Source organism: Salmo trutta, chromosome 12, assembly GCF_901001165.1.
Source record: "Salmo trutta chromosome 12, fSalTru1.1, whole genome shotgun sequence".
In the NCBI taxonomy this organism is placed as follows: domain Eukaryota; kingdom Metazoa; phylum Chordata; class Actinopteri; order Salmoniformes; family Salmonidae; genus Salmo; species Salmo trutta.
The window spans coordinates 67,600,183-67,662,139 of record NC_042968.1 but is presented as its reverse complement, the minus strand read 5'-3'; the positions used below and the strand labels follow the sequence as shown (position 1 = coordinate 67,662,139).

Below are 61,957 nucleotides of genomic sequence, written 5' to 3'. Positions count from 1 at the left end.
AGTGGAGAAGGTGTTTTAAGGTGAGTTGTGAGAAAAAGGCTGAGGAGTGGTGATTTGGGATTGACAACAGATGTGGGAAAAGGTGTAGAGAGAAGGGGTGTGGCCTGGACTAGAGGTCGACCGATTAATCGGAATGGTCGATTAATTAGGGCAGATTTCAAGTTTTCATAACAATCGGTAATCTGTATTTTTGGCCACCAATTTGCCGATTTAAATGTTAAAAAAATATATTTCTTTTACACCTTCATTTAACTAGGCAAGTCAGATTAAGAACACATTCTTATTTTCAATGACGGCCTAGGAATGGGGGTTAACTGCCTCGTTCAGGGGGGATTCGGGGATTCGTTTTTGCAACCTTCCGGTTACTAGTCCAACGCTCTAACCACCTGCCTTACATTGCACTCCACGAGGAGCCTGCATGGCAGGCTGACTACCTGTTACGCGAGGGCAGCAAGAAGCCAAGGTAAGTTGCTAGCTAGTATTAAACTTATCTTATAAAAAACGATCAATCTTAACATAATCACTAGTTAACTACACATGGTTGATGATATAACTATTTTATCTAACGTGTCCTGCGTTGCATATAATCGATGCGGTGCCTGTTAATTTCTCATCGAATCACAGCCTACTTCGACAAACGGGTGATGATTTAACAAGCGCATTTGCTAAAAAAAAGCACTGTCGTTGTACCAATGTACCTAACCATCAATGCCTTTCTTTAAAATCAATACACAAGTATTTTAAACCTAAATATTTAGTTAATATTGCCTGCTAACATGAATTTGTGTCACTTCTCTAGCGTTCCGTGCAAGCACTCAGGGTATATACAGCAGTTTGGGCCGCCTGGCTCATTGCGGACTGTGTGAAGTCCATTTATTCCTAACAAAGGCCGTAATTAATTTGCCATAATTGTACATAATTATGACATAACATTGAAGGATGTGCAATGTAACAGGAATATTTAGACTTAGGGATGCCACCCGTTAGATAAAATACGGAACGATTCCGTATTTCACTGAAATAATAAATGTTTCGTTTTCAAAATGATAGTTTCCGGATTCGACCATATTAATGACCAAAGGCTCGTATATCTGTGTGTTATTATGTTATAATTAAGTCTATGATTTGATATTTGATAGAGCAGTCTGACTGAGCGATGGTAGGCGGCAGCAGGCTCGTAAGCATTTATTCAAACAGCACCTTCGTGCGTTTTGCCAGCAGCTCTTCGCAATTCTTCAAGCATTGCGCTGTTTATGACTTCAAGCCTATCAACTCCTAAGATTAGGCTGGTGTAACCGATGTGAAATGGCTAGCTAGTTAGCGGGTGCGCGCTAATAGCGTTTCAAACGTCACTCGCTCTGAGACTTGGAGTAGTTGTTTCCCCTTGCTCTACATGGGTAACGCTGCTTCGAGGGTGGCTGTTGTCGATGTGTTCCTGGTTCGAGCCCAGGTAGGAGCGAGGAGAGGGACGGAAGCTATACTGTTACACTGGCAATACTAAAGTGCCTATAAGAACATCCAATAGTCAAAGGTATATGAAATACAAATCGTATAGAGAGAAATAGTCCTATAATAACTACAACCTAAAACATCTTACCTGAGAATATTGAAGACTCATGTTAAAAGGAACCACCAGCTTTCATATGTTCCCATGTTCTGAGCAAGGAACTTAAACGTTAGCTTTTTTACATGGCACATATTGCACTTTTACTTTCTTCTCCAACACTTTGTTTTTGCATTATTTAAACCAAATTGAACGTTTCATTATTTATTGGAGACTAAATTGATTTTATTGATGTATTATATTAAGTTAAAATAAGTGTTCATTCAGTATTGTTGTAATTGTCATTATTACAAATAAATGAAACATTTTAAAAACAAATCGGCCGATTAATCGGTATCGGGTTTTTTGGCCCTCCAATAATCGGTATTGGCGTTGAAAAATCATAATCGGTCGACCTCTAGTACCTTCAGAAAGTATTCACACCACTTGACTTTATCCACATTTTGTGTTACAGCCTGAAATTTAAAATGAGAGTTAGTGTCACTGATCTTCACACAATAACCCATAATGTCAAAGTGGAATATTGTTTTTAGATTTTTTTTCAAATATATATATTTTTTTTAAGCTGAAATGTCTTGAGTCAATAAGAGTTTAACCCCTTTGTTATATCTATCCTAAATAGGTTCAGGAGTAAATGTCCGCTTAACAAGTTACATTAGTTCAATAATAGTGGTTAACATGATTTTCAAATGACTACCTCATCTGTATCCCACACACACAATTATCTGTAAGGTCCCTCAAATGAGTATTGAATTTCAAGCACAGATTAAACCACAAAGACCAGGGAGGTTTTTTAATGCCTCACAAAGAAGGGCACCTATTGGTAGGAAAAAATAAAGGGAACACTTAAACAACACATCCTAGATCTGAATGAAAGAAATAATCTTATTAAATACTTTTTCTTTACATAGTTGAATGTGCTGCCAACAAAATCACACAAAAATAATCAATGGAAATCCAATTTATCAACCCATGGAGGTCTGGATTTGGAGTCACACTCAAAATTAAAGTGGAAAACCACACTACAGGCTGATCCAACTTTGATGTAATGTCCTTAAAACAAGTCAAAATGAGGCTCAGTAGTGTGTGTGGCCTCCACGTGCCTGTATGACCTCCCTACAATGCCTGGGCATGCTCCTGATGAGGTGGCGGATGGTCTCCTGAGGGATCTCCTCCCAGACCTGGACTAAAGCATCCGCCAACTCCTGGGCAGTCTGTGGTGCAACGTGGCGTTGGTGGATGGAGCGAGACATGATGTCCCAGATGTGCTCAATTGGATTCAGGTCTGGGGAACGCGCGGGCCAGTCCATAGCATCAATGCCTTCCTCTTGCAGGAACTGCTGACACACTCCAGCCACATGAGGTCTAGCATTGTCTTGCATTAGGAGGAACCCAGGGCCAACCGCACCAGCATATGGTCTCACAAGGGGTCTGAGGATCTCATCTCAGTACCTAATTGGCAGTCAGGCTACCTCTGGCGAGCACATGGAGGGCTGTGCGGCCCCCCAAAGAAATGCCACCCCACACCTTGACTGACCCACCACCCAACCGGCCATGCTGGAGGATGTTGTAGGCAGCAGAACGTTCTCCACGGCGTCTCCAGACTCTCTCACGTCTGTCACGTGCTCAGTGTGAACCTGCTTTCATCTGTGAAGAGCACAGGGCGCCAGTGGTGAATTTGCTAATCTTGGTGTTCTCTGGCAAATGCCAAACGTCCTGCACGGTGTTGGGCTGTAAGCACAACCCCCACCTGTGGACGTCAGGCCCTCATACCACCCTCATGGAGTCTTTTTCTGACCGTTTGAGCAGACACATGCACATTTGTGGCCTGCTGGAGGTCATTTTGCAGGGCTCTGGCAGTGCTTCTCCTGCTCCTCCTTGCACAAAGGCGGAGGTAGCGGTCCTGCTGCTGGGTTGTTGCCCTCCTACGGCCTCCTCCACGTCTCCTGATGTACTGGCCTGTCTCCTGGTAGCGCCTCCATGCTCTGGACACTACGCTGACAGACACAGCAAACCTTCTTGCCACAGCTCGCATTGATGTGCCATCCTGGATGAGCTGCACTACCTGAGCCACTTGTGTGGGTTGTAGACTCCGTCTCATGCTACCACTAGAGTGAAAGCACCGCCAGCATTCAAAAGTGACCAAAACATCAGCCAGGAAGCATAGGAACTGAGAAGTGGTCTGTGGTCTCCACCTGCAGAACCACTCCTTTATTGAGGGTGTCTTGCTTATTGCCTATAATTTCCACCTGTTGTCTATTCCATTTGCACAACAGCATGTGAAATTTATTGTCAATCAGTGTTGCTTCCTAAGTGGACAGTTTGATTTCACAGAAGTGTGATTGACTTGGAGTTACATTGTGTTGTTTAACTGTTCCCTTTCTTTTTTTGAGCAGTGTAGATAAAAAGCAGATGCTGAATATTCCTTTGAGCATGGTGGATTTATTATTTAGGCTTCAGATGGTGGATACACCGAGACAGATCCTCAGGTAGGCGGGGCCTCAGGTATCCTCAGGTACTTGACCTGTCACCACATACGCTGAGTCTAAGCACACCTTAGCTCCAGTTAAAATAAACTCAGACTTGAGACGCATATCAGAATATTGGGGCTGACAGTGTTTGTCTGCAGGATAACGGCGCCTCAGTGTTTTGGTGTTTCTATGTCCACACATGATGTGGAGCCCTGTCAGCCCTTAGGACTGGTTTTGTCCTGGTAATGTTTACTAAATGATCCATGAGTATCTAGAGACCCAGAGATGAATACCTTGTGGGCAGTAAGATTGAGTAATCCTGCATAGAGGACCACTGGTTGTCAGTGCACTCTGTTGCATAGTGCATTGATAACCAGAGCTGGACCAGAGTAACAATGTAATGCAGGAGTAGGTACTCAAAGGTTAACCTGTCTGGGCTAGGGGGCAGTATTTTCACGGCCGGATGAAAAACGTACCCAATTTAAACAGGTTACTACTCTGGCCCAGAAACTAGAATATGCATATTATTAGTAGATTTGGATAGAAAACACTCTGAAGTTTCTAAAACGGTTTGAATGGTGTCTGTGAGTAGACATTCATACCTTACCTCTTACATCTAGGCGTTCCGCTAGCGGAACACCGCTCCAATATCCAATGATAGGGCGTGGCGCGAAATACAAACTCCTCGAAAATCCGAAAACTTCAATTTTTCAAACATATGACTATTTCACACCATTTTAAAGACAAGACTCTCCTTTATCTAACCACACTGTCCGATTTCAAAAAGGCCTTACAACGAAAGCAAAACATTAGATTATGTCAGGAGAGTACCCAGCCAGAAATAATCAGACACCCATTTTTCAAGCTAGCATATAATGTCACAAAAAACAAAACCACAGCTAAATGCAGCACTAACCTTTGATGATCTTCATCAGATGACACTCCTAGGACATTATGTTATACAATACATGCATGTTTTGTTCAATCAAGTTCATATTTATATCAAAAAACAGCTTTTACATTAGCATGTGACGTTCAGAACTAGCATTCCCACCGAACACTTCCGGTGAATTTACTAAATTACTCACGATAAACGTTCACAAAAAACATAACAATTATTTTAAGAATTATAGATACAGAACTCCTTTATAAAATCGCGGTGTCCGATTTTAAAATAGCTTTTCGGTGAAAGCACATTTTGCAATATTCTGAGTAGATAGCCCGGCCATCACAGGCTAGCTATTTTGACACCCACCAAGTTTGGTACTCACCAAACTCAGATTTACTATAAGAAAAATTGGATTACCTTTCCTGTTCTTCGTCAGAATGCACTCCCAGGACTTCTACTTCAACAACAAATGTTGGTTTGGTTCCAAATAATAAATAGTTATATCCAAATAGCGGCGTTTTGTTCGTGCGTTGAAGACACTATCCGAAGGGTAACGAAGGGTGACGCGCGGACGCGTATCGTGACAAAACATTTCAAAATATTCCATTACCGTACTTCGAAGCATGTCAAACGCTGTTTAAAAAATCAATTTTTACGCGATTTTTCTCGTAAAATACTGATAATATTCCGACCGGGAGTGGTTGTTTTCGTTCAAAGACTGAAAATGCTAAATGGACTCTTCACGTGCACGCACGCGCCCGTCTTATTGTTCTCAGATCGACCACTATCCAAATGCGCTACTGTTTTTCAGGCAGGGGCTGTAAAGTCATCATTCAACGTTCTGGCGCCTTCTGAGAGCCTATGGGAGCCTTAGAAAGTGTCACATTACAGCAGAGATCCTCTGTTTTGGATAGAGATGACAAAGAAGGCCAAGAAATGGTCAGACAGGGTACTTCCTGTACAGAATCTTCTCAGGTTTTGGCCTGCCATTTGAGTTATGTTATACTCACAGACACCATTCAAACAGTTTTATAAACTTTGGAGTGTTTTCTATCCAAAGCTACTAATTATATGCATATTCTAGTATCTGGGCAGGAGTAATAACCAGATTAAATCGGGTACGTTTTTTATCCGGCCGTGAAAATACTGCCGCCTATCCATAACAAGTTAACTGCACCTTTATTTGCCAAGGTAGAGTACATGATCATTGAATATATTAAATGTACAGGCTACAATGTGCAGATCTCATGCATAGTAATAACTACATGTATATGTGACTTGCATCCTTGGCACAAAGTCATATTATATTCTACTCAATCCATAGGCTTCATTAATGTCATTCAGACTGTTTTGAAGTTGATACATCTGGCTATGAAAGCTGACGTTCATTGCTAGGTTCTGAACTAATACGTATACCAAACGTTTGGGTCCATACACAGATCGGCTAGATAGCTAGCTACACATCCATAGGCATACAGGCATTTTTATCCTCCACTGCACAATAAGCAAAAACATAGCAAGCTATGTTATTTAATCTATCTGCATTGCATGGCAAATATCTGCAAGGCAAGCTTACAAAATTGTACATTCAATTTGCAGTAAATGCTTTAGCTAGCTAGATTCTTTACATCCACTGTCACAAGACGAAAGCCTGGTTTGCTGGTTGTTTCAGGATTTCCTAAAACAATACCCATAAAGCTAGCCAGCTAGTTGGTTAATGTTAGCAAGTCAGCTAGCTTGCTAAATCGCGATTTTTGTAAATGTAACTTCATGAGAAAAAAATATGCATAATCGTTTGTCTCTACATTAACATATTCCTGTCAACTGTACATTTTTCGTATGATTCGTTATGACGTTATAATCACTTACATTTGATTCCATCCTAGTATTTTTGTCAGCCATCTTTGCTGAAGAAAGTCTCCAGCCTTGGGTCGCATAGGGTCAAATTCGTTATGGGAACCACTCGATATGATTGGTCATTGCCCAGCGGTCGCCGCTGGTGATTTGCATAAAGTTGAGAAAAATTTATATTTTTCACCGCACCGCCCACAGGTCCCTGCTTCTCATTGCTTTCCTTCCATTGAAATGAATGGGAAGCAGTGTTTCACCGCACGGCATCCTGTGCTAGTGTATCATGCCCATTTTACGGAGATTCTGGAGCGGTCCCTGAGACAGGGTTTTCCACCACCATCTACAAAACACCAAATAATTTGGAATTTCTCATTGAAGAATGGTGCCCCTCCAATAGAGTTCCAGAACCTATGTTAATGCGCATTGAAGCTGTTCTGGTGGCCCAACACCCTATTTGTAACGATGTATGCTGAGAGTCGGGAAGCAAGTTCAGGGAGTGAATACAGTTAATAAAATAAATGAAAACAAGAACCACAAAGAGCGCACCGACATGAAACAGCAACAATGACGACTGGGGGAAGAAACCAAAGGGAGTTCAGGGAGTGACATATAAAGGGCAGGTAATCAAGGAGGTGATGAGTCCAGGTGAGTGTCATTATGCACGTAACCCTGGTGCCCTAACGAGCAGCCTGGTGACCTAGAGGCCGGAGAGGGAACACACGTGACACTATTAAGACACTATGTTGGTGTATCCTTTATTTTGGCAGTTACATGTAGTTGCAAGTTGTTGTAAATAAAATATTGGATAAAAAATATTTGTTTTTGTTAATTTCATTTCAACACCACATTTTGCCAAAATATATTTTATTTCATAACAACACATAAGCAAATAGTCATAAAAGGACATAAAAAAAGACATACAGGTACAAAATAACCTGCAAAGAAGTTAACTTCAAGCTAGATTTTTAACAAATTAAGTTGAACAAAGCTGCAATTGAAACGGGACAAAAATCAGCTCCTTCAGAACGTCAGTCTTTACAGTTAAATTGTGCTGCATGATATAATGGAGAGGGTGATAGAATACAGGAAGAGGAAAGCTACACTATGACCTGGTTATGTGGACTCTTCACACAGGCCTTCGTTGAGAATCTCAAACTCCATTTTTCTACATTTGATGGCAGCCATGAAACACAGATTCACACTCCTCTTGCTCTGGGTCTTCAGCAGCTTCACACAGAACATGTGTTCTCCCTCCTTAGGACAGTCCCGGGGAACTTTACACAGACATTGTTTGGACTCTGATTGCACAAAGACAAAAGGGAAAGAGCACAGGTATATTCAATGATTTTGCTATGTTGAAACCCTATTGACACATTCATCCTTGAAACATAATTAATTGTATTGCATGTAAACTAGTTAACTTTTTGCAGATTAGGTTATTTCAGCTGAAGTGGTCAAGTGCTATCTAAATCTGAGGGGGAATCTGTGGTCAGTCAGTCATACCGGTGCAGCTCTCCCACTCGTAGCAGGTGTCAGAGTCGCAGGGCTCCTGGACTGAGCTCTTGGCAGCCATGCTGACCCTGAACTTGGCCCAGTCCAGGCTGACCACATCCTCGTCACACGGGCCCACATTCATGAAGAAGAGCTGGTCACCATGGCAACGGCCCGAGTGGAAACCACAGTAAGACATCATCACACCCCTGCCAACTTCAGCATTGAAGATGCAGAACTCAGTTTTGTATGGGCTGCAATACACACACACAGGTGGAGCACACACAGACATGGAAATCATTAGTCAATCCAAGAAGAGGACAAATCTAGATGAACAGACTGATTCGGGAACCAAATTATTATGGTGGCCTTCAGATGCATGTGATTAGCTATCGTTAAAAGGCAATTAAAAGTCCATTAATATTGAATTGTTCATGACTTAATTATGATTGATAGGTAAAAGTGCTCACAGGCATGTCTCACGTGCCACGCAGATACATTTGGATCCAACGTGCCACTCTCCTCTCCCACATTGATTGTCCGGAACAAATGGCTTATCTGGACAGACACATTGACAGGACAAACATCCAATTACGTAATTTAATTATATTGTCAATCATGTGATCTCCACTTGATTGCGAAAAACTCTATGAGGACTTTAAAAGGACGCCAACTTTCCACCAACATCCCCCTAATGTTTCTTCAAAGTCCCTTTGAGACAGACTACCTATTTTGCAGTGCAGGTCTTTAGGAAGTGGAGGCTCCCAGGTTAGACTCTTGGCACAGGTGTAGAAGCCCTGTTCGGACGGAACCATGCCTCTCTCCGTGCATTCAAGTCCCACGGAGTGGTCCACATTGTACTCCTTCTTGGAGGGGTACAGAGTCATACCCTCAGGCACGGCAGGCGGGGAGCACACCTTCCCTAAGATGGAGGACAATATACTCAACAAGACTGGTTTGACATGATTTTTAAATGTTTTAAATTATGCTATTGTATTGGCAAAACATGGATTCCAAAGTCTGTCCATACAAAAGAGGTTTGGTATGGACAGAGTGTTATGCATTCTGTCCGCATTCTATGCAGGGATTGTTCCTAAGAGGACAGACTTACTGATGCACATCCCTGTGGGCGGGGTCCAGGTACCGTCAGGGCGACAGTTGATGAACTGGTAACCTTCCATTTCAAACCCTGTGAAGCACAGGAACTCCTCCATGTCGCCAAACTCATAGTAACGCTTATCTTTCTGACATTGAGAAGATAGAGAGAGAGACCAAACCTTCCATCATAAAGCCCTAACCTGCAGAGAGATGAACCTAGAGAAGAGGCCCCTCAGCCAGCTGGTTCTGGGGCTCTGTTAAAAAATCCAAACAGATACCACAGAGCCCCAGGATAATTAGACCCAACCAAATCATGAGGGAAAGAATTCATTCCAAAAACTGAAAACATTGGAATGCCATCTCAAATCAAATCAAATCACATTTATTTATATAGCCCTTCTTACATCAGCTGATATCTCAAAGTGCTGTACAGAAAACCAGCCTAAAACCCCAAACAGCAAGCAATGCAGGTGTAGAAGCACGGTGGCTAGGAAAAACTCCCTAGAAAGGCCAAAACCTAGGAAGAAACCTAGAGAGGAACCAGGCTATGAGGGGTGGCCAGTCCTCTTCTGGCTGTGCCGGGTGGAGATTATAACAGCACATGGCCAAGATGTTCAAATGTTCATAAATTACCAGCATTGTCAAATAATAATAATCATAGTAGTTGTCGAGGGTGCAACAAGTTAGTAACACAAGAGTAAGTGTCAGTTGGCTTTTTCATAGCCGATCTTTGAGATTTATCTCTACCGCTCCTGCTGTCTCTAGAGAGTTGAAAACAGCAGGTCTGGGACAGGTAGCACGTCCGGTGAATAGGTCAGGGTTCCAGCAGGTCTGGGACAACAGGTCTGGGACAGGTTGTCCCTAAACAGAGAGTACACAGTGGCAGATATATCTGACCACTGTGACTGACCCAAAACTAAGAAAAGCTATTTGCACATTGTTACAACACTGTAGTTAACAATATAACATGTCAAACATTTCTTTGAAAATGTTTGTGTGTGTAATGTTTACTGTTAATTTATGATTGCCAAAGAAAGTGAAATAAACAATGTAATTGTTTACCATGCCAATAAAGCCCCTGAGAGAGAGAGACTAAATGAAGAAAAAGAAGAAGATGCTAATAAGGGTATAAACAGGTAAAGGTCACCAAGACTGTGACATCATTGAGAGCTGGCCCAGAGCCTTCGGAAATATCACTCTTTCAGAGATCTTAGTGAGCTCTGTCTCTGTTAGCTTTGTTAGCAGTTAGTGTTGTTAGCTTGTGTCTACCCTGAGGTGACTGTTGGCAGGACGCTTGGGTCTTGGACAGCCCTCCACGCCGGGAGGCAAGCCCTCCGCCCGCCCCTCTGTGGCAAAGTCCTCATCATTAACACATACATTTTGCCTGCGGAGAAAAGACACACCAACAGAAAATCAGAAACGCACTCAGGTATATAAATCAACAGTACGTTTTTAACTAGAAGACCAACACTCTTCCTGATTGATTCTATTTTACTGGTGTGGTATGTACAGGTAACTGCCAAAATAAAGGAAACACTAACATAAAGTGTATTAATGAACACTGGAACCACACCTGCTTTCAATATACACTGGGTATACCAAACATTAGGAACACCTTTCTAATATTGAGTTGCACCCTGCCTTTTTTCCCTCAGAACAGCCTCAATTCGTCGGGGCATGGATTCTACAAGTTGTCGAAAGCATTCCACGGGGATGCTGGTCCATGTTGACTCCAATGCTTCCCACAGGTGTCAAGTTGGCTGGATGTCCTTTGGGTGGTGGATAATTTTGATACACACGGGAAACTGTTGAGCGTGAAATACCCAGCAGCGTTGCAGTTCTACTACCAAATCAAACAACTGTAGACTTTACCGTGAAATGCTTACTTACAAGCCCTTAACTAACAGTGCAGTTCAAGAAGAAAATATTTACCAAGTAGACTAAAATAAAAAGTAATAATAAAAGTAACACAATAAGAATAACAATAATGAGGCTATATACAGGGGGCACTGGTACCGAGTCAGTGTGCAGGGGAACAGGCTAGTTGAGGTAATCTGTACATGTAGGTGGGGGCGAAGTGACTATGCATAGGTAACAAACAAACAGTGAGTGTACAAAAGGGAGGGGGGTGGGTCAATGTAAATTGTCCGGTGGTGGTTTTATGAATTGTTCAGCAGTCTTATGGCCTGGGGGTAAAAGCTGTTGAGGAGCCTTTTGGTCCTAAACTTGGCGTTCCGGTACCGCTTGCCGTGTGGTAGCAGAGAAAACAGTTTATAACTTGGGTGACTGGAGTCTCTGACAATTTTATGGGCTTTCCTCTGACACCGCCTATTATATAGGTCCTGGATGGCAGGAAGCTTGGCCCCAGTGATGTATTGGGCCGTTCGCACTACCCTCTGTAGCTCCTAATCGTCAGATGCCGAGCAGTTGCCATACCAGGCGGTGATGCAACCGGTCAGGATGCTCTCGATGGTGCAGCTGTAGAACGTTTTGAGGATCTGGGCACCCATGCCAAATCTTTTCAGTCTCCTGATGGGGAAAAGGTTTTGTTGTGCCTTCTTCACGACTGTCTTGGTATGTTTGGACCATGATAGTTCATTGGTGATGTGGACAGCAAGGAACTTGAAACTCTCGACCCGCTCCACTACAGCCCCGTCGATGTTAATGGGGGCCTGTTCGGCCCGCCTTTTCCTGTAGTCCACAATCAGCTTCTTTGTCTTGCTCACATTGAGGGAGAGGTTGTTGTCCTGGCACAACACCACCAGTTCTCTGACCTCCTCCCTATAGGCTGTCTCATCATTGTCGGTGATCAGGCCTATCACTGTTGTGTCGTCAGCAAACTTAATGATGGTGTTGGAGTCGTGTTTGGTCACGCAGTCGTGGGTGAACAGGGAATACAGGAGGGGACTAAGTACACACCCCTGAGGAGCCCCAGTGTTAAGGATCAGCGTGGCAGATGTGTTGTTGCATACTCTTACCGCCCGTCAGGAAGTACAGAATCCAGTTGCATCGGGAGGTGTTTAGTCCCAGAGTCCTTAGCTTAGTGATGAGCTTCGTGGGCACTATGGTGTTGAACGCTGAGCTGTAGTCAATGAACAGTATTCTCACATAGGTGTTCCTTTTGTCCCGGTGAGAAAGGGCAGTGTGGAGTACGATTGAGGCTGCATCATCTGTGGATCTGTTGGGGCGGTATGCGAATTGGAGTGGGTCTAGGGTGTCCGGGAGGATGCTGTTGATGTGCGCCATGACCAGCCTTTCGAAGACACTTCATGGCTACCGACGTGAGTGCCATTGGGCGATAATCATTTAGGCAGGTTACCTTCGCTTTCTCGGGCACAGGGACTTTGGTGGTCTGCTTGAAACATGTAGGTATTACAGACTCAGTCAGGGAGAAGTTGAAAATGTCAGTGAAGACACCTGACAGTTGGTCCGCGCATGATTTTAGTACATGGCCTGGTAATCCGTCTGGCCCAGCGCCTTTGTGAATGTTGACCTGTTTAAAGGTTTTGTTCACATCGGCTACCAAGAGCGTTCATATCGGCTACCAAGAGCGTTATCACACAGTCATCCAGCTCTCGTGCATGCTTCCGTGTTGCTTGCCTCTAAGCGAGCATAAAAGGCATTTAGCTCGTCTGGTAGGTTCGCGTCACTGGGCAGCTCACGTCTATACCCCGTTCAAAGGAACTTATTAAATCTTTTGTCTTGCCCATTCTCCCTATGAATGGCACAAATACACAATCCATGTCTCATTTGTCTCAAGGCTTAAACATGTCAGTCTCTCTTACTCTTGGAAGATGGAGATGAAGCATCCCTCCTCCTGTCTGGCCGGTCCCTGGCAGAGTTTGCCCCCCCTCAGGGGAGCGGGGTTGTTGCACTCTCTGGTACGATGTCTCTTCATGGATGCATCACAGGCACTCCATGTCCCCCAGCAGCTCCAGTAACCATCTACTGCCTCTGAGGAAACCACACAGCAAACCACACTCAGACCTGCCTGGTGTTTACAGACCAGAAGCCAAACCACATTCAGCACTGTTTGGTGTGTACTAATCACCAGGAGTCCAACCACATTCAGCAGTGTCTGGTGTCAGTCAAACATACTGAGCACTGTCAAATGACTGTGCAATACACAACAGGGACTATAAATAATCCTCATCCTGTATAAAAATGTGTATATCAGTGAGTGAGTGGGTGCTGCTGTGTACCTGAGGTGTAGTCTTTCGCCCGTTGCTCACAGTTGGGCCCGTAGGTGCCCGTCTGGCAGATGCACTGACAGTCTGTGCCAGAGAGGACAGCACGGGCATTGTTAGGGCAGGGGGCACACTTGCAGGAGTCAAAGTCCTCCAGGTACTCCACCAGAGCTCTGGTCAAGTGCCTTCTTTTAGTGGCAGCACATGGGATCCCCTTGACCAGGTTGATGATGGGCAACAGCTGGAGACAGATAGGAAGGAGACTAATTTCTCACAGGAAGTGACCTGTTTTATGTCTTAGGAAAGAGCTGTCATAAACAGAAAGTATCTCAAAAAGATGGTATGGATTCACTATATCACAACTAATCATAAACAATCAATGAATTAACTGGATTCATTGTTTCCATCCTATTTCATTATATTCCATGGAGGGAGTTCTGACCTCATATTCCACAACAGCAGGGTTGTCTATGAGTGATTTGGCCCAGTTCGTATAAGTGGTGCTGTCAGGGGCAGCCCCTTTCTTCTCCCAGGCCAGGGCTGCAGCCTCTCCGGTCCTGCCTCCACGCACCATGGAGAAAGACTTTTCTGACGACTGCACGAAAGAGCCTGACCAACACAGAAGTAACAGTAAATGGTGAAAAGCCAGTTCTCAACAAAACTATTGAGAGAGATACTTAATGAAACCGAACAAGTGAAAAGTCAAGACGACTAGAGCAAGGTGGTCTATCTTGAATGTTCAATTTGTATGTAACGGTAATTAGAAAAACCAACCTTCATGTTTTTCAGTCATTGTATTGTCGGAGCATCTTACAACATTTGATCTTCGCGAGTATATTATTATAACCATGCTCGACTCAGACTTTAGGCATCCTTTGGTATGCTCTTCTGTTAAACCTGTGACAATGAAACACAAAATAATTAACAATTTATGAAATCAGAGAGAACAATGCACTAGCAGTGGGTATTGTACCTCCTTTTGACTACAAGGTTGTGCTCTCGTACCACTGTTCTTAAGCTCCAGTCTGCTGTACTGGTAAAGCAGATCATAGTGTCCCCCTAAGGTCCCGGAGCCAAAGTAGTGGGTCCCAAAGTGCTTGAAGATCTCCCTGTAGAGGGCGTAGTTGTACTCCAGAGGCAGGCTGGTCAGAAACTGTAAGAAGGGCTCTGTCAGGTACAGGTCTGAATCCTTCATCCTGAATCTGGATACAGGTAACACCTGGTGCACTCGGAAGAACTGGGAGTCCTGCAGGATAGGGTGAGATTACATGATCATAACGTCAGTGTTACTTTCCCAGCTTTGACTCGCAGTGATTGTATGCCTGCCTCACAGTAAATGCCAGTCATACTGCTTGGATAGAGGGTATGGTAATGTGATCTTAGATCTGTGATTGAGGAAAACCTCTACTTCAAGGTCTGCCACTACATTGTAATACTGTGATCAGGGTGTTTATTTTTGTGTGTGTGATTGCATGCATGTAAGTGATTGTGAATATGTGAGAGTGCATATACTGTAGATGCAGCTTGCCGTCTTCTTTGAAGCTGAAATAGCCTGCTTGAAGTTGCGTGTGTTGGATTGGTGGTGGTTTCTGGAACCAAAGAAGAAGATCGGGAACCAGATTAAACTAGAGTCACCACTGGAGGTACTACTGCTGGCCGAGACTGGTGGGGAGGCCAGGTTGACGGTCTCACTGAAGACTGGCTGGGGTTCCTGTTTAAAGTCATCTGGGATCTCGACCTGTGGAAGCAGAACCACAACTAGAACTGATCCCAGACCAGTCAAACATGGGGAAATAGAATAAGATGAGATCTCTATGCAGTAGTACTGTACCTTGATCTCAAAGCTTTCTACATTGGCTGGGACGCGGTAGTACAGCCTGTAGTTGCCTCTGCTCTTGTTCAGGTTGCAGGTGTCCCCCATGAACATGTTATCCAGTACCGCCCCCCTCAATTCCTCTGCCATGGCATCAAACCTGAAACAGGAAAGTAACACAAGCCAGCAGCATTAACCCTGAAGTTACATTACTTTTCTTAAAATCACAGGATACGTATCAAGAAATTACATGAAGCAGTCCTGCTCTGTATTCACTGACTACTGCTAAACATCTACTATGAGATTGACCACTGCTCCAGGCAATGTCTTATGCTGGCCTTTGACCTTAACCTACCCGTTTCCTATGAGGTCAGCTCCAGGGACCACTCTCTTCTCAACAGGACACACTATTTTGAATTCATCACAGTCCTTCTCGTCTGAGTTGTCCCCACAGTCATTCTGTTTATTGCATGTTAGTTCGGAGCTGATACAGCGACCTGCGACAAGGGGAAATGTACATGAGCAGAGTTTTGTTTAAATGTGCACATGCAGTATTTTGTCTATACTGTATATGTAGTAGGTGAATATATGACTGTTTACCATTGCCACACTGAAACTCTTTGCAGTTGAGTGTTTCCATCTTGCACTCTGTTGATGGGTAACACGCTCTGTCTTCTGTCAGAACAGCATCGCACTCCACACCTCCAAACTGGGAAGGCCTTAGCAGTGACCGAGTCCTTAACTACAAAATCAGAAAACTAGTCAGAGACAGACGGTGGAAGTGTGTGCGTGTATTTCTGTATGTGTGTCTCTGTGTGTGTATATTCTTTCACTTGCCTGTTTTTTGGCACACGGGGAGCACCCGGACCAGTTGGCCCAATCAGTGAGTTGACAGTGGATGAAGCAGGCCTGGACATTACATGCCCGACTCTCATGCTTCTGACACAGCTGCTCACAACTATTCTTCCAGTAATAGTCATCATATTGGATACTCCTGCAGAGGAGGGAATTGTGAAATCACAGAAAGTCGTATTATATTATATTTCAAAAGAGTTTTGTTTGAAACTGAGATAGTCATAAAGACACTGAGTAAATGCAAAAGGAGCTTTTGGCCAACTGACCTCAAAATGATATGCATAAATCATAAATTACATACAGTAAAATATCCTTCCTTTACGGGGCTTGCGAAGCAAGAAACCCACTTTAAATCATTGACATACTTCTGACTTATTATAGTAAAAAAAGAACAATAGTCAATGTCTGCGGCCCGGCGGAAATCTAGTTAACATAATACCAAAATCCCCATTAAAAATGAATCACTTTAAGCTAGAGATATCTGGTTCTTTGCATGGGCTGCATCTCAATCCACTACATCCCCTGATGTCGCCATTCTGGATCTGCAGGACTTGTCTGAATCTACTGATCTACTGTACATCTGATCTACTGTAAGTCGCTCTGGGTAAGAGCGTCTGCTAAATGACTAAAATGTAAATGTAAATCTGCCAACTTCTGTCTGTAGTGTCTGAACCGTTTGGGCTACACACTAACTTAACAACTCGGTGGAAACTTGAGTCTCTCACGAACACGTACAGTTGAAGTCGGAAGTTTACATACACCTTAGCCAAATACATTTAAACTCACAATTCCTTCACAATTCCTGACACTTAATCCCAGTAAAAATTCCCTGTTTTAAGTCAGTTAGGATCACCAGTTTATTTGAAGAATGTGAAATGTCAGAATAATAGTAGAGAGAATGATTTATTTCAGCTTTTATTTCTTTCATCACATTCCCAGCAGGTCAGAAGTTTACATACACTCAATTAGTATTTTGTAGCATTGCCTTTAAATTGTTTAACTTGGGTCAAACGTTTCGGGTAGTCTTCCACAAGCTTCCCACAATAAGTTGGGTGAATTTTGGCCCATTCCTCCTGACAGAGCTGGTGTAACTGAGTCAGGTTTGTAGGTATCCTTGCTCGCACACGCTTTTTCAGTTCTGCCCACAAATGTTCTATGGGATTAAGGTCAAGGCTTTGTGATGGCCACTCCAATACCCTGACTTTGTTGTTCTTAAGCCATTTTGCCACAATGTTGGCCATTGTCCATTTGGAAGACCCATTTGCGACCAAGCTTTAACTTCCTGACTGATGTCTTGAGATGTTGCTTCAATATATCTACATAATTTTCTTTCCTCATGATGCCATCTATTTTGTGAAGTGCACCAGTCCCTCCAGCAGAAAAGAACCCCCACAACATGATGCTGCCACCCCCGTGCTTCATGGTTGGGATGGTGTTCTTCGGCTTGCAAGTGTCCCCCTTTTTCCTCCAAACATAACGATGGTCATTATGGCCAAACAGTTCTATTTTTGTTTCATCAGACCAGAGGACATTTCCTCAGAAAGTACAATCTTGTCCCCATGTGCAGTTGCAAACTGTAGCCTGGCATTTCTATTGCAGTTTTGGAGCAGTGGCTTCTTCCTTGCTGAGCGGCCTTTCAGGTTATGTCGATATAGGACTCGTTTTACTGTGGATATAGATACTTTTGCACCTGTTTCCTCCAGAATCTTCACAAGGTCCTTTGCTGTTGTTCTGGGATTTATTTGCACTTTTCACACCAAAGTACGTTTATCTCTAGGAGACAGAACGAGTCTCCTTCCTGAGCGGTATGACGGCTGCGTGGTCCCATGGTGTTTATAATAGAGTACGATTGTTAGTATAGATGAACATGGTACATTCAGGCATTTGGAATTTGCTCCCAAGGATGAACCAGACTTGTGGAGGACTACAATTTTTTTTCAGAGATTTTGGCTGATTTCTTTTGATTTTCCCATGATGTCGAGCAAAGAGGCACTGAGTTTTAAGTTAAGGTAGGCCTTGAAATACATCCACAGGTACACCTCCAATTAACTCAAATTATGTCAATTAGCCTATCAGAAGCTTCTAAAGCCATGACATAATTTTCTGGAATTTTCCAAGGGGTTTAAAGGCACAGTCAACTTAGTGAATGTAAACTTCTGACCCACTGGAAATGTGATACAGTGAATTATAAGTGAAATAATCTGTCTGTAAACAATTGTTGGAAAAATGACTTGTGTCATGCACAAAGTAGATGTCCTAACCGACTTGCCAAAACTATAGCTTGTTAACAAAGAAATTTGTGGAGTGGTTGAAAAACGTTTTAATGACCCCAACCTAAGTGTATGTAAACTTCCGATTTCAACTGTATATATAGACAGGTGTGTGCCTTTCCAAATCATGTCAAAACAATTACATTTACCACAGGTAGATTCCAATCAAGTTGTAGAAACATCTCAAGGTTGATCGATGGAAACAGGATGCAGCTGAGCTCAATTTCGATTCTCATATCAAATGGTCTGAATTCTTCGGTATTCTTTGTTTTTTATTTTTAATACATCTGCAAAAATGTCTAAAAAACAGTTTTTGCTTTGTCACTATAGGGTATTGTGTGTAGCTTGATGAGCATTTTTTTATTTAATCAATTTTAGAATAGGGCTGTAATGTAACAAAATGTGGACAAAGTCAAGGGGTCTGAATACTTTCCAAATGCACTGTATGTTATCTGGCTATGCACCATGCTATAGGTTTGTTAATTTAGCAGACAAAAAATGCTTATAAGTGCCTTTGCCATTATCTTACATTATATGATTTTATAGTAGCAATAATTTTAATTAATTTATCTGAATAAAATAGAAAGAATATTTTTTTCCATTCCCGGAACGAGAGTGCGCACATGAAGTGGCTATGATGAGCGTGAAAGTCATCATTTGAAACAGGTTCTATCAATATGCTAGATTTAGAGTTATTTGGCAACTTAAGTTGTGAATGTTGCAAACCATAGAATGCCTTATAAATTAAGATATATGGGCTGCATTATGACTAGGCTATCGATGATTTGAGAAAGTCGAAAAAAACCCAGCTTGTGCTTTGTTCCTTGCTGCACACGTTGTTCTCTCCTCAAGTGATCATATTTTCACCCATCAGACTATTCTCAATTTAAATGTAATCTTGTCTTTACTCATATGTACAATTTGTTTAGATTTAGAATGGCCCATTAGCAAATGTACTGGAAAAGGGGCAAGAGAAAAAAGACATGTCATCCTTTTGCAACGGAGGCCACTTTCCCGCAGGGTTCGTTTCACTCATGTCCGGTAGGCTACTCCGGTTATTTTGCAGATGTGAGGTGATATTCCACCCAAACTCTGTATGCCATGGTCTCTCCAACCCTGTTCCTGCAGCTACCCACTGCTTAATTTGGGAAACCAAATGAAATCTGTTCGTGAACATCGATAGTAACATGTTTTCACAGCAAAACATATTTAATTAAAACGGTTGACAGCCCCTCTCTCTGCTTTCTGGAGAAAGGAATGAAGGAGAGAGGGGAGGATCTGGAAATACATGATGGTGAGCTATTTTGTAGCTAAAGGCAATGTGTCAGCCTATTAATCATTAAAATATTTTTTAAAAGCCCAAGTACTAGGCTATTTAAAATCCAATACAAAAGTCTTATAATTGTAGGCTAACTCTGAATTTGTTATTATTAGATGGGACTTGCTAAACTGTAAATCTTCATCATACTCTGATTTTTTATAAATATTATTATTGTTGTTATTTAACACGCTATTCCTCTTAAACCGTTTAACCCTTGTGTTGTCTTAAGGGTCAAAAATGACCTGCCACTGTGTTTAACAGCAGAGAAAACCCCCTAAATTATCTTTCTTCAACTTGAAATTTGATTACTTTTCCTAGAATGACCCCAACATTAGAAAAAGTGAAACATCGCCTTTGTTCATATATCCATGAAAGCTGTACACCACCAGGGCACAAAGATTGTCTTAGGGTCATTTTTGACCTGGCAGTTATAAAATAATTTACACACCACAACAACCACAAAGATACACACACACACACACACACACACACACACACACACACACACACACAATGAGAAATTTAGATTATGTGTGCTACTGATTGAACTCAGCCAGCAGCTCTTGAAGAGGAAGACCACCATGGTTGGCACAGATAGAAAGAACAAGCCTAAGCTCCCCCCTGCACTCCTCGGAACAAGGGAGAGAGAGGCCTTCTCATCAAAGTTTGCCTTCACCCCACCACCACTCTAGTGTCTTACCTCCCAAAGAGGAACAAGAATGTGGTCCTCCTGAGCACACTGCACAAAATGGCTGAGATCAGTGATCGTGAGGACAGGAAGCCAGCCATCATGCTGGACTATAACCATAACAAAAGAGGCGTGGACAACCTGGACAAGGTGATTGGAACTTACAGCTGCAGGAGGATGACTGCCAGCTGGCCCATGGTCATCTTCCATAACATCATTGATGTGTCCTCATACAATTCCTTCGTGATATGGAACAAAATCAACCCTACCTGGTTGCCTGATAAGCGGAACAAGAGGAGGGTGTTCCTGGAGCAGCTGGGAAAGGCACTTGTAACACCATACATTCAAAGAAGGGAGCGCCTCCCCCACACAGCAGCCTCTGCAGCGCTTGTGAAAGCTGTTCAGGGGGCTGAATCTTGTCCTGATCCACCTGAGGTTGCAGATGGGGCAAGCAAGAGGAGGAGATGCCAATTCTTCCCGCCAAAGAAGGACTGTATAACAAATACTATGTGCTGAACATGTGAGAAATACATCTGCAAAGTCCATGCACACACACATGCACACTGTCCTACATGTGCTACAAATCAGCTACTTTGACCACTTTGCCAAAACCTTAGACAAAAAGTTTGAGGATATGACATCTTGGTCTCCTTCCGTGCTATTCAAATCTGAAATCAGAACAGAATTATCTGGAATGGATCAAATGTTACAGCAGTTTTAATAACTGCATCAGCAACATTTTCTGTAACTTTTTATAGACAATTGAAATGTTGACCAATTTCACAACAAGTTAGACAAAAAGTTAGAGGGTATGTCTCCTTCTCTGCTATTAAAATCTGTCGTCAGAACAAAAATATCTGTTACCAATCTAACCATACATCTGTATTAGTAGCTGCATTAAAAAAATTGTTTCCTAACTTTTTCCAAGCAACTGCCGTTTTGACCACTCCCCCAACAAGACAGACAAAAATGTATAGTGTATGAATTCTCTGCATTTCACATCTGAAAAAATAACAGGAATCGCTTCTACTAATCAAGAGGTAAAGCTGTTTTAGTAACCCATCGACTGCTTTCATTACAGATGCAGTAAGTCATGTCACAAGCTAGCAGATTCAGCTCTGGTCCTGGGCATAGCTTGCTAGCGCTGGTCTAGCTCTTGTCTGCACTATAATTTATAACTTCTTAAGTGTTGTTGTGTCTTTGGCTATGCCGGGTTAAGTGATATGACATGCTATTCTATAAAATAATTTCTCTGTAATTAATATTACCTGATTAAGCTAATCATGTAAATGTAATTAACTAGAAAGTCGGGGCACAACGAAATAATGTTTATAGAGCTGTTATCTTCCGAATAAACTCTTAAAGACCTGGTAGTCTTTTACATCAGTAGCAGTCAATTATTAATCGTCACTTTATTCAGTCTCATCTGAAAGTTGTAAATTCTTGGTTATCTTCACGAACCCTGGCTAACAAGTTGAAACAGCAATACAAAATTTGGTTTAATTATTTATTTACTAAATACCAAAATAATCACACAGAATTACATATACACAGAATGTATGATACATTGATTACAAATTATGTCATAAAGGAAAACGTCCCTAGCGGACGGAACAGATATGACGGCTGGTTACACATAGAGAGGGGGTTGGGTTTGAGTGAAAGAGGGGGAAGACTGAAGAGCAAAAAGGTTTTGTGTCTCTATCGGGCCGTAGGCAGCTATGCTATCGTAAATACAGTATTTTATGCATTCTAAATAACCGGCCATTTGAAAAAGGAAAATGCAATAAATATTTACTCTGAGCTGCGCTTCGATCGGTTGTTCGTAGATGGAAGGCCGGGTGGTCCAGCATGGATCTCTTGTCCTCTGAAGAATGTCTAGTGGTGAACTGGAGCATGGTAGAATGGATACTCTGTCCGTCCTCTCCTAGCCCACGTTTAGCGGGCGGAGAGGGTATCACTTCTTTAGTGAATAAGAGTTCAAAGTTCATATCAAGTTGCCATACTTTTAAGCTCATGCTATGTTCTGGCTGGTATAGTTGAAATTCATCCTTTCGGCGTGTGGATCGTCATCTTCACATTGACATTTTATGCTAATTTTGTTAGGTTCTTGTCATTCAACCAGAGCTCACGCTGAGGTTGGCTTAGTTCTGTAGGTGATCTTTGTCCTTTCAACGTGGGGACCGCAAGTCCGCACGTCCTTGGAACAGGAAGTTGAATTTTTGTCAACGGGTTTATATTGTGGTGAAAGAAGGGCGTGTTTCATAGTTTACAACCAATGTCTGTTCACTTGGGCGGGGCCTCTGAGTGAGCAGAGTTTCTCTATGACAAACTGTTCTCTCATTTAAGAAGCTAAAATTACATTTCTTCTTTTCACAAATAGTTTCATATTTAAACATTTAAATTGCACAATAATTCCATGTGAATCTGATAACTAGAATGTGTAGATTTTCCAAGATACAGTTTATGTCGTCCTATCATCAGTAATCATGTCTCAGACGCCAACTGATCTGACATCATATTCATTAAGTACCAACGCATATTTTCAACTGGTTGGATTACCGAAATATGGTTCCGTTTCCCACCTTTTGATGTCACCAGATTCTCTATGTTAACAAAGGCTTTACAAGAGTCAACTCTATAAAGTAGAGAGAGAGAAAAGGGGAAAGGTATTTATGGGGGTCATAAACCTCCCCCATCAAGCCAACGTCATGACAGTGTGCATACATATGCATATACTGTAATACCCACCAACAATAATTGTAACTCTTGAACCGTTCAAGCAAGAGACACCAAACTAACTTTCACATGTTCAGGCTGCCCATTCATCTCAACCAACCAATCAATCAATCAATATCCGAGTGACGCAGTGGTCTAAGGCACTGCATCTCAGCGCTAGAGGCGTCACTACAGACCCTGGTTTGATCCTGGGCTATAACACAACCGGCCGTGACCGGGAGTCCCACACAATTGGCCCAGCATCGTCCAGATTAGGGGAGGGGTTGGTCGCGGTAGGCGTCATTGTAAAATAATAATTTGTTCTTAACTGGTTTGCCTAGTTAAATAAAGGTTAAATAAAAAATAAAAACAGTCACCACCATTACTCTTGCAGACACTATCACTACTATACCATTTAAAAACCATACATACTTTAAAATATGATAGCAAGCACACCACATTTTCTTCAGGAAATATACTTTTCACTGTTAGTCTAAAGAGTTTATTTATTAGATAGAACTACAACTAGCTATCAGTAGGTCTACATACGAACCTATTGTACATAGTTCTTCAACTACAACAAAAATACTCTTAAAAAGATGTAATCACTAGATGCACCATCATATTTCTCTCCCCAAATAGCCTAAAACTTTCTAATCATTACATCGTCGTTCAACTGTTGTTAGGTTAGATTACTCGTTGTGAGGTTAGATTCCTCGTTGGATATTACTGCATTGTCAGAACTAGAAGCACAAGCATTTCGCTACACTTGCATTAACATCTGCTAACCATGTGTATGTGACAAATAAAATTTGATTTGAACTAAAACTAAACTTCATTTACACTGAATGTTTTACAAAAGCAAATCTATCTATTTATCTGAAACCCACAGCATTAATGATTCAGAGTTGCTTTGCTAAGAGTGTTGTGCACATAATCCTGCCTATTATTCCCATCTTCTGACAGAAGATCACATTGTCATACAGATGTAGGATCTTAATTTGATTATTCTTTTGTTGCAGAGAATTTTCCTGCACAGCAGAAAAAGCAAACTTGTATTGTATTCAAGGTTCAAAAAGGATTCTAAAGTTTGTAATTTCCACTTAAAATGTAATTATTTGCCTCCATGAAAAATGTATCAACCCCTACAGAAAATGTCCATTAATTACAAACCACATAATAATTCCCATTTCCTGTTGCTGCACAATTATTTTCCTGCTGTAGAAAACTGGCTCAAATTAAGATCCTACATCTGTATGTCTTCTTTCAGTGTTCAAACGCATCAACTGTAGTTTATACATTTTTGTGATCTAAGTTCCCAACAATCCAAAGTAATCAGGTTTATATAGTAGTATATCAAAGTAATCAGACCAATTATTTTACAAAATGTTACTTTGACTAAACATAACTACTTTACTTTAAATAGTACAGTAAAACATTTCAGCTTCTTCCACTACCATAACAATACTTGGACAGAGATAAAGCAAGCCCCTCAACTTTACTTCATGTAAAGTTACCATTTAGTTCTGTGCTATCTCTCTGCTCATACTAAGTTGTGTATTTTACCTGCGGCGCTCCTGGGTCCCGTAGTTGCAGGTTCTGGTGCAGGTGGACCATGAGCTCCAGGCGTAGTGGTCACAGAAGCAGCCCAGGCTGACCGTAACTGAACCCAGGACATGCAGCAGTACCAGGAGACTGTTGGTACGGTCCATGGAGAAGGATGGTCCAGGAACAGCTCACACTGTGGTCAGGACACTTCTGAAAGAACTGGATGGAGAAAGATAAGGAAGTGGAGGAGGAAATAGATAGTTGAGCAGGATTTACATCCAGGCACACTCAATGAAATCCATGCACTTCATCCCACATGATACCAGAGGTAGGACCAAGTCACTATTATTCGAGTTACAAGCAAGTCTCAAGATCAGAGTCTCAAGTCGAGTCCCAAGTAGAACGGGTCGAGTCTCGAGTCAAGTGCAAGTCGTGCATTCTAACAGCAAGTCGAGTCGAGTCACAAGTTTTTTCAAGTCAAGTAAAAATGATCTATACATGCAATTATTTGTTCAACTACAAATCGTTGTCTATTTATTGAGGCTACCAGACAACCATTTTCATTATTTTGTCTACAAAATGTAATTGATGATGTAATTGTAAAATAGGGTCCTTATAGCAGTCGTAAGGGAGTGACATTAGCAGAATGCAAAGCAGGTTGACGTGCTCAGAGTGTCGATTTATTTACTTCATATCATACAAAATATACAAGTAGATTTACCAAATATACATGGGTCCAAAAGAAATAGCCTCTGTATCATGCTTAACCTGTCCTATCTGAACGGACACAGGTAGAGGGCAAGACTGCACAGTCTCCCCTTGAGAAACCAAATCGACCGTGTCTAACAGGAGCTCAAACAGGTACATATAAGCACTTAGCCCCTCCCAGGACCATACAATTACCCAATTGGCAATTACAACTAATAAACTGGTTCTACAATGTAAAAGGCAATTTCCACATCCATTGTTACATTGGTACATTAGACTTCATTATTATTAATGACATTTCATCACAATTCATACTTGGAACAACAATTTTCTGTTATTCAACATACTAGCTTATTTCTATATGGACTGAGGCACACTCGCTCCTATTAGCATAGCCACAATGACAGAGACATAGGACACAGACACACGGAATTCCGACATAACCTGGGAAATATGAACAAAGAAAACCCATAGAGAATGATAGAGGCCACTAGTGGCCAAAAGGCTGCTTTAGCGTGGGCGGTGCCATTGAGGGCTTCCACCCTGCTTCCGCCATTTTAAAGTAGTTTAAGTAGTCAACTTGGTAGGGATTCCTGTTGGTTTGAGCCTCAATGGTGCTGTCACAGACGCTATAGTGGCACAGATATAAAGATGAGTGTTCTATGAGGAAACCATACAATTAATTAAATAAACAGAACTTCTAGCTCATGAGTCTTGCAAACCTTCATGTGCACAATAAACATCAAGCCCAGTCAGAGAACATTTTTAAATAAAAATGTATAGTATCAAACATGAAACAGAAATGTGTAAGTGTTACAATAAACAGTACAAGGCATAGCTGTGGGAAGTAGGGCTGCTGAGAGCACCCCTTGAACCCCCCCACAAAAAGTAATTTTATGTTTTACAAAAGTAGTGCACTGTGCCTTTAATATTCATGTATGTAGCCTGGACATTTTTTTTATCTGCACCCCCAGCCCCCTCCCCCACCCCTGGGGGGTCATATAAGAGGGCTGTGTACATTTCACTAGCCAGTCTGTTGCAGTTTTTTTTTGCAAGGGCGATGCTGCGGCTACTGTCTCTGGCTGAGTGTAGAGTAATCCACAGAAACGCTGTGCCACAAAATGAGTGACAAAACGTTACAATACCAGGCCAGATCATTTCAAGTCATTTGAGTCTTGAGGCTCCAAGTCCAAGTCAAGTCTCAAGTTATTTTATGTTCTATCAAGTCGAGTCCCAAGTCGACAAATTTGTGAGTGCAAGTTAGTGCTGAGCAATTAGTGCGATTCGGTTTCGTTTAGATTATTAAAAAATAATCCGTTTTCGTTTTCTATACTTTTTTTTTTACATTAAATGCACTTTGAATTATGTGGGTTGAATGCTGTAAGAACAGAATAAACAATGAATAAAAGTCCCATGATGGTAGTGACTACCCATTACTGCTTATCACATGTTAATCATCATTTATTCACATTCTTTTATTTGAATAAAATATTTGTTTAGTTTGATGACTTCATTATTTCTTTCCAAGTCATCATCTCATAGAGCTGCTGCCTATGCTGTCTGACAAAATCACTATTTTACTAGTTCTTCAAAGTAAATAAGGCATACTTTTATGACTGATTAATACCAACTATCAATCGCTTATATAATGTATTTTCAGGTAGTGATAACTAGCGAAACAATTGCTTTCTATCCCTCTCGATTGCAAGTTCTCTCTTCTATCCGTCTCCATGTCTGCTCCACACAGACCGGACAAGTAAACTGGCACGCAGTGGATTATGCTCATTATTGTTAATTGCCACGTTTTCTGAGCTAAACTATGTACAATATTGGCCTTTTGTAAAATAAAACTCCCTATTGCATCGCACAGTTCGGGGCTTGATCTGATTTATCTCTACAAAAACTGTGCATCCAGCTCACAGAAGAAAAAAAACAATATGGAATTCAAATAATTTTGTCAATTCGTTCTTTAAAAAATGAAAATAACAGAAATGTTGGTTAATTGCTCAGCACTAGTCCAAGTCATGTGACTCGAGTCTGCATCTTCATGATACTATATTAGAATTTAGGCATCAAGGGTTAAATTCCTCCTCATATATAATCCATAGTTTTGCAAAACTACGCGTTCTAGATACTGTCCCCTTCCAGATAACAAACAGATTGTCAATACAATTCAAACAAATTCTGACTCACCACGGTGTTGACTCCTCGGCCACTAGATCCTGAGCTCTACAAGAGTGTGTGTGCATGTGAGTATGTTTATGTTCAATAGCTTGATGGGAACTACTTCATATACCTCCCTAAATGATCTCCCAAGGGAATCGGACTGTGAAAACGATTGGTTATTTGACTTGCCTACCTCTTAAACAGGAAACCCCCTCCCTGTAACAGCCATGAACCCAGCCGAGAATATACACCAAGAAGACTGAAGGCTAAGCAATGACAACACAAAGTTCAAAGTTCTGAATCTCAAGTCTTCCAAACCCTCCTTTCGCAACCCTCCATCCTGTCCTGTTACTGGAAAAAGTGTCTGGAAATGTCAGATTCCGGTAATATTCACCAGCTGTAAGTCCTCTCTACAACTCCTTGTAACCCTTTCCTGCAGTCAATGACTTCAAGCGTCCTTTTTGGCCTCATGGGTGGAATGTTATTAAAACCTCTTAAGGATCACATTTTTTGTTGACAAAAATCGGGTGTTTCTATGTCAAACAGTTTTGATATATTTCAGTGTTCTGTGATGTATATAAATCGTAATATTGGAATGCAACCTCAAAATTGAATACATTTTAACTCTGTATATATTTTTAAGCCCATAACCATGTGTGTACTTTTGTTTCAATGTAGATTTGTTTAAGACTACCAACAATCACTTTGTGTGAGACTGATTTAGTCCACTGCAGCAAAAGGTTAACTCTCCCCCTTATTGACACCCCACCCTTTAACATAGTCCTAGAAAGAGTGTCGAAAGTGAGAGGTCATGAATCAGACACTGCATTCCTGTAACCCTGATAAAAATGAAAAGGGTTTCATGCTGTGATGAAGTTTATAGCTCTGTAAGTATCCACAATTTCTCTCCATCATTGCCCACATTAAAAAATATGACACTTTACTATAGAATACTACAGTACTGTAGAATATACTGTAGAATACTAAAATACACACTGTAATATCCCTTGATAATGTGTAGTACTTACTATAGCATTTTGTAGTATACTGTAGAATACTATAGTAAATACTACAGTATTATCCACACAAAAAACACTGAAGTAAATACTACAGTAATGTCAGCAAAAACACTACAGTCTGCAAATACACAACTGTTTTTTTAACTATAGTAAATAATACAGTATTTAATTTGCATATACCTGCCCATTTCCGTCCCCCATATCCTAATTTGTGCCACCCATAAGTGAGAAATCTACGTGCCAAGTATAGACCATACTGTATACTGTGTTCCCTACAGGTTATAGAAAGAGCAGAAGCTCTGGACTATCCATTTAGACCCCAGTCCTACCTACCTACAGGCTATCGAAAATGAGCTCTTTTAGTATTTCTCCAGTAGGTTTAATCAAGGAGAAAGCCTCCACTTCTATGCCAAATATATTAAAACAAAATTACTATAGTAAATACTATAGAAATGTCTACAAAAACACTACAGTAAACACTAAAGTATGCTACAGTACAGTCCGCAAAAACACTACAGTAAATACTGCAGTATACTACTGTCTGCAAAACCAATACAGTAAATACTACAGTATACTACAGTCTGCAAAAACACCTCAGTAAATACTACAGTATACTAAAGTATGCAAAAACACTACAGTAAATGGATCTTTCTATAAACTAGGGTAAGGGTGAGCATTTATTGTAGTGGACAACTGTTTGGAACTGTTACAAAGTCATTAATTAATCATTTGCAATTTTTGTCATGTGAATATATTGACATACAAAAGGGGAACATAGATACAGTTGAAGTCGGCGTTTTAGACCTCCACAAGTCTGGTTCATCCTTTGGAGCAATTTCCAAACGCCTGAAGGTACCACGTTCATCTGTACAAACAATAGTACGCAAGTATAAACACCATGGGACCACGCAGCTGTCATACCGCTCAGGAAGGAGATGTGTTCTGTCTCCTAGAGATTAACGTACCTTGGTGCAAAAAGTGCAAATCAATCCCAGAACAACAGCAAAGGACCCTGTGAAGATGCTGGAGGGAACAGGTAGAAAAGTATCTATATCCACAGTAAAACGAGTCCTATATCGACATAACCTGAAAGGCCGCTCAGCAAGGAAGAAGCCACTGCTCCAAAACCGCCATAAAAAAGTCAGACTACGGTTTGCAACTGCACATGTGGACAAAGATAGTACTTTTTGGGGAAATGTCCTCTGGTCTGATGAAACAAAAATAGAACTGTTTGGCCACAATGACCATCATTATGTTTGGAGAAAAAAGGGGGATGCTTGCAAGCCGAAGAACACCATCCCAACCGTGAAGGACAGGGGTGGCAGCATCATGTTGTGGGGGTGCTTTGCTGCAGGAGGGACTGGTGCACTCACAAAAGAGATGGCATCATGAGGAAAGAAAATTACGTGGATATATTGAAGCAACATCTCAAGACATCAGTCAGGAAGTTAAAGCTTGGTTGCAAATGGTTCTTCCAAATGGACAATGACCCCAAGCATACTTCCAAAGTTGTAGCAAAATGGCAAAAAAAAATAAAAAAAATAAAAATATGGACAACAAAGTCAAGGTATTGGAATGGCCATCACAAAGCCCTGACCTCAATCCCATAGAAAAATTGTGGGCAGAACTGAAAAGGCGTGTGACAGCAAGGAGGCCTACAAACCTGATTCAGTTACACCAGCTCTGTCAGGATTAATGGGTCAAAATTCACCCAACTTATTGAGGGAAGCTTGTGGAAGGCTACTTGAAACGTTTGACCCAAGTTAAACAATTTAAAGGCAATGCTAGCAAATACTAATTGAGTGTATGTAAACTTCTGACCCACTGGGAATGTGATGAAAGAAATAAAAGCTGAAATAAATCATTCTCTCTACTATTATTCTGACATTTCACATTCTTAAAATAAACTGGTGATCCTAACTGACCTAAAACAGGGAATTTTTACTAGGATTAAATGTCAGGAATTGTGTAAAACTGAGTTTTAATGTATTTGGCTAAGGTGTATGTAAACTTCCGACTTCAACAGTACATTCAATATAATTCATGCTTTGAATGCAAACCTATATTTAAATCCTTTCTCATGCTTGGAGTCTTCACAGATTTGGCAAAAATCATGTGACATAAAACACTACCTTCCTTCCTTACATTTATGATACTGTTGTTTGTTGTTATATCATATACTAAGCATGTAACAAATGAATTACACATTGAACTTGATCCTATGAAATTTCTGGATATTGCTGTCAGATTCTTTTTTTGTCCGGAGATCTCGGAAGTGTACTGTAACCTCGTAACATTTTGTATTTCACTATGTTACGGTGTGAAAACAGTTTTTTATGGGCACACATATCCAAAATAATGTACTGTATGTGATTGCAAAATCCAATGCTTCTAATATAAAGAGGAGCTTTAACATGATTAATAAAACAAAAATCAATACTGTCTTTAATTAAAGGGGTTCTTCAATAATTACTGCATAATAGTTGTTTGATGCGCGTTTGATGTCTAGCTGTTCAGCTACATGGGGACATTTTCTCGCAACATCAGCTGATTCACTAAAGGATAAAGATCTTGTGTGATACCGCACACAATTTAACAACAGCCAAAGTGTGGGAATGAATGTTGATCTCGAAGATTGACAGAACATTTTGGTGTCCATGTTGTTACGGTGGTCAAGATAATTAGGTGATCAAGATAATTAGCCTACATCACGTTAACGTTAACTCAAGAATCCTGACGTAAGATTACGGTTTGTGTACATTTTGATCTAATGTTTTCTGAGTTAAAACGGAGCAATCGGGAACGTGAAAACGACTTGTTTATTCCTTGTTGAACAGACCTGGCTACTAGCCATGACAAAGAAACAAGCAGTATACATGTTTCGTGTGACATTTTGAGTGACACTGATGTTTTGCTGTTGCTAGGAGTTATGGTCTCATTGTGCCTACCTAGACTCTTTTTCCTGTAACTTCACATGTGAAGCTGCAAGAAAATCATATTTAAATATACGTATATCAAACCATTTTGAAATGTTTACCCTGATGTTACACATTGGCCACTTTATTTATAGAAAGACCCAAATACAACAGTAATCTGCAAAAATAGTACATGAATTATAGTATATACTACAGTTCTTTTACAACAGTATTTATAAATACTACAGTATACTTTATACTGTAGTATACTAGACTTTAGTCCACAAAAACACTACATTGAACACTACAGTAAAGTCCGCAAAAATGCTACAGTAAATAATATAATATTTACAGTACCTTCAGAAAGTATTCACACCCCTTGACTTTTTCCACATTTTGTTGTGTTATAAAGTGGGATAAAAATCGATTTGTCATTTCTTTTGTCAACAATGTTCACAAGATTACACTTTGACGTTATGGGGTATTGTGTCTAGGCCAGTGACATTAAATCTCAAATGAATCAATTTTAAATTCAGGCTGTCAAGGGGTGTGAATACTTTCTGAAGACCACTGTATACCATAGTATACTATAGTATTTTTTTTAGATGGGTGTATCCTCTCAGTGGACATCACGTATTGGCTCTGAATCCAAACATCAAGATACTACAGATCAGAGCCACTGTATAAACCAGACAAAAACTATTATTTCTATACAAAAAGTTTATTCACATTATAAAATGGCCTATACTATCATTCATAGAATAATCTATAGCGCAACATCTATACACTACAAATCTACAACAGTACTTTGAGCAATATTCATGCTGTACTCTTTCTGCCAAGACATACCAAATAAATAGATGCAAACACTTTACAGTAGACATCAAATCTTCAGATCATCTAAATAAAAATGATTCAAAGAAAGTTTCATACAAAACAGAATTTTGACCATTGTTTATATATTTTATTTACATTCAATGACAAATGGCTTTCATAAGTAACATTGCAAAGCCCTTCTGATGGAAAATGTACGTTGGAGACCGATTTCCTTTTCATGGAAGACTGCAAAAGAAGCATTGCACAGTGAAATAAATATAATGACATTCTGAGGAAGATGTCTGAAGGCAAAGTTTAGGCGAAGCCGTCTACCAACAAACTGAATCTCTTATGTCATCAGCTTGGCACATCTGTTTGGGCTCGCCTATAGACCTATAAAGGTTCTCCTTTTCTACAAAGGGAGATGGCTTGAATAACATAATAGCAAAATATGTATAACATCATTATCCTTTGAATAACTTTTTCTACACCGAATCATATACAAAAGTAAAGTGACTGATCAGCTTAAGATAAAACAAAGTTCCTTTCCTAAATGGCAGTAACATGTTGGAAACGTGTAAGGTGTTGGGTAGGGTTGGTGTGTTTCCCTTGCTGCTACCTGCAGGACCTATCAGGCACTCAGCTGGACACTAGGCAGCAGAACCCAGAGAACCGCCTCTTCCTCTGCCTGACCAGCGGGTATGGAGTGAGATTCAGCAGACTGCTGTCATCTAGACAGAACACAGACAGCAAAACCTGAATACAGTGCAGTGCCTTCAATGTTGTGTATTTTTTATGATTTAATCCACTCATTGTCACACCCTGATCTGTTTCACTGCCCTTGTGGTTGTCTCCACCCCTCACCAGGTGTCTCCCATTTCCCCCATTATCCGCTACGTATTTATACCTGCATTTTCTGTTTGTCTATTGCCAGTTCGTCTCGTCTTGTTAGGTCGTACCAGCATGTTTCCCGTTTTTCCTGTTCTCAAGTTTTTGCTTTCTAGTCTTCCCGGTTCTGACCTTTCTGTCTGTCCTGACCCTGAGCCTGCCTGCCATCCTGTACCTGCCTGACTCTGACCTGCTTTACGAACCACTGCCTGCCCTCAACCTGGCTTCTGCCTGTCCCTTTTGTTATAATAAATATTCGGAGAATCGTACTATCCGCCTCCTGTATCTGCATCTGGGTCTTATCCTGAGTCGTGATACTCACACCGTATAAATGCCACTTACCTTGGTTTTTCAGTGGCAAAGGCATGGTCTCCCTGAGTTTGCTTAGTAGGTTTCTCATCTCTCGCATGTCCCTAGGGAGACAGGGTGAATCATGGTTAAATCCATTTAGGGGAGTGTGGTATGTTGAGCTAATGGGGTAAGTTGGGCCACCCTTGTTTGTTGGAAACCATACACAAAATTAATTATTTGACCAAATATTTAGGAAGAGGTCATCATTTCATGGAGACTGAAGAAACCACATGGAAAAAGTGGTAAGCAGGCTAGGTTAAAACAAAAAAAGATTTTCACCAAGTCAAATGTATGCATTGTGTTACAGGTTTAGTGAATCTAAACCAAAGTTAATTATTTTAAGATTGTTCTATACATCAGTTGGGTTCTCCATAAGCTTCAATATGAGGTCCTACACTTTCATGGTAGGTTTATCATTGTATCTGTGTGGGCTAATATAGTCAAAATGTTTGCCTTGGAGTAAGTTGAGCCAATGGCCATGGGGTAAGGTGAGCTAATGGTTTAGCCAATGGCAAGTTGAGCAAATATCATTTTTTCATGCAAGGCATTATTGCTGGGATATCTGGTAACAACAGGTCCTGGCCTATGTTCAAAGTGTAAAAAATAAAGTGTTTGTTCGGTGTTAAGTCTGTGTTAAAACATGCTTAAAATGGTTAAAAGACAAAAAAGTGATTGTGATTGTGTTGAATTGTGTTTGGGAAATAAAGATAGACATGGTTTAAAAAGGTAGTGGTAATATTTAATTTAGTACAGAAATTTGTGGGCGGCTTAATTTACCCCATATCCGGGGTAAGTTGTGCCAACAGACCACTTTTTTTGGACAAGTTATGTTTTCAAAACTTTAATGTTTACATGAATTCTGATTGTTTCCAGGGATACAGAACCTCCTGAAATATACTGTATGTAGATATCTTTGATAGAAAGAACACTATATTTCTCTTTACGGTTTGATGCTTAATGTAAAAATGTCTCAACTTACCCCAGTCTCCCCTACCTCTAAAATGGTCACAGGGGAAGCACACACAAACAGAAACTACTATAACCAGCCTGGTATCAACTGACATACATCATTCTGTGATGCTTTTTTTTTTTAAAAAGGTATAAGTCAATACATTGCATTCAATGCAAATAGTTAGTGTTTTCAGAAAGTATTCCAACCCCTTTACTTTATCCACATTTGTTGTTACAGCCTGTATTTAAAATGGATTCAAATGAGATTTTTTTTGCCACTGATCTACACACAATACCCCATAATGTCAAAATGAAATGTAGTTTGTAGAACATTTTAGAACTATATAACAAATTAAACGCTGACATTTCTTGAGTCAATAAGTATTCAACTCCTTTGTTATGGCAAGCCTAAATACGTTAAGGAGTAAAAATGTGCTTAACAAATCGCATAATAAGTTACATGGACTCATTCCGTGTTCAATAATAGTAGTTAACATGATTTTTCAATGACTACCCCATACTGTACCCCACACATACAGATAATTGTAAGGTCCCGTAATCGAGTAGTGAATTTTAAGCACAGATTTAACCACAAAGACCAGGGAGGTTCTTCAACACCTCGAAAAGAAGGGCACCGATTGGTGAAAAGAAGAAAAAAAACCTTACAATGAATATCCCTTTGAGCATGGTGAAGTTATTAATCAGGCTTTGGATGGTGTATCAATACACCAGGTCAGTGCAAAGATAGATGCGTCCTTCCTAACTCAGTTGCAGGAGGGGAAGGAAACTGCTCAGTGAGTTAAAGATTTTAAAGAGTTGTGGAGTTAAAGAGTTTTCTCATGGTTGTGATATGACAAAACTGAGGATGGATTACTCCACAATACTAACTTAAATGACAGTGTGTAAAGAAGGAAGCCTTTAGATGGGTGAGAAAAACAATCTATTTAATCAAGGACTCAGACCATGAGAAACCTGGCACCATTCCTACGGTGAAGCATTGTGGTGGCAGCATCATGCTGTGGGGATGTTTTTCAGTGGCAGGGACAGGGAGACTAGTCAGGATCGAAGGAAAGATGAACAGAGCAAAGTACAGAGAGCTCCTTGATGAAAACCTGCTCCAGAGCACTCAGGACCACAGATTGGGGCAAAGCTTCACCCTCCAACAGGACATTGACCCTAAGCATACAGTACAGCCAAGACAACGCAGGAGTGGCTTCGGGACAAGTCTCTGAATGTCCTTGAGTGGCCCAGCCAGAGCACTGACTTGAACCCGGTTGAATATCTCTGGAGAGACCTGAAAATAGCTGTGCAGCGACGCTCCCCATCCAACCTGACAGAGCATGACAGGATCTGCAGAGAAGAATGGGAGAAACTCCAAGGGCACATCGACAGATTTTTCATCTAGTCGGCTCGGGGATTCGAATCAGCGACCTTTCGGTTACTGGCACAACACTTAACTGCCAAGCTACCTGCCGATAAACATGATTAAAGTCACCAGTGTTCAATGACTCTATAGGCCAGCAGTCTCTAAGGTGCAGGGTGGAGTACCGGGTGGTAGCCGGCTAGAACAGTGAGTAAGGTTCAGAGTAAGTTACTGGGTGGAGGCCGGCTAGTGGTGACTGTTTAACAGTCTGATGGTCTGGAGATAGAAGCTGTTTCTCAGTCTCTCGCTCCCATCTTTGATGCGCCTGTACCGTCTCTGCCTTCTAGATAGTAGCTGGGTGAACAGGCCGTGGCTCGGGTGGCTGAGGTCCTTGATGATATTCAAAATCAAATCAAATTGTATTTCACATGCGCAGAATACAAAATGTGTAACCTTACAGTGAAATGCTTACTTACTTACAAGCCCTTAATCAACAATGCTGTTTTAAGAAAAAAAGTGTTAAGAAAGTATTTACTAAAATAAACTGAAGAAAAAATAAAATACAAAAATAAATACAAAAAAAATTATAATTAAGGGGCAACAATAAAATAATAGTAGCGAGGCTATATACAGGGGGTACCGGTACTGAGTCAATGTGCGGGGGCACAGGTTAGTCAAGGTAATTGAGGTAATATGTACATGTAGGTAGAGGTAAAGTGACAATGCATGGATAATAAACAGAGTAGCAGCAGTGTAAAAATGTGTGTTTGGGGGGGGGGGGGACGACGACAATTCAAATAGTCCAGGTAGGCATTTGATTAGCTGTTCAGGAGTCTTATGCCTTGGGGGTAGAAGCTGTTAAGAAGCCTTTTGGACCTAGACTTGGCGCTCAGGTACCGTTTGCTGTGTGGTAGCAGAGACAACAGTCTATGACTAGGCAGAAAGCTTGGCCCCAGTGATGTACTGGGCCGTACGCGTTTGCGGTGCGGTTGGAGGTCTTGCGGTTGGAGGCCGAGCAGTTGCCATACCAGACGGTGATGCAACCAGTCAGGATGCTCTCGATGGTGCAGCTGTAGACCTTTTTGAGGATCTGGGGACCCATGCCAAATCTTTTCAGTCTCCTGAGGGGGAATAGGTGTTGTTGTGCCCTCTTCACGTCTGTCTTGGTGTGTTTGGGCCATGATAGTTTGTTGGTGATGTGGACACCAAGGGACTTTAAGGTCTCAACCTGCTCCACTACAGCCCCGTCGATGAGAATGGGAGTGTACTCAGTCCTCCTTTTCCTGTAATCCACAATCATCTCCTTCGTCTTGATCACATTGAGGGAGAGGTTGTTGTCCTGGCACCACACTGCCAGGTCTCTGACCACTGTTGTGTCATCGGCAAACTTAATGATGGTGTTGGAGTCGTGCTTGGCCATGCAGTCATGGGTGAACAGGGAGTACAGGAGGGGACTGAGCACGCACCCCTGGCTGCTCCTGTGTTGAGGATCAGCATGGCAGATGTGTTACCTACCCTTTCCAACTGGGGGCAGCCCGTCAGGAAGTCCAGGATCCAGGTGCAGAGGGAGGTGTTTAGTCCCAGGGTCCTTAGCTTAGTGATGAGTTTTGAGGGCACTATGGTGTTGAACGCTGAGCTGTAGTCAATGAATATCATTTTCACATAGGTGGGAAAGGGCAGTGTGGGCCAGTGTGGGGTGCAATAGAGATTGCATCATCTGTCGATCTGTTGGGGCGGTATGCAAATTAGAATGGGTATAGGGTTTCTGGGATAATGGTGTTGATGTGAGCCATGACCAGCCTTTCAAAGCACTTCATGGCTACAGACGTGAGCGCTACGGGTCGGTAGTCATTTAGGCAGGATACTTTGTTGTTCTTGGGGACAGCGCATGCCAGTTGGTCAGCGCATGCTTCTACACGTCCTGGTAATCCGTCTGGCCCTGTGGCCTTGTGAATGTTGACCTGCCTGAAGGTCTTACTCACATCGGCTATGGAGAGCGTGATCACACAGTCGCCCGGAACAGCTGATGCTCTCATGCATGCTATAGTGTTGCTTGCCTCAAAGCTAGCATAAAAGTTATTTAGCTGGTCTGGTACGCTCGTGTCCCTGGGAAGCTCGCGGCTGTGCTTCCCTTTGTAGTCCGTAATAGTTTGCAAGCCCTGCCACATCCGACGTCGTAGCCGGTGTAGTATGATCCAATCTCAGTCCTGTAAACGCTTTTTCTGTTTGATGGTTTGTCAGAGGGCATAGCAGGACTTCTTATAAGCGTCCGGGATAGAGTCCTGCTCCTTGAAAGCGGCAGCTCTACCCTTTAGCTCAGTGCGGGTGTTGCCTGTAATCCATGGCTTCCGGTTGGGGTATGTACAGTTGAAGTCGGAAGTTTACATACACCTTAGCCAAATACATTTAAACTCACTTTTACATAATTCCTGACACTTAATCCAAGTAAATATTCCCAATCCTAGGTCAGTTAGGATCACCACTTTATTTGAAGAATGTGAAATGTCAGCATAATAGTAGAGAAAATTATTTATTTCAGCTTTTATTTCTTTCATCACGTTCCCAGTGGGTCAGAAGTTTACATACACTCAATTAGTATTTGGTACCATTGCCTTTAAATTGTTGAACTTGGGTCAAATGTTTCGGGTAGCCTTCCACAAGCTTCCCACAATAAGTTGGGGGAAGTTTGGCCCATTCCTCCTGACAGAGCTGGTGTAACTGAGTCAGGTTTGTAGGCTTCCTTGCTCGCACACGCTTTTTCAGTTCTGCCCACAAATGTTCTATGGGATTGAGGTCAAGGCTTTGTGATGGCCACTCCAATACCCTGACTTTGTTGTTCTTAAGCCATTTTGCCACAACTTTGGAAGTATGCATGGGGTCATTGTCCATTTGGAAGACCCATTTGCAACCAAGCTTTAACTTCCTGAATGATGTCTTGAGATGTTGCTTCAATATTTCCACATGATTGTCCTTCCTCACAATGTCATCTCTTTTGTGAAGTGCACCAGTCCCTCCTGCAGCAAAGCACCCCCACAACATGATGCTGCAACCCCCGTGCTTCACGGTTAGGATGGTGTTCTTCGGCTTACAAGCCTCCCCTTTTTCCCTCCAAACATAACAATGGTCATTATGGCCAAACAGTTCTATTTTTGTTTCATCAGCCAAGAGGACATGTCTTCAAAAAGTAAGATCTTTGTCCCCATGTGCAGTTGCAAACCATAGTCTGGCTTTATTATGGCGGTTTTGGAGCAGTGGCTTTTTCTTGCTGAGCGGCCTTTCAGGTTATGTCGATATAGGACTCGTTTTACTGTGGATATAGATACTTTCATACCTGTTTCCTCCAGCATCTTCACAAGGTCCTTTGCTGTTGTTCTGAGATTGATTTGCACATTTCGCACCAAAGTATGTTCATCTCTAGGAGACAGAACGCATCTCCTTCCTGAGCGGTATGACGGCTGTGCGGTCCCATGGTGTTTATACTTGCGTACTATTGTTTGTACAGATGAACTTGGTACCTTCAGGCGTTTGGAAATTGCTCCCAAGGATGAAACAGACCTGTGGAGGTGTACAATTTTTTTCTGATGTCTTGGCTGATTTCTTTTGATTTTCCCATGATGTCAAGCAAAGAGGCACTGAGTATGAAGGTAGGCCTTGAAATACATCCATGGGTACACCTCCAATTGACTCAAATGATGTCAGTTAGCCTATCAGAAGCTTCTAAAGCAGTGGTTCTTAACCTTGTTGGAGGTACTGACCCCCACCAGTTTCATATGCGCATTCACCGAACCCTTCTTAATTGGAAAAATAAAATTCAAAACATAGGTATATATTTTACTGGTGCACAAAATGAACCGTGCATCAACATCAGTGTTCTAAGAACAAAACCATTAAAACATGATTTTCACACAAAAACAAAAACATAATAATGAATATTTACTGCAAATCAGTGTGACTTCTGCTGTTGCCTTTCAGAGACCAGTTCAGAAATGCGCGGCTTCACCTTGGCAAGTGCCACTCTCATGTCATTTCATCTTGACATCTGTTGTCTCAACACTAAACGTGAATGGCTGTCTCACCCATGCTGGATATGACTCTCTTGTAGGGAAGTATCCGTCGAGAGACTTTGCAAGCTCATCTAAGTGCGTGGCAATTGCTTGCTTCAGTTCCGCGGGTACAGAAATGTCTCCGATTCCAGATAATCTTCGATCTTACTTACACAGTCGTCCAGCAGGGGAAAGTTTGCGAAGTTATCGTTCTCTGTTCGTCGTTTCCATAACGGTAGCCTTTTTTTAAAAGCCTTCAGGTTTTCTTCCGCTTCGATGATGTTGACTCCACCGCCCTGCATCTGTTGATTGAGATGATTGAGATGTAGAAAAAGCCCATGGAGTTGGTGGAATAATCCTTTAATTCATTGCCACTTACTCAGCTGGGCCAGGGGCGCTTTAATTAGGTCAGGTGGAAATGTCCGACAGATCTCCACTCCATAAAAGGAGGAAATCACTATCGCCTGATCGCGCTGCTTTCTCTTCCTTCACTCTGTCAAATCCAGAAGTTCTGTGCGTCCATGAATCCACACTACCCAGTAAATATACCACTTTATGGTTAAAGGAATTCCTGCCTCAGTCTCATCCATTTCTCTGTCACCTGACCCGTGACCACCTGTTCACCCTCACTGTCAGTCATCCTACCTGTCCAGCTACCCACACAGATTCCACTAATCTTTCAATGGTCCTTCGAGCCGGATGATGACGGAACCAAAGACAGGTGGAAAAGGAATGAAGGGGGAGAAGGAGGAATTGTCTCCTATGGAAGGAGGGATAAAGGAAGAGAGAGCAGCGGAGGGAAAGGTCCTGGAACAACGAAAAGGTCCAGGAGCTAAGCCTAAAGTAACAAAGGCTTCATCCTCAACCACCAGTAGTACCAGGAGAACCAGGCAAGCACCTGGTTATCTTAAGGATTATGTGGTCGAGTTTCCCACATCCAAGGGCAAGCCCACCAGAGCTCAAAGTGGTGATGGATCAGCTGTACGTTTCAGCCATCAGCCATCCCCTCTGGGCCAAGGACCAGAAACTGCTTTGGGATGGGAAAGTGTTCTACAGGAAGAACCTATGGAGGTAACTCTCACCGCACAGGTCGACCAACTTCCTGAGGCAGGCTCCGCTCACCCCTTAACTGAAAGGAAATCGTCGAGGCACTCTAGACGGAGTGAGAGTTCGACCAGTGGATACCCCTTTGGATGTGGACATGGCAGCCGCCATTCACTAGCCCTCAGCGAATCACAGACCGCTGCCCTACAAGAGAGGATGAAACTATTAGCGTTGGAGGAAATTGAGCGTCAGATTGAGGAGGATCAACAGGCTGACGAACGATGTCACCTATTGGATGTGCAAGCCCGTAGAGCTCTACAGGAAAGGGAATTCATTGCCAAGGACCTGGCACAGCAGCGACGGCACCGTCAAGCAAGAAGGGAATTGGAGGAGGCACGGATGGTCTCATCCTTCCTGGAGAGGAACAAACAGGGAGCTTACCTGACCACCCTTCCAGATGGACCTGACCTGTCTGCCTTTCTTTCCCAATCTGCCCCTCTGGTACAGCATGGCACACAGTCCCCGGAGGCTCCAAGGTCAACAGCCAACACGGAGCACGTGGGACAGACCACTCCGCAAACGCCCTCTATGCCAGTGACAGAAGTTAGCTTTCCTCCATCTGGACAAAGCATCACTCCTTCGCCTTTCCGCCAATTACTAACCACGGCAAATCATTCCTCTCGTCCAGGGCCTGGACCAGGCCAGTCCTCAGACGGCAGGTGGGAGGGCTCTCACCCAATTCCGGCTGCCACCCATGGAGGGTCTGGGACAGTAGGGGACAGGCCCAATGAGGCCACAGTGGGCTCATCAGAAGTCCCGGGTTTATCCTTCACGCAACCAGAAGATGGAGCCAACATTATGAAACTGCTAGTAGCCTCAGCCTATGGAATTCCCAGACCCAAACTGCCATACTTTGAGAGTGGAAAGGAGAGTGAATTTGTCCTTTTGGAAATGGCATTGGAGAGCCTACTGGGTATTCACAGTCATCTGTCAGAACGCTACAAGTACCAAGTACTAATGGATCACTTGCGGTTTCCCAGTGCATATAAGCTGGCCCAATCCTTTATGCACTCCGCAATACCATACACTGCCTCTCTCCAGGCCCTGAAAGCGAGATATGGTGAGCCACGCCAGCTAGTCCAGAATGAATTAAACAACATCCTGAACATGTCTCCAATTAAAATGGGCGACCATGCTGCCTTCCAAGAGTTCTCCCTGGCTGTCCAATCCCTGACCTCGATGCTCCAATCCGTTGAAGGAGAAGACGGGAACGAGCTGAAATGTGGCTCCCACGTGGACAGGCTTCTTAGCAAGCTTCCAGCGTCCCTCAGAGACAGTTTCGTTGAACATTGTTTGAACAAAGGCATCCTGAAAGAGGGCTTGAGAAGCACCTATGCTCTCAGAGACCTAGCCGCATGGTTGCAGGTGAAAGCGAGGGCGAAGAGCATCGCTCACCAGGCCACAATCTCAGCCATAGTCTACAGGGGAAGGAAGGAGTTTGAACACCAGGAGGGACAGAGAAGGCCAACTCCCACTACTATGTATTTAAATAGTGAAGCTGGGGAGGAACCCAGGAAGAAGACCCCTCTCTCAAGAGCAAGAACATCAAATTTCAGCCTTACTGCCCATATTGCAATAGTAAGGGGCACTTCCTTGGCTCATGCCCCAGGGTAAAAAAGCTCACTCAACCTCAATTGAAGGCTTGGATCACTTCAGGCGAGCGATGCTACAAGTGTGCCCGTAGCCATAAGGCGGAGACCTGCACATTGAGGAAACCCTGCAATCGCTGTACGGAAATCCATCTCACAGTGTTGCATGATGTAATTCCCCAAGCACAGAAAGAGCAGAGTATGCTCATGGTAGGAGCTGTAAAGGAGCTCTACCTCGACCAGCAGAACCGGTCTCCAAGGGTCATGTTGAAGGTGGTCAAGGTCACTCTGTGGAGTGGAGGGAGAAGCATTGATACATTCGCCGTTCTAGATGATGGGTCTGAACGAACAATCATTCTCCCGGCGGCCACCCGACAGCTTAACCTGGAGGGGATCCCCGAGACCCTTAATCTCAGAACGGTGCGACCTGATGTTATCCAAATGAAAGGCTCTGCTGTGACCTTCAGCATTTCTCCTTCAGGAAACAGGGACGTGACCTATACTATCACCAATGCCTTCACGGCGGATGGCCTGAATCTTGCAGAGCACTCCTGCCCGGTAAGTGTTCTACAGAAACAATATCCTCATCTCCGAGGATTGCCTCTTCCTAGCCTGGCCAGAGTAGCTCCACTTATCCTGATTGGGTCAGACCACCCACATCTTGTCACCCCGACTGAGCCTATACGAGCTGGACCAGAAGGCGGGCCCGTTGCTGTCCATACATCCTTGGGTTGGGCTGTGCAAGGTCCAGCCCATTTACTTCTCTCCACCCAAGCTGTACAGTCACAGCAAGTCCTCTTCACCAGAAGCAATCCAGCTCCATCCCCCTGTCCAGCTACTGACCTCCTTCGGAATGTTGAGATGCTATGGAAGATGGACACCTTCTCCAACCGGAAGCTACAGGAGGTCACTCGCTCTAAACAAGACTCCTATGCATTAGACCTCCTGGAGAAGCGCACCACCACCACTGAAATGGATGGCGTTCGGAGGTACGCAACCCCACTGCTACGGGTGCCCAACCATCCTCCTCTGGCAACCACGACGCGGGCTGTACTCCCACTATTGCGTGGAACGGAGCGACGCCTGGTGAAGAATCCTGAGCTTGCTGAAGTTCATAACCGAGAGATTCATAACCTTGTAAAGGCAGGCTATGTCACCAAAGTGACAACTCAAGAAGAGGGAAACGCACTCAGCGAATCCTGGTATCTCCCTCATCATGTTATCCAGCAACACGGTGGGAAGTACAGACTTGTCTTCAACTGTTCATTCCAAGCTGCTGGTCAAAGCCTGAATGACTGTCTACTCCCCGGCCCAATTTTAGTTCCTTCCTTGCTCGGTGTCCTTCTCCGGTTCCGGCAACACTCTACAGCCATCAGTGGAGACATCAAAGCCATGTTTCATCAGATTCGTCTGCTGCCTTCCGACACTACACTGCTCCGGTTCATATGGCGAGATATGGAACGAGACGCAGAGCCCACAATCTATGAATGGCAAGTACTCCCATTTGGCACCACCTGCAGTCCTTGCTGTGCCATATACGCTCTGCAGAGACACGCACGGGAGCACCCAGACAGTGACCCAGAAGTATGGGATTCAGTGGAAAATGCCTTCTATGTGGATAACTGCTTACAGAGCGTCCCATCCACGGCTGAAGCGAAAGCACTCCTTGACAAAGTACGGAATCTCCTGTCCAAAGGGGGATTTGAGGTCCGACAGTGGGCGAGTAACAGAGCGGAGGTTATCCAGCACCTCCCGCCACAAGCCAGGTCTAGTAACAGTGAACTATGGCTATCGCAGTCTGGCGCTCACCCACAAGAGCCCACTCTAGGATTGAGATGGAGCTGCATACCGGATACCCTGGGGTACAAGCACCGCTCCGCCCTGAGTACCGAAACCCCCACTCTGCGCACCATCTATCGGACCCTGGCCAGTCAATACGATCCCCTTGGGTATATTCTGCCATACACAACCCGGGCCAAAGTCTTAGTCCAGGACCTGTGGCAGACCAAGAGGGACTGGGATGAACCGATCCACCCGGCTGACCTAGTGGAACGATGGATCTGTTGGGAAACAGAGTTATCGGAGCTCTCTGAAGTCCAAATGCCAAGATGTTATGTACCACCCTGTGCTGACCAACTGGGATCATGCCTGGAACTGCATGTGTTCTGTGACGCTTCAGAGCGAGCTTATGGGGCGGTTTCCTATCTAAGAGTGGAGGATAAGGCAGGCCACATCCATGTATCCTTCGTCATGGCCAGGTCCAGGGTCGCACCCAAGAAGCAGTTGTCAATGCCTAGGCTGGAACTCAGTGCTGCCCTTTCCGGAGCCCAGTTGGCATCAACCTTGCGAGCCGAGCTCACCTTGCCAATCCAAAGGGTCATTTACTGGAGTGATTCAACTACTGTATTGACCTGGCTCAAGTCGGAGTCCTGCAGGTATAAGGTGTTCGTCGGAACTCGCATTGCGGAAATCCAAGACCTAACAGAAGTCCAAGACTGGAGGTATGTTGACAGCGTAAACAATCCTGCTGATGACGTTACTCGTGGTAAAACACTTAAGGACCTGGCTCAACCCCATCGCTGGAGTTTGGGGCCACCATTCTTGTCCCAACCAGAGAACGAGTGGCCGACAGCCCCCAGGCGTGCAGCCCCTCCGCAACCAACTGAAGCTCATGAGTTAAGGAAGTCCACCCAATGCTACAGCATCTCTATGGAACCAACAACAGCTCTCCATGACATGACACAATCCCAAACCCTGCCGGATCTGATCACCACCACAAACCAGACCTCAGATGGGGTGGCTTCCATACCTACCTCCCTCGCGGCAGAGACACTACTCCTCCAGCAGGCACAAGCAGTTAGCTTCCCTGAGGAGCTAAAAGCTCTGAAAGCCGGTAGGGAGGTGGCTAAGGACAGCCGTCTTCTCTCTCTGGCCCCAGAATATGATCGAATCCTTGGAGTGATCAGAGTCGGAGGGAGGCTGCGCCAAGCAGAAGTTTTGGATCCCGACGCTATCCACCCAATTATCCTTGACTCCAGACACCCTAGTACCAGGCTCCTCATCAAGAGTTATGATGAGAGGCTTCTCCACCCAGGACCAGAGAGAGTCTATGGGGAGATGAGGCGGAAGTACTGGATACTTGGAGGACGAGGAGCCATTCGTAAGCACCAATACGCCTGTGTGGAATGTCAGAGATGGCGGGCCAGAGCCACGGTGCCCAAAATGGCAGATTTACCTCCTGCTCGCTTGCGCCTCCTCAAACCACCCTTCTGGTCAACAGGAGTGGATTGCTTTGGCCCCTTGACGATCAAGTTAGGTCGTCGAGTGGAAAAGCGCTGGGGCATTCTATTCAAGTGTTTGACCACTAGATGTGTCCACCTGGACCTACTGGAGAGTTTGGATACTGAAGCGTTCCTTATGGCCCTACGGCGGTTTATCTCCCGACGGGGGAAACCCTACGAGATCCTGGCTGACAGAGGTACAAACTTCAAGGCAGGAGAAGCCAGGTTGGAGGAAGCCTTCCAAGCCATGGAACCCAGCCTCCAGGATCAGCTGATGGAGCAACAAATCTCATTCAAATTTAACCCTCCAGGAGCTCCTCATTTTGGAGGAACATGGGAGCGAGAGATCAAATCTGTAAAGACGGCCTTACGAGTCGTACTGGGGGACCAAACTGTCACGGAAACTGTCTTGCGGACTGTCCTGATAGAGGTGGAAGGGATACTGAACTCCAAACCCTTGGGATATCTCTGCAGACGTCGCTGACCCCGATCCGGTTACACCGAATATGCTCTTGATGGGACGCCGAGATGCATCACTTCCTCAAGCCATGTATGCTGATACCAACCTCGTTGGCAGGCGCCGGTGGCGACACAGCCAGATCTTGGCTGACCATTTCTGGGCCCGATTCATTCGGGATTACCTACCAAGTCTACAGCACAGAGGGAAATGGCGGAGAGAAATGGCCAGCCTGGAAACTGGCCAAGTCGTAATGATGGTGGACCCTCAGCTGCCTCGAGCCTCCTGGCCTGTGGGCCGCATCACTAAGATCATGCCTGGGACCGATGGTCGTGTTAGATCGGTGGAGATCCAGGTAAAGAACCGGACATATATCCGGCCAGTTGCCCGACTAATTCCTCTCCCTGAGATGACAGAGGACGGGGAGCAATGAGCCTTTTTTGAGGAGTGTGGAAATTAACCAATTTCCGGGGTGGCTGTAGAAAAAGCCCATGGAGTTGGTGGAATAATCCTTTAATTCATTGCCACTTACTCAGCTGGGCCAGGGGCGCTTTAATTAGGTCAGGTGGAAATGTCCGACAGATCTCCACTCCATAAAAGGAGGAAATCACTATCGCCTGATCGCGCTGCTTTCTCTTCCTTCACTCTGTCAAATCCAGAAGTTCTGTGCGTCCATGAATCCACACTACCCAGTAAATATACCACTTTATGGTTAAAGGAATTCCTGCCTCAGTCTCATCCATTTCTCTGTCACCTGACCCGTGACCACCTGTTCACCCTCACTGTCAGTCATCCTACCTGTCCAGCTACCCACACAGATTCCACTAATCTTTCAATGCTTTCCACCTGTCTTTGGTTCCGTCATCATCCGGTTCGAAGGACCATTGAAAGATTAGTGGAATCTGTGTGGGTAGCTGGACAAGTAGGATGACTGACAGTGAGGGTGAACAGGTGGTCACGGGTCAGGTGACAGAGAAATGGATGAGACTGAGGCAGGAATTCCTTTAACCATAAAGTGGTATATTTACTGAGTAGTCTGTGCTGCATAACAAAGGAAACAGAATAACATGTATCCAATCAAATCCATCATCACAAAGATCTAATCATAACAATCATTCATTGTTAACATCATTTAGGGAATTCAACAATCCAGTTAATTAATAAGTCAATAGGAATCCACGTAAGTACACCGACTCTGTTAACCTTTCATCTGAACTATCTGTTGCGATCGGGAGTGTGGGCCATCAGTTGTTGTTGGAGTTATTATCGCGGAGCGCGGCTTGGAGCGCACGCTTCAAACATTTTGTGTAATGTGAATGGTCAATGATAGGCCAATTATGTAATTGGTATGGTTAATATGTAATGAAATTCCGTGTACACATGAAGACACTTGAAAGGGTGAAATAAGAAAGTAATTGTTTGTTGAACTGATCGGCTCTGATATCCAACTAATGGTGTTTATAGATTGAATAACCGATCACTGTTTGTATTATTCTTTCATGATTTATGATAAATAGTTACGAGCCTAAATTACTCACCGACGATTCCTATTGACTTATTAATTAACTGGATTGTTGAATTCCCTAAATGATGTTAACAATGAATGATTGTTATGATTAGATCTTTGTGATGATGGATTTGATTGGATACATGTTATTCTGTTTCCTTTGTTATGCAGCACAGACTACTCAGTAAATATACCACTTTATGGTTAAAGGAATTCCTGCCTCAGTCTCATCCATTTCTCTGTCACCTGACCCGTGACCACCTGTTCACCCTCACTGTCAGTCATCCTACCTGTCCAGCTACCCACACAGATTCCACTAATCTTTCAGAGAGCTGCGAAGATATCAGCCATGTACGCTAAAATGAGAATGAACTCAGAATTTTTTAAGCAATCTGCATGACGATGTTGGTGCTCTTGCAAAAACAGGGCTAATTCCACACGCACGGCAAAAACACGATTCAGCACCTGTCCCCGGGATAACCACCGAACGTTAGAATGGTACAGAAGTACCTCGAATTCAGAGCCCATTTCTTTACACAGCTCATTGAAGATGCGGTGCCTCAGAGCACTATTTCGCACATAGTTCACGCATTCCACTACAATTTTTAATACTTCTGCCAGTTTTGGAGGCAAGGTTTTTGTTGCCAACGCATGCCTGTGCAGAATACAATGCGTAACAATGATGTGTGGTGCATCGGCTTTCACTAGCGCACCAAAACCAGACTTTCTTCCCAGCATGACTGGAGCTCCGTCCGAACAAACTGCAGAAACCATATCCCACGAAAGATTGTTGTCTTTGAAGAAGTCATCCACAAGTTTCTTCACATCGGCTGCCTTAGTTGTTGTTGTTGTAAGAGGCTTACAAAATAAAAAAATCTTCCTTTGTCACGTCGTCTTTCACATAGCGCACAAATACAGCAAGCTGGCTTAGATTGGAAACATCTGTGGTCTCGTCGAGTTGAAGGCTGAATTGAAATCAGATCTGCAACTACTTGAGCCAAGATGTCTTTGCTCATGTCCTCTATTCTGTCGCTAATGGTGTCATTTGAAAGAGGAATTTGGGATAACTTAACTTCAGCCGCTTTTCCCAGCATGATATTCGCCATCTTCAACACAGCTGGTTTTATGAGTGTTTCACCAATGGTGTGTGGTTTGCCCTGCTTTGCGATCAGGTAAGCAACTTCGTACGATGCTGTGAGGATCGGTTTGTTGATGGGTACAAAGCCGAGAACAGGCAGAGTAGCCTTTTCATCGAATCTGGCTCTCTTCACCTTGAATTCAGCGAGCGTTGTGTTCTTGTATTGTCCATCTCCATGCAGCTTAAGGAATTGTTCTCTTAGTTTTGCCGGTGCTAGACTAGAATTGCTCAACTTGGCATTGCAAATCATGCAGTTAGGACGCTGACTCTCATCACGTTCCGTTATACATGTTAATCCATATTGTACATATCCGTCCGACCACTTTCTTTTTTTGCTCAACATAGTTAGTATGAAGGGATTAAAATATTAAGAAAGAAATCACACGACGTACCATCACAACAGTCACAATTCGACTACTGAGCGCGCCAAATTCCCTGCAGCACAGATAGGCCAAGCGATGTTGCGTGATCACCTGCAGCCAATGATGGCCAAGCGGGGCGTGTCATCACGAATCATATGAGTCGGGTGTGTGTCTTGACCTCCGCCGAACCCCTGAGACTGACTCACCGAACCCCTGGGGTTCGATCGAACCCAGGTTAAGAACCACTGTTCTAAAGCCATGACATCATTTTCCAAGCTGTGTAAAGGCACAGTCAACTTAGTGTATGTAAACCTCTGGCCCACTGGAATTGTGATACAGTGAATTATAAGTGAAATAATCTGTCTGTAAACAATTGTTGGAAAAATGACTTGTGTCATGCACAAAGTAGATGTCCTAACCGACTTGCCAAAACTATAGTCTGTTAACAAGAAATATGTGGAGTGGTTGAAAAACGAGTTTTAATGACTCCAACCTAAATGAATGTAAACTTCCGACTTCAACTATACGTACAGTCACTGTGGGGACGACGTCATCGATGCACTTATTGATGAAGCCAGTGACTGATGTGGTGTACTCCTCAATGCCATCGGAAGAATCCCGGAACATATTCCAGTCTGTGCTTGCAAAACAGTCCTGTAGCTTAGCATCTGAGTCACTGGTACTTTCTGCTTTGTTTTAGCTTGTAAGCTGTTGCACCTTCTTCACCATGCTGTCTGTGTGAAGGGACCATTCCAGGTTGCCGGTGTTGTGCATGCCGAGGAACTTGAAACTTTTGACCCTATCCACTGCGTTCTCGTCAATGTGGATGGGGGCGTGCTCTCTCTGCTGTCTCCTGTAGTCCATGATCAGCTCCTTTGTTTTGTTGACATTGAGGGAGAGATTATTTCCTCGCACCACTCCGCTAGGGCTCTCACCTCCTCCCAACTTTGTTGGTAATCAGGCCTACCACTGTTTTGTCATTAGCAAACTTGATGATTGAGTTGGAGATGTGTGTGGTCACACAGTCATGGGTGAACAGGGAGTACAGGAGTGGGCTGAGCACGCACCCCTGTGGGGCCACCGTGTTGAGGATCAGCGTGGTGGAGGTGTTGTTGCCTACCTTCACCACTTGGGGTTGGACCGTCAGGAAGTCCAGGGCCCAGATGCACAGGGAGGGGTTCAGACCCAGGGCCCTGAGCTTAGTGATGAGCTTGGAGGGCACTATGGTGTTGAAGGCTGAGCTGTAGTCGATGAATAGCATTCTTACATAGGTATTTCTCTGGTCCAGGTGGGATAGGGCAGTATGCACTGTAATGGCGTCATCCGTGGATCTGTTGGAGCGATAAGTGAATTGTAGTTGGTATAAGATGTTGGTTAAGGTGGAGGTGATATAATCCTTAACTAGCCTCTCAAAGCAATTCATGATGACAGAAGTAAGTGCTACTGGGCGATAGTAATTTAGTTCCGTTACCTGTGCTTTCTTGGGTACAGGTACAATGGTGGACATCTTGAAGCAAGTGGGTACAACAGACTGAGATATGGAGAGATTGAATATATCCGTAAACACTCCAGCCAGCTGGTCTGCATATACTCTGAGGACGCGGTTTGGGATACCGTCTGAGCAGGAGAACAAGACCACACAGTCCTTGTGAGCGTTGGGGCCCCGTGTCCGCTGCTCGATGTTGTTTTCCTCAAAGCGGGTGAAGAACGTGTTTAGCTCGTACGGGAGCGAGGCGTCTGTGTCCGCGACACGGCTGGGTTTGCCTTTATAATCCGTGATGGTCTGGAGGCCATGCCACATACGTCTCGTGGCCTGAGCTGTTGAATTGTGACTCCACTTTGTCCCTGTACTCTCGTTTTGGGTCTTTGAGGTCGTAGCTGGTCTGTTCCTGGTCCAACTTTTTGGACCCAGAAGACCTCTAAGACATAACCCTAACTTCATGTTCACATTCCAACTCAACCCTGACTCCCACCTCAACCCTAACCATAATCGTGTGGCTAGAGTTGAGCAAAGATGTAGAGACAAAGCAAGGATTAAGGTTAGGATTATGGCGAATGTTGAGCCGGGATGTGGATATGAAGCTGAGGGTTAGGTTTAGGGTTGAGATTAGAGTCTGCCTGCCTGCGTCTGTCTGTGTCTGTCTGAGTCTTTCACCAATTTACCCATTGCAGCTTTATCACCAACTTTTTTTCCACATTATGCATCAATACCGCACATAGTTTTGCAAAAGCATCACAGACTAAAGCTCATCAATGATATCATGTTGACTATGATGTCCAATCTGTTGGTAATCCTATTTATGTATGGCCTATACTCATGTGACCTGGGCATTCTCACTATGAGAGACCATGAGTGTATTAGCATTTTGCATTATACTCTACCTCTCTATGTTTTCAATATCGGTGCACACCAGCCAGGACTCATGTTGGTAGTCTACAGGTGAGGAGGAGTGCTCCTCCAGAATGGGCACATCAGAGCTCTCATCCATCTTGAAGTCCAACCTGGGCTCTGGGTATGAATCTTTTCCTGTGAGGGGGATTTACATATGATCAACATATAACACTGGGTAACCTGTGAATAGCTTGTGAATGTCTGAACTGCATGTCTAAATTTTCCATTGCTTTGTCTGAGATATAAGAAAACTATGGAATTTGGCTTTTATGCCTTCATGTGTGCCATACTACAGTAGCTACATCTTATTTCATTGTGAGAAGATACACTACTCTTTTTCTTGGTATGACACAGAACATTTTATTCTGGACTACCCTGCCCTCTGCTGGTTGAGATTGGTATTGCACCTTTCCTGTGGAGCTGCAGCACTCCCAGCAGACACATGGACTTGAGCATCTCCGTGATGAACATCTCCAGGCAGCACTGCAGCTGAATGAAGAGCCGGCAGATCTCTGGGTGGATCTCCCCATCCTCTGGCCTAAAGCACATATACACAGTTGGAGAATGGACAGTTTCAAATCTGATCACTGGCTCCAATCCTTGGCCCTTCTTGAATCCCCCTGGCTTTAAAGCAGGGGCCGGCAATAGGTGGCTTACGGCCAAAACCGGCCCGCGAGTGAATTATTTTGTCCCCCCAAAGTTTTTCGAAAATAAATACTATATATATACATACATACATACATACATACATACACACACACACACAGTACCAGTCAATAGTTTGGACACACCTACTTTTAAAGGTTTTTCTTTATTGTTACTATTTTCTACATTGTAGAATAATAGTGAAGACATAAAAACTATAAAATATAACATATAGTATCATGTAGTAACCAAATAAGTGTTAAACAAATCAAAATATTTTATATTCTTCAAAGTAGCCTCCCGTTGCCTTGATGACAGTTTAACACACGCTTGGCATTCTATGAACCAGCTTCATGAGGAATGCTTTTCCAACAGTCTTGAAGGAGTTCCCACATATGCGGAGCTCTTGTTGGCTGCTTTTCCTTCACTCTGCAGTCCAACTCATCCCAAACCATCTCAGCGAAGTTGAGGTCGGGTGATTGTGGAGGCCAGGTCATCTGATGCAGCACTCCATCACTCTCCTTGGTCAAATAGCCCTTACACAGCCTGGTGGTGTGTTTTGGGTCATTGTCCTGTTGAAAAACAAATTATAATCCCACTAAGCGCAAACCAAACAGGATGGCTTATCGCTGCAAAATGCTGTGGTAGCCATGCTGGTTAAGTGTGCCTTGAATTATAAATAAATCAGTGTCCACAGCAATGCACCCCCACATCATCACACCTCCTCCTCCATGCTTCACGGTGGGAACCATACATGATGAGATAATCCATTCACCTACTCTGCATCTCACAAAGACACAGCGGTTGGAAACAAAAATATCAAATTTAGACTCATCAGACCAAAGGACAGATTTCCACCGGTCTAATGTCCATTGCTTGTGTTTCTTGGCCCAAGCAACTCTCTTCTTCTTATTGGTGTCCTTTAGTAGTGGTTTCTTTGCAGCAATTTGACCATGAAGGCCTGATTCACGCAGTCTCCTCTGAACAGTTGATGTTGAGATGTGTCTGTTACTTGAACACTGTGAAGCATTTATTTGGGCAGCAATCTGAGGTGCAGATAACTTTATTGAACTTATTCTCTGCAGCAGAGGTAACTCTGGGTCTTCCTTTCCTGTGGTGGTCCACATGAGAGCCAGTTTCATCATAGCGCTTGACGGTTTTAGTTACTGCACTTGAAGAAACTTTTAAAGTTCTTCAAATTTTCCAGACTGACTGACCTTTATGTCTTAAAGTAATGATGGACTTTTGTTTCTCTTTGCTCAGTTGAGCTGTTCTTGACATAATATGGACTTGGTCATTTCTTACCAAATAGATCTATCTTCTGTATACCACCCCTAACTTGTCACAACACAACTGATTAGTTCAAATGCATTAAGAAAGAAAGAAATTCATGGGGTCACTTAGAAATGTCCTTGTTTTGAAAGAAAAACTAATTTTTTGCCCATTAAAATAACATCAAATTTATCGGAAATACAGTGTAGACATTGTTAATGTTGTAAATGACTATTGTAGCTGGAAACGGCCGATTTTTTATGGAATATCTACATAGGCATACAGAGGCCAATTATCAGCAAACATCACTCCTGTGTTCCAATGGCACGTTGTGTTAGCTAATCCAAGTTTATCATTTTAAAAGGCTAATTGATCATTAGAAAACCTTTTGCAATTGTGTTAGCACAGCTGAAAACTGTAGTTCTGATTAAAGGAGCAATAAAACTAGCCTTCTTTAGACTAGTTGAGTAACTGGAGCATCAACATTTGTGGGTTCGATTACAGGCTCAAAATGGCCAGAAACAAAGAGCTTTCTTCTGAAACTTGTCAGTCTATTCTTGTTCTGAGAAATGAAGGCTATTCCATGTGAGAAATTGCCAAGAAATTGAAGATCTGGTACAACGCTGGGTACTACTCCCTTCACAGAACAGCGCAAACTGGCTCTAACCAGAACAGAAAGAGGAGTGGGATGCCCCGGTGCACAACTGAGCAAGAGGACAAGTACCGAAACTGCGCCCCGCTTTCTCTATCTGATGCTGTCTGGTCAGAAGGAATATGACAATGTTGACACTGGTAGCACTGAATGCAAGTGAAGCCAGCAAGCATTTGGCCTCCCTTGAAGCCTAGTGGTTAGAGCATCGGGCCAGTAACCGAAAGGTTGCTGGACTGAATCCCTGAGCTGACAAGGTAAAAATATGTCGTTCTGCCCCTGAACAAGGAAGTTAACCCACTGTTCCCCGGTAGGCAGTCAATGTAAATAATAACTTGTTCTTAACTGACTCGCCTGGTTAAATTAAAAAATATATATATTAACCAATCAGCGTTCAGCTAAACTGAGTGAGCTTAGCTGTGAACGGTCCTGGTGTACCAAAAAAACTGGAAGCCAGTTTGGATTTGGCTTCAGACCAATCAAACATCAATATTGACAGAAAGAAACTTGAAATGTTGCATCTCGATGTCACTGTACACCGGTGGCTAGCTAGCTAGCTAAATTCGTCCCTTTCCTAAATTAGCCATGGATAGGTTTACAAGGACAAGTTCTGGCCTGGTTTTGATCTTATCTGTCGGAAAGATATCAGTTTGTCTCTGTAGATGGTTTGTCCTCTGACAAATCAACTGTCCATTTCGGTGCTCCTCAAGGTTCCGTTTTAGGACCACTATTGTTTTCACTATATATTTTACCTCTTGGTGAAGTCAATTGGAAACATAATGTTAACTTTCACTGCTATGCGGATGACACACAGCTGTACATTTCGATGAAACATGGTGATGCCCCAAAATTGCCTTCTCTGGAAGCCTGTGTTTCAGACATAAGGAAGTGGATAGTGGCAAATGTTATTTTAATCTCGGACAAAACAGAGATGCTTGTTCTAGGTCCCAAGAAACAAAGAGATCTTCTGTTCAATCTGACAATTCATTTTGATGGTTGTACAGTCGTCTCAAATAAAACTGTATTGTATGACAGAGTCATAGACCGTTTAGGCAACATGAAAGATGAGGATGGCATTGGCATTTCTCTACAAGTAGGGTGAGTGAGTCAACATGTTTTTTCTACTTATACACACACACACAGAAAGCAGCTCCTGTTTTCTTTGCGACTTGAGGTATCTTTCTGTTGTTCTAAATAGTTTAATATGCTGAAGAACAAACATGAGTACATATCTTTCCATATTTTACCTAAGGATGAAAAACAAGCTTTGCTTGACTTACAATCCGATAAGTCAGTCCTTACCCGCCCTGCTGATAAGGGTGGGTCGGTTGTACTCATGGATAGGACAGTTTTTGTAAATGAGTGTCATAGGCAACTGCATGACAACCCATCTACAAGAAACTCAGAAGTGACCCCTCTTCCCAATTTCAGAACCATCTAGGACACTCTTTACTGTCCTAGATGGTATTTAGGTTCTGGTCAGATAACCAAAAAAGTAACTATTTGGCTATTCAACACCCTAAAATTGCCACTTTCTATACTTTGCCAAAATTACACTAAAATGTTACAAAACCTCCAGGGCGCCCTGTTGTAGCGTGCATTGATGCAGTAACAGCCCCTTTATTGACTATTTTATTAGACCACTCGCAGTGCAGCTCCCCTCCTTTGTAAAGGACACCAGCAGTATGATCTCTATTATTGAATTTCTTGATCCTCTCCCTGAGAATACTTCGATAGTTACTTTTGATGTTGAGTCGTTATACACTAATATTCCACACGAGGGCGGTATTGAGGCCATAGAACATTTTCTGCTACCTTCCAGTCCGTGCATTATAACATTGGCTAAAATAGTACTCACACACAACTATTTCATGTTTCTAAAGTATTTCTTTATTCAGACGAAGGGTACTGCTATGGGATCCCTTATGGATCCTAACTATGCTAATTTGTATGTGGGTTACATCGATAAACAGTAAATTCTCAATCCTCTCAAAAATGTTTTCTTGCCTAACAATATTATTTAGAAACGGTACATTGATTAGATTTTTGTTCTATGGAAGGGTGATGCAAAACAGCTCCAGGCATTCCATGCTTTTCTTAACTCTTGTTCTGAGCACCTGAGATTTACTATGCAATCTGACACACCTCAAATCATTTTCCTTAATATTCTGATTTTGTGTGAGGATAATGTTCTATAAACTGATCTTTACAGGAAACCTACTGATCGTAACAGTTTGTTGAGGGCTGATAGTTGTCACCCGCTTCCATTGAAAAACAGTTTGCCCTACAGCCAATTCTGTCGAATCAAAAGAATTTGCAAAAAATGGCTGAGACGCAAAGAAAATTCAAGGAGAGGGGGTAAAAAAAACGGTCAGATTAATACTGCCATTGAGAAAATCCAAAACAAATCGAGACATGCTCTTTCAAGGACAGCGCAAAAAGAAGCATTATTGTGTTCTTACTGCCCACTATTCAAAGTTCTCTGAACAAATTAAGGGAATCGTTCACAAACATTGGCACGTTCAAAGATCCGATGACAGTAACTGTATGTGTTTTCGGACCCTCCCATGGTCGTATTCTAGCGGGGCAGGAATCTCAGAGATCAATTGGTCAACTCTGATTTACCACCCCAAAATACCGCTGCACAACGTCTAGTCTTACCTTTACCGGATGGAAACTACAAGTGGCTGTGCTCAATGCAATGACACTTACAAATGTAGACCCTTCAAACACCCCCTAACAGGGAAACAGATTCCAATCAAAGATGTTATCACGTGCTCCACTAAGGCAGTTATTTATCTTATAACTTGTCCTTGTGGTAAAAATGATGTGGGTAAAACGAAGCACGAATTAAAAGTATGAATGTCAGAGAATTGTAGGTGCAAAAACTCGACGTACCCAGTTGCGGCCCACTTTTTGGAAGCGAACCATTTTGTCTCTATTTTGTCCCTAAGTTTTATCGGCATCGAACACATCACCCTCCCTAGGAGAGGGAGTGACCTTGACAATTTATTCTTAAAACGAGAGGCTGCCTGGATCTTTAATTTAAAGACCCTTGCTCCCTTCGGTCTCAGCGTAGACTGTGATCTGAAGCCATTCTTGTGATTACTGTGATTTTGCTATTCATTGTAAATGTTTGTAGGCCCATGTAGCCAAATTGTATCTATGATCGTATGCTACCTATTCATGTTTTTTAATATGTTCTATTTATATCTGTAAATTAACCAATGATATCAAGCCACACCCGGCCATGATTACTGACACCTGTGAGTCCCCTTTGAAACGATATAAACTAGTGACGCGCAGCGTTTGTCATTATACCCTGATGAAGACAGCTTGTCTGTCGAAACGTTGGTTATTAGGCGATTACATTATTGCATCTGAGCTCCTAGAGCGTGCGGCTCTCCTTTTCTTTTTTAATAGTCCGAAATGTTCAGAAACATTACATTGCTTGACGATGCTGTAGGTTATGTAACTGTCTGTTATATGCAATATGTTATGTGGACTTCACCTGAGAGACGTTGCGCTCCGGGATTGTAATGAAACGAATGTGTGGTTTAATTCATTCTGCCACTGTGTCTTCTTATTGTCTCGGCCTCAGGCTTATATATATATATATCATGGTGTCAAGGCATATGAACTAACAGGTTATAGAATAAACAACACAATTATCACAACACAGGTTGTAATATGGCTTTTTTTCTGGATTTGCTTCCCGGGTGATTTTACCCACGCACCACTACTGTTTTGGTGACCCCCTATCAAAATGCAACATTCCAAAATGTAGCTTAGTGTGTTCTGCACGTTGTCCTCTAACCAGTGACGTAACCATGTCTCCAGTTTCCATGTGGTTTTTGAGTTAGTTTCAACAGCGCATTCCTCACCCCCTTAATCAATGAGAAATGTATTAACACTTGTCAAAACAACAGGGTTTTTGGTGCATGTGTATTTATAAGATTCTCGTTTAAAAAATACAGGTCATATTATTACCTTTGTTGCGCATGTAGGCATTTTGTAGATAGAATGTACTATGTTTAGGTTTTCAATATATCATCAACTGTTTCTGCATATTGGTTATTGATTTGGACACTGTAAAACTTTGTTTTGACATGGAGCTATTTATCAATAGGTCTTGTCAACAGGTAGCGACAGCATCATTTTCCATAAAACGCAATCGAAAAAGGCATCAGAAGTAATGGTGTATATTCATGAATGCCAAGAGAAGTCAGCCCCCCCCCCAAAAAAAAATTGCAAGAAATACAATTATTATAACAATAATTTATCTTTCTCTGTGTACATTTCCTTCAATTCACAAATGGCTGAATGTATCTCACCAGAGAAAGCATCCAAGCGAGAAAAACAGCGCCCCTCTATTTCTCTACGTCTAGGTCATCTTTCTGACGCTGTCTGGTCCAAACGAGTAACACATTTTTGCCGCCCGCAGCATTGAATGGAACGCAAGGGGAGCAGCGAGCATTTAGCCTCCCTTGATAAAAAAAAGTATACACAAATTGCCAATCAGCATTGAGCTAAATTGAGCGAGCTCAACTGTGAATGGTCCAGGCACACCAACAAAAAAAAAGTGTCAAGGGAAGCCAGCTTGGATTTTGACATCACTCCTATCAAATCGCTTTGACAACCTATGTCATTGACAGAAACAACTTTAATTGTTGCATCTCGTTGTGTTGTTGTCCTCTGGCTCCGGTGGCTAGCTAGCTAAAATTGTCTCTTTCCTAAATTAGCCATGGATGGAGATAGGGATTTGTGGTTTTTCTAAAATTCTCAGTACTGGCCAATGATTATAATGGTGATTCTAATCCAACTATTAGCCTAATTCATACATTGTTGTGACCCTGGCCTGAGAGGATGGAAGTTCAATATGTAGTTAGATGTAGAAGGCTAATATTAACTAGCTTACTTTGCCAATGAATGGAAGTTAGGCTAGCGAGAAAGAATTTTTGCCAGGTAGCCTAGGACAACAACAACAACAAAAGTGTGTACTGTATAACAGAGTGATAGACCGTTTTGTCAACATGAAAGAGAGTAGGATGGCATTGGGTGAGTAGGGTGAGTCAACATAATTTGCACGAGCACACCTCACACACGCACAGAAATCAGAACCATGGACAGCCACATCACATTTAGCTTACATTGATGGGACTAAATTGTTTTTGGTATGTTTTAGTTGTCACTGTATTAGACTAAGCATAGGGATTTGATGAAGTTGAAATGACTTGCGGTAACTCTGTGGTTCTAAATCAATAGTTTAGTGATTCAAAAATATCGGAAACATTAACTTGCTTGACCATGCTGTAGGCCATGTATCCGGTTTTGTGGTAAAACAAAGGTGTGTGTGAATTTATCCTGGCACTGTGTATTCCTATTGGCCTCATATATCTCGGTCGCAATGCATATGAATTAACAGGTTATAGAGCAAACAACGCAATTATCACAAAGCATAGGTTGTAATATGTTGTTTTTTGTTGGCCTCCCCAGGGATTTTACACACGCACCTCTACTGATCAGAAGTTAATTAATCCACGAGTAAGAATACGATAATTTTACATCTATCTTAAATTAGGGAGGGCAAACCCGTTTTGGTGATTTCTCATATATCATCAAAATGAATAAATCATAGTACGATTTTTTTATTACCTGATTAAGTAGCCTACAATATCATTGGAAAATAATGTTGAAAGTTAAATTTATATTCCTATACATGGAAATTTCAACATTATTTTCCAATGGTGTTGTACTTAATCGGGTAATTAACTGTTGAACTGTGGTTGATTTTGATGATATACCAGAAATCACCCCAAAATGTTTTTCCTTATCGAAAACCTTCAAAGGCATTGGGTAAAAGTAAATTAATCCACTAATATGAATATATAATTTTACATAATATCTTAAATGACGCGTTTTAATGAATTTGATTATATAATAGGGGTATTGAAGGCCTTTCAAAACAGTGTGGGAGATGATCCAGGAAGTAGGCGGGACTTTCATACCATGTAGCAAGCTGTTATCTCGAATAGCGCGCCTTAAAATGACATACACTAGCACCATGGACAGTTCCAGTGACAATTGAAGAAGTCAACATATCATGTTAATTAAACTGTATATCCGTATATCGTAGATTCCTTACCCAGATCCAGATATCACGGTGAGGTTCTGATGGGCTGCTTGGGCCATGGTACATCCTTTGGTCCTGGTGCGGTGCAACACCGCCCGTAAAGAGGGATAATCGGCCGAAATCTCCCCAATAGTGATGACCTGTTCTCGGTACAGCGCCACGAGAGTGTTGAAATCTTGGACTGTCTGAGAAGCAACATGGACAAATAACCCCTTTCAGCAAGTCAACGCATAGCACCATACATTTCCAAGGGAGATTGGAGCAACAAGATTATTGCCTATGCAAGTGGACACGCAGTAGATCAACGTTATGACTGCCACCCGACCCGTATAGGCCACATAGCCAATTGCACGTCACTAATCATAATATATCCTACACTTGAATAATAACAATATTGCGCTACATAATATAGCCTATTCCTATAGACTATATATATAGGCTTCCTAATTGAGGTACATTGGTGTAATATTACACCAGCTCTCCTTGTGGCATGCCCTTGTGAGTGCAACAGACATTATTTTTGTTTATCACACCTTAAAGCGCTAAGACACCAAGGACAGTCTTATATAAATCGCTCTATGGTACCTGGACTCACATTTACGACTTAGTTGTCAGGAAAATGTAGCTTGGTAAGAAATGTGTCTCTGCGCATTTTAATTTGTCTTTGTGGTTTAATAGAACACGTGATTTTTATGGGGGAAATATATAGGTTACAATGTGTCTGCTGTTATACTAGTATGGCAGCGATGACTCTATAGCTATTACCACTACCAACGGAACGATAGATCATAACTTACCATCCTACATTCTTCTACGGCCCGCTGGGCTTTCCGCGTACTCTCGGTGCTTTCCCGGCGTTCCGGGTCCCTCTGCAGTGGTTTGCTGAGCTGAAAAATGTTCGCTGCGGATCTGGGGCGGTTCTTGCGCCCGTTCGGAGCAGAACACATGCATACACAGCCACTGATAAAACCCAGCGGAAAGCCTATCTATAATATCCCCCGAGGTCGCAGTTGAGGTTGAGGCTCTTGTCGATGTTCCTGCAGGGTCTAAAATGTTCAGTTTGCAGGATGTGCGAGTAGCGGACAGCTTCTCGCAGCTCCCTCTCTGCAGCTCTCCCCTCAGCGGCTAGGCGAGTCACATTCACCCTGCAGAAGGCCAACTGTGGCTGAATGTGGTCTTCCGTTGTGCTTTCACGTGAGAGGCGAATACACTCGGAGCCTGCCATTCGTCACTGCTCCGTCATTCGAGGCATCGACGTCTCCAAAACATGCGAGTCTGTCACATGAAAGCGTGAGTAGACGCAAATACTCAGGATTTGATACACTGCCGATTTTGCAGGTTTTCCTACCTACAAAGCACGTAGAGGTCTGTCATTTTTTATCATAGGTACACTTCAACTGTGAGAGACGGAATCTAAAAATCCAGAAAATCACATTGTATGATT

General features: G+C 42.8%; 1 protein-coding gene across 3 annotated transcripts; it reads right to left on the bottom strand.

Moving 5' to 3' along the window:
• Positions 1–7,511: 7,511 nt before the first annotated feature.
• On the bottom strand, positions 7,512–60,694 carry LOC115204031 (complement component C6). Of its 3 annotated transcripts, XM_029769264.1 has the most exons (21): positions 60,526–60,694; positions 52,222–52,352; positions 51,805–51,949; positions 31,667–31,695; positions 24,783–24,879; positions 16,202–16,358; positions 15,965–16,106; positions 15,720–15,861; positions 15,383–15,524; positions 15,080–15,289; positions 14,557–14,797; positions 14,326–14,448; positions 13,994–14,160; positions 13,567–13,792; positions 13,150–13,318; positions 10,634–10,748; positions 9,378–9,510; positions 8,994–9,188; positions 8,737–8,824; positions 8,279–8,520; positions 7,512–8,073 (listed from the first exon to the last, which is right to left on the bottom strand). In XM_029769264.1, exons 1-21 carry the CDS (start codon positions 60,570–60,572, stop codon positions 7,889–7,891), a joined length of 3,126 nt encoding a protein of 1,041 aa, XP_029625124.1. In that variant the 5' UTR covers positions 60,573–60,694; the 3' UTR covers positions 7,512–7,888. The 3 variants fall into 3 exon arrangements, with proteins under 3 accessions (XP_029625124.1, XP_029625123.1, XP_029625122.1); XM_029769263.1 differs by lacking the exons at positions 31,667–31,695; positions 51,805–51,949; positions 52,222–52,352; positions 60,526–60,694 and adding an exon at positions 27,832–27,916 and having other exon boundaries at positions 24,783–24,983; XM_029769262.1 differs by lacking the exons at positions 31,667–31,695; positions 51,805–51,949; positions 52,222–52,352; positions 60,526–60,694 and adding an exon at positions 27,666–27,816 and having other exon boundaries at positions 24,783–24,983.
• Between the last annotated feature and the right edge of the window lie 1,263 nt (positions 60,695–61,957).

Coding starts and splice junctions, on each gene's coding strand:
- LOC115204031 (XM_029769264.1), bottom strand. CDS start 60,572: ATGGCCCAAGCAGCCCATCAGAACCTCACCGTGATATCTGGATCTGG. Junction 52,353..60,525: donor ACCGTGATATCTGGATCTGG/GTAAGGAATCTA, acceptor TATGTGCTTTAG/GCCAGAGGATGGGGAGATCC. Junction 16,359..24,782: donor GGGACCCAGGAGCGCCGCAG/GTAAAATACACA, acceptor CCTCCTCTGCAG/GAGTATCCAATATGATGACT.